General features: G+C 42.0%; 1 pseudogene; it reads left to right on the top strand.

Annotated features, from left to right (window-relative positions):
* The first annotated feature begins 22,332 nt into the window (after window positions 1–22,332).
* On the top strand, window positions 22,333–61,933 carry LOC126067948 (uncharacterized; annotated as a pseudogene).
* The last annotated feature ends 10,156 nt before the right edge of the window (window positions 61,934–72,089 follow it).

Raw genomic sequence — 72,089 nt, 5'->3', positions numbered from 1 at the left:
AAGGCGAAATTAAGATATTTACAGACAAACACAAGTTTAGAGAATTTGCAAAAACCAAACCAAAGCTACAAGAAATACTAAAGGATATTGTTTGGTCAGAGAACCAATAATATCAGATATCAGCACAACACAAGGTCACAAAACAGAACGTCCTGATATCAACTCAAATAGGGAAATCACAAAAACAAACAAATTAAGATTAATTAAAAAAAAAAAAATACACATAACAGGGAATCATGGAAGTCAATAGGTAAAAGATCACAATAATCAAAAAGAGGGACTAAATACAGGAGGCATTGAACTGCCATATGGAGAGTGATACAAGGCGATATAGAACAATACAAGTTAGGTTTTTACTTAGAAAAATAGGGGTATATAATGAGGTAACCACAAAAAGGTATAACAACTCTATAACTCAAGATAAAAACCAAGAAAAACGTAACGACTCAACTAACATAAAGTCAAACACTATGAAAGTGAGGATCTCACAATTTACTAAGAAAAACGCCTCAGCACAAAAAAGTATGTGGAAAAATGAAATTGTCAACAACACACATAAAAAGGCATCAAAATGACAGCACTAAAAACTTATTTATCTATAATTACCCTGAATGTAAATGGACTAAATGCACCAATAAAGAGAGAGAGAGTCACAGACTGGATAAAGAAACACGATCCATCTATATGCTGCCTACAAGAGACACACCTTAGACTTAGAGACACAAACAAACTAAAACTCAAAGGATGGAAAAAAGTATATCAAGCAAACAATAAGCAAAAAAGAAGAGGAGTAGCAATATTAATTTCTGACAAAATAGACTTTAGACTTAAATCCACCACAAAGGATAAAGAAGGACACTATATAATGATAAAAGGGACAATTGATCAGGAAGACATAACCATATTAAATATTTATGCACCCAATGACAGGGCTGCAAGATACGTAAATCAAATTTTAACAGAACTGAAAAGTGAGATAGATACCTCCACAATTATAGTAGGAGACTTCAACACACCACTTTCGGAGAAGGACAGGACATCCAGTAAGAAGCTCAACAGAGACACGGAAGATCTAATTACAACAATCAACCAACTTGACCTCATTGACTTATACAGAACTCTCCACCCAACTGCTGCAAAATATACTAACGCACATGGAACATTCTCTAGAATAGACCACATATTAGGTCATAAAACAAACCTTTGCAGAGTCCAAAACATCGAAATATTACAAAGCATCTTCTCAGACCACAAGGCAATAAAACTAGAGATCAATAACAGAAAAACGAGGGAAAAGAAATCAAATACTTGGAAAATGAACAATACCCTCCTGAAAAAAGACTGGGTTATAGAAGACATCAAGGAGGGAATAAGGAAATTCATAGAAAGCAACGAGAATGAAAATACTTCCTATCAAAACCTCTGGGACACAGCAAAAGCAGTGCTCAGAGGTCAATTTATATCAATAAATGCACACATACAAAAAGAAGAAAGAGCCAAAAGCAGAGAACTGTCCCTACAACTTGAACAAATAGAAAGTGAGCAACAAAAGAATCCATCAGGCACCAGAAGAAAACAAATAATAAAAATTAGAGCTGAACTAAATGAATTAGAGAACAGAAAAACAATCGAAAGAATTAACAAAGCCAAAAGCTGGTTCTTTGAAAAAATTAACAAAATTGATAAACCATTGGCTAGACTGACTAAAGAAATACAGGAAAGGAAACAAATAACCCGAATAAGAAATGAGAAGGACCACATCACAACAGAACCAAATGAAATTAAAAGAATCATTTCAGATTATTATGGAAAATTGTACTCTAACAAATTTGAAAACCTAGAAGAAATGGATGAATTCCTGGAAAAACACTACCTACCTAAACTAACACATTCAGAAGTAGAACAACTAAATAGACCCATAACAAAAAAAGAGATTGAAACGGTAATCAAAAAACTCCCAACAAAAAAAAGTCCTGGCCCGGACGGCTTCACTGCAGAGTTCTACCAAATTTTCAGAGAAGAGTTAACACCACTACTACTAAAGGTATTCCAAAGCATAGAAAATGACGGAATACTACCCAACTCATTCTATGAAGCCACCATCTCCCTGATACCAAAACCAGGTAAAGACATTACAAAAAAAGAAAATTATAGACCTATATCCCTCATGAACATTGATGCAAAAATCCTCAACAAAATTCTAGCCAATAGAATCCAACGACACATCAAAAAAATAATTCACCCTGATCAAGTGGGATTTATACCAGGTATGCAAGGCTGGTTTAATATCAGAAAAACCATTAATGTAATCCATCACATAAATAAAACAAAAGACAAAAACCACATGATCTTATCAATTGATGCAGAAAAGGCATTTGACAAAGTCCAACACCCATTCATGATAAAAACTCTTACCAAAATAGGAATTGAAGGAAAATTCCTCAACATAATAAAGGGCATCTATGCAAAGCCAACAGCCAATATCACTCTAAATGGAAAGAACCTGAAAGCATTTCCGTTGAGAACGGGAACCAGACAAGGATGCCCTTTATCACCGCTCTTATTCAACATCGTGTTGGAAGTCTTAGCCAGGGCAATCAGGCTAGACAAAGATATAAAAGGTATCCGGATTGGCAAGGAAGAAGTAAAGTTATCACTATTTGCAGATGACATGATTATATACACAGAAAACCCTAAGGAATCCTCCAGAAAACTACTGAAACTAATAGAAGAGTTTGGCAGAGTCTCAGGTTATAAAATAAACATACAAAAATCACTTGGATTCCTCTACATCAACAAAAAGAACACCGAAGAGGAAATAACCAAATCAATACCATTCACAGTAGCCCCCAAGAAGATAAGATACTTAGGAATAAATCTTACCAAGGATGTAAAAGACCTATACAAAGAAAACTACAAAGCTCTACTACAAGAAATTCAAAAGGACATACTTAAGTGGAAAAACATACCTTGCTCATGGATAGGAAGACTTAACATAGTAAAAATGTCTATTCTACCAAAAGCCATCTATACATTTAACGCACTTCCGATCCAAATTCCAATGTCATATTTTAAGGGGATAGAGAAACAAATCACCAATTTCATATGGAAGGGAAAGAAGCCCCGGATAAGCAAAGCACTACTGAAAAAGAAGAAGAAAGTGGGAGGCCTCTCCTTACCTGACTTCAGAACCTATTATACAGCCACAGTAGTCAAAACAGCCTGGTATTGGTACAACAACAGACACATAGACCAATGGAACAGAATTGAGAACCCAGACATAGATCCATCCACGTATGAGCAGCTGATATTTGACAAAGGACCAGTGTCAATTAACTGGGGAAAAGACAGCCTTTTTAACAAATGGTGCTGGCATAACTGGATATCCATTTGCAAAAAAATGAAACAGGACCCATACCTCACACCATGCACAAAAACTAACTCCAAGTGGATCAAAGACCTAAACATAAAGACTAAAACGATAAAGATCATGGAACAAAAAATTGGGACAACCCTAGGAGCCCTAATACAAGGTATAAACAGAATACAAAACATTACCAAAAATGATGAAGAGAAACCCGATAACTGGGAGCTCCTAAAAATCAAACACCTATGCTCATCTAAAGACTTCACCAAAAGAGTAAAAAGACCACCTACAGATTGGGAAAGAATTTTCAGCTATGACATCTCCGACCAGCGCCTGATCTCTAAAATCAACATGATTCTGTCAAAACTCAACCACAAAAAGACAAACAACCCAATCAAGAAGTGGGCAAAGGATATGAACACACATTTCTCTAAAGAAGATATTCAGGCAGCCAACAGATACATGAGAAAATGCTCTCGATCATTAGCCATTAGAGAAATGCAAATTAAAACTACGATGAGATTCCATCTCACACCAGCAAGGCTGGCATTAATCCAAAAAACACAAAATAATAAATGTTGGAGAGGCTGCGGAGAGATTGGAACTCTCATACACTGCTGGTGGGAATGTAAAATGGTACAACCACTTTGGAAATCTATCTGGCGTTATCTTAAACAGTTAGAAATAGAACTACCATACAACCCAGAAATCCCACTCCTCGGAATATACCCTAGAGATACAAGAGCCTTCATACAAACAGATATATGCACACCCATGTTTATTGCAGCTCTGTTTACAATAGCAAAAAGTTGGAAGCAACCAAGGTGTCCATCAACGGATGAATGGGTAAATAAATTGTGGTATATTCACACAATGGAATACTACGCATCGATAAAGAACAGTGAGGAATCTCTGAAACATTTCATAACATGGAGGAACCTGGAAGGCATTATGCTGAGCGAAATGAGTCAGAGGCAAAAGGACAAATATTGTATAAGACCACTATTATAAGATCTTGAGAAATAGTAAACCTGAGAAGAACACATACTTTTGTGGTTACGAGGGGGGGAGGGAGGGAGGATGGGAGAGGGTTTTTTATTGATTAATCAGTAGATAAGAACTGCTTTAGGTGAAGGGAAAGACAACACTCAATACATGGAAGGTCAGCTCAATTGGACTGGACCAAAAGCAAAGAAGTTTCCGGGATAAAATGAATGCTTCAAAGCTCAGCGGAGCAAGCGCGGGGGTCTGGGGAACATGGTTTGCGGGGACTTCTAAGTCAATTGGCAAAATAATTCTACTATGAAATCATTCTGCATCCCACTTTGAAATGTGGCGTCTGGGGTCTTAAATGCTAACAAGCAGCCATCTAAGATGCAGCAATTGGTCTCAACCCACCTGGAGCAAAGGAAAATGAAGAACACCAAGCCCACATGACAACTAAGAGCCCAAGAGACAGAAAGGGCCACATGAACCAGAGACCTACATCATCCTGAGACCAGAAGAACTAGTTGGTGCCCGGCCACAATCGATGACTGCCCTGACAGGGAGCTCAGCAGAGGACCCCTGAGGGAGCAGGAGAGCAGTGGGATGCAGACCCCAAATTCTCATAAGAAGACCAAACTTAATGGTCTGACTGAGACTGGAGGAATCCCGGCGGTCATGCTCTCCAGACCTTCTGTTGACACAGGACAGGAACCATCCCTGAAGACAACTCATCAGACATGAAAGGGACTGGTCAGCGGGTGGGAGAGAGACGCTGATGAAGAGTGAGCTAATTATATCAGGTGTACACTTGAGACTGTGTTGGCAACTCTTGTCTGGAGGGGGGATGGGAGGATAGAGAGAGAGGGAAGCCGGCAAAATTGTCAAGAAAGGAGAGACTGAAAGGGCTGACTCAAGACGGGGAGAGTAAGTGGGAGTAGGGAGTGAGATGTATGTAAACTTATATGTGACAGACTGATTGGATTTGTAAACGTTCACTTGAAGCTTAATAAAAATTATTATAAAAAAAAAAAAAGAGAGAGAGAGTAAAAACAAAAACCTGTAAATTAAACAACAAATTATGTTAGGCATAATTGGCATGAAATACCATGCAGGATTTAGACATCAATTTATGCATTTTTATCATGTTAACTCCTAAACACAGTAGCTTTCCATGTGTCCTTTAACCATGTTTGCGAACTTGACCTAAATTCTTCTCACTCTGTCTCTCCACCCCAACCTTAACGTGAACACTTGAAAGTCAGGAGTCTCCAAAAACTCTCCTTATCCATTTTTGTCTGCTCATTTGGCTTTTTTATTAGCTATACATGAAGAGCATGGATTCACTGTCCTTTAAATATATTCTCCACCCTCTGTAGCTGATGTCTCAGGAAAATGCTCACATCCCACACAGACGTAGATTGAGCAAAATCTTTTCCTTCAAGCCTTTTCTAGGCTTCCAACTATGGTAATTTTGGGAATTTTAAAGTTGATCAAGGAAAAGACAGAACCATGAGAAGCAGTAAGACACAAGCCTTTGAATGGGCAATACTTGGACAGGGTAGCACGAGAGGGGTAGTCCCTCCCAGAAAGAGACTTTGAGAATAGAATCCTAGTAAGGATTCTAGGATTCTATTCTCAACTAATTAGAGTATTCCTAAGTGAAAGATTTTCTTTTTTTTTAAGTGAAAGAACAAGATAACAGACCACACGATATATGGAGGTCAAAGCCACTTTACCATAAGTGTTCAAGGTTGGGGGTACACCACCAAAGGCATGATTCCTGTGTGAAATCAGAAGCTGCAGCCATTAGACCCATATGACAAGGGAGCAGAATCGTGCCTCACAAAGCTACGCCTATGATCAAGGAATAGAACAGAATTATCCGCATAGGCAGAGATCCATACAAGTGAATGTCACATGCTTTGGATAAGATAAATCCTCCAAAAATATCAGGGTTGAGAAAACACAACCTTCCCACACAAGAGGTTGTAACAACCCTGAATATATGAAAGAGAAATCACTCACAGAGACTAATCTACAACCTAAAGTTAGTACATATATGATGAATACCAATGTCATGAAATTCAAGGGAAGAAAATGAAGAAATGTAAGGTTTTAGGCCTGAGGAAATAAACAAAATAAAGCACTGACATATTTAAAGCCCTCAAAAAAATTATTTTACCAAGAATTATCTTAGGGTGAGGTAAGGACAACACATAATACAAGGGAAGTCAGCACAACTGACCTAAACCAAAAGCTAAGTTTCCTGAACACAACCAAACACTTCAAAGGACAGAGTAGCAGAAGTGGGGTCTGGAGGCCATGGTTTCGGGGTACATCTAGGTCAATTGGCATAACAAAGTTTATTAAGAAAATGTTCTGCATCCCATTTTGGTGACTGGTGTCTTAAAGCTAGTGAGCAGCCATCTAAGATGCATCAACTGGTCCCAATCCACCTGGAGCAAAGGAGAATGAAGAACACCAAAGACTCAAGGAAAATATCAGTCGAAGAGACAAAAGGGCCACAGAAACCAGAGACTCTATCAGCCTGAGACCAGAAGAACTAGATGGTGCCCAGCTACCACCAATGACTGCCCTGACAGGGAACTCAACAGAGAATCCCTGATGGAGCAGGAGAAAAGTGGGGTGCAGAACTCAAATTCACTTAAAAAGTCCGACTGAGACTAGAGCAATCCCAGAAGACATGGCCCCCAGACTCTCTGTTAACCCAGAACTAAAACCATTCCCAAAGCCAACTCCTCAAAGATTAGGCTGGACAATAAAGCATAAAATAATACTCATGAAGAGTGTGCTTCTTAGTTCAAGTAGATATGTGAGACTAAATGGGCAGCTCCTATCCAGGGGCGGGATGAGAAGGCAGAAATGGATAGTATCTGGCTGAATGGACACAGGAAACCATGGGTGGAAAGGGGAGTGTGCTGTCACATTGCAGGGATTGCACCTAGGGTCACATAACAATATGTGTATAAATTTTATATGAGAAATTAACTTGAACTGTAAATTTTCACCTAAAGCAAAAAAAAAAAAAATTTTTTTAATGTTGTTGTTAGGTGCCATGAAGTTGGTTCTGGCTCATAGCAACTTTATGTATAACAGAACAAAACTTTGCTGAGTCTGCACCAACCTCACGATCATTACTATGTATGAGCCCATTGTTGCAGCCACTGTATCAATCCATCTCATTGAAGGTCTCCCTCCTTTCTGCTGACCCTCTACCAAGCATGATGTCTTTCTCCAGTGGGTTGGTCTCTTTGATGATGTGTCCTAAGTAAGCAAGACAAAGTCTTGCTTTTAAGGAGCATTCTGGATGTACTTCCTCCAGGACAGATTTTTTCGTTCTTCTGGCAGTGCAAGGTATATTCAGTATTCTTCACTAACACCACACTTTGAATGTGTCAATTCTTCTTCAGTCTTCCTTTTTTATTGTGCAGCTTCTACATGTACACGAGGCAATTAAAAATACCATGTCTTGGGTCAGGCACACCTTAGTCATCAAACTGACATCTTTGCTTTTTAATTCTTTAAAGAAATCTTTTGCAGCAGATTCGCACAATGCACATCGTTTGATTTCTTGACTGCTGCTTCCGTAGGCATTGACTGTTGATCCAAGGAGAATGAAATCCTTGACAATTTCAATTTCTTCACCATTCATCGTGATGTTATTCATTGATCCAGTTGTAAAGATTTTCATTTTTTTTATGTCCAATGTAATCCATCTTTTACCTTCATCAGTAAATGCTTCAAGTCATCTTCACTTTCAGCAAGCAAGGTTGTGTTATCTGCAAATCACAGGTGGTTAATGAGTCTTCCTCATTAAGAATGATGCCACATTCCTCTTCATATAGCCCAGCTTCTCAGATTATTAGTTCAGCATATAGATTCAATAAGTAAGGTGAAAGAATACAACTCTACTGCACACCTTTTCCAATTTTAAACCATGCAGTATCCCCTTGTTCAGTTTGAACAGTTGCCTCTTGATTCATGTACAGGTTCCATATAAGCACAATTAAGTGTTCTGGAATTCCATTCTTCACAATATCATTCATAATTGGTTAGGATCCACATGGTCAAATGCCCTCATGTAGTCAATAAACATCTTTCTGGTATCCTCTGCTTTCAGCCAATATCTGTCTGATATCAGCAATGATAACTCTTGTTCCACTTCCTCTTCTGAATCCAGCTTGAATTTCTAGCAATTCCCTGTTGATGTATGGCTACAGCTGTTTTTGAGTTATCTTCAGCAGAATTTTGCTAGCGTGTAATATTAATGATATTGTTTGATAATTTATGCATTTTGTTGGATCAGCTTTCTTTGGAATGGGCACTAATACGGATGTCTTCCAGTAGGTTGACCAAGAAGCTATCGTCAAAATTTCTTGACATAGAAAAGTAAGCACTTCCAGTGTTGTATCTGTGTGTTGAAGCATCTCAATTGGTGCTCTGTCAATTCCTGGAGGCTTGTTTTCACAAATGCCTCAGCATGGCTTGTGCTTCTGCCTTCAGTATGAGCAGTTCTTGACTATATGCTACCTCCTAAAGTGGTTGAACTAAGACGGATTAGGAAAAGGACCTGGCAATCTGTCTCCAAAAAATCAGCCTATGAAAATCTTATGGATAATCACAAAATTTTTTTTGACATTTTATCATACTATTTATTGAATTTCATCAGTTTTAAGATTTATGCCCCTCCCCCAAATACATTTTTTAATAATATTTATTGTGCTTTAAGTGAAAATTTACAAGTCAAGTCAGTCTGCCACATATAAGCTTATATACACCTTACTCCATACTGCCACTTACTCTCCCCCTAATAAATCAGCCCACTCCTTCCTTCCAGTCTCTCCTTTCTTGACGATTTTGCCAGTTTCTAACCCTCTCTACCCTCCTATCTCCCCTCCAGACAGGAGATGCCAACACAGTCTCAAGTGTCCACCTGATACAGATAGCTCACTCTTCATCAGCATCTCTCTCCTACCCATTGTCCAGTCCCTTCCATGTCTGATGAGTTGTCTTCGGGAATGGTTCCTGTCCTGGGCCAAAAGAAGGTTTGGGGACCATGACCGCCGGGATTCCTCTAGTCTCAGTCAGACCATTAAGTCTGGTCTTTTTATGAGAATTTGAGGTCTGCATCCCACTGTTCTCCGGTTCCCTCAGGGGTTCTCTGTTGTGCTCCCTGTCAGGACAGTCATCGGTTGTGGCCAGGCACCATCTAGTTCTTCTTGTCTCAGGATGATGTAAGTCTCTGGTTCATGTGGCCCTTTCTGTTTCTTGGGCTCTTAGTTATCGTGTGACCTTGGTGTTCATTCTCCTTGGATCCAGGTGGGTTGAGACCAATTGATGCATCTTAGATGGCCGCTTGTTAGCATTTAAGACCCCAGACGCCACATTTCAAAGTGGGATGCAGAATGTTTTCATAATGGAATTATTTTGTCAATTGACTTAGAAGTCCCCTTAAGCCATGGTCCCCAAACCCCCGCCCTTGCTCCGCTGACCTTTGAAGCATTCCGTTTATCCCGGAAACTTCTTTGCTTTTGGTCCAGTCCAGTTGAGCTGACCTTCTATGTATTGAGTATTGTCCTTCCCTTCACCTAAAGTAGTTCTTATCTACTAACTAATCAGTAAATAACCCTCTCCCACCCTTCCTCCCTCCTCCCCCCCCCCCCGGAACCACAAAAGTATGTGTTCTTCTCAGTTTATACTATTTCTCAGGATCTTATAATAGTGGTCTTATACAATATTTGTCCTTTTGCCTCTGACTAATTTTGCTCAGCATAATGCCTTCCAGGTTCCTCCATGTTATGAAATGCTTCACAGATTCGTCCCTGTTCTTTATCGATGCGTAGTATTCCATTGTGTGAATATACCATAATTTATTTACCCATTCATCCGTTGACGGACACCTTGGTTGCTTCCATCTTTTTGCCATTGTAAACAGAGCTGCAATAAACATGGGTGTGCATATATCTGTTCGTGTAAAGGCTCTTATTTCTCTCGGGTATATTCCGAGGAGTGGGATTTCTGCGTTGTATGGTAGTTCTATTTCTAACTTTTTAAGAAAACGCCAGATAGATTTCCAAAGTGGTTGTACCATTTTACTTTCCCACCAGCAGTGTATAAGAGTTCCAAACTCTCCGCAGCCTCTCCAACATTTATTATTTTGTGTTTTTTGGATTAATGCCAGCCTTGTTGGAGTGAGATGGAATCTCATCGTAGTTTGAATTTGCATTTCTCTAATGGCTAATGATCGAGAGCATTTTCTCATGTATCTGTTAGCTGCCTGAATATCTTCTTTAGTGAAGTGCGAATCACAAAATATTTTTAAAAATATCATTTATGAAAAAGAACAAGGATGTTATGAAGTAAGAGCAGGTGCTAATGAAACAAGAACTGGTAGTTATAAAAATAGCTACCTAAATAAAAACTAAATGAAGAGTTTACACTTCCAGCCAATAGTAAGTACTAGATTTACCATCCAGCATGAAACAACTAAAATCCAGGCAAAATATATGGAACAACAATTTTCAAGATGTTGGACAGCAGGCAAACAAACAAGTTGAGCCCTATGAATACTCAAACTTACAGTCTTGAGAGACTTTCCACGCCACAGTGCAGAAAGGGAGAGGACAGGTGAAACCCACCAGACTCCTTGAGTTGAGGACACAGCATTGAAAGTCAAGGAGACCAAAGCAGTGAGAGCATACAGTACTAGAGAGCAGAGAGAGAAGCCAGAAGATATACAGAAGATCCCCTATGAATGTTCACCAGAGTACTTATCAGCAAATATGTGTGAGGAAACTGCACAAGGCCAGGGAAAAAGTCTTCTAAAAAGATTAGAGGGATAGTACCTGGTGGTCACATGGGACCAGGAATAGAGCCTGTTTCTCACCAGGCAGACTGGAAAATCTCATAATTTGTGGAATATTGGGTATAATACCAGAAACATCTTGCCTCCATAGTAGAGGAAAATTAGCCCTAGGTTATTTTTTGATCTTGCCTAACAAATTTTAAAAGCAAGAATAATCAAACTATTTTCAAGTAATTAAACTGCATTTCAGAAAAAGCTTAAGAATATTTGCAGAAATATAAAAAATATCACACACAACAAGGTAAAATTCACAATGTCTGAAATCCACTCCAATAACCAACCATGTAAAAAAAAAACAGGAAAATACAACTCATAATAATAAAGAAAAGTAATCAACTGAAAGGATCCAGAACTAAAACATATGTTACAATTAGCAGAGGGGGACATTATAAGTGTTGTCATAATCATATTCCATACATTCAAAAAAAGTAAAGGAATAATTAAACATGGAAGGTATATTTTTTAAAAAGGCCCAAATCAGATTTCTACAGATGAAAACATCAATATCTGATTTTTTTCTAGTGTTGAATGGAATTAATGGAAGATTACAAAAACTTAAACAAACAAACCTGTTGCCATCAATTTCAACTCATTTTAGTGAAATTGAAGATGTTGAAATAAAAACTATCCAAATTGAAACCCAGAGAGAAAACCTAACTATATCAAGAATCATATTAACTATAAAGTCTAGAAACCCCAAACAAAAGGCAAAGATTGTCATATTAGATTAAAAATATTAAGTCCCGACCATAATGCATGGGATAATGCCTACAAGAAACCCACTTTAAATACAAACACACTTGTGATAGTTAACATTGTGTGTCAGCTGGGCTGGGCCATGATTCTCAGTATTTACATGTGATCACCTCCATGATGTTATCTGCTGTGAGTAGCAATCAGTTGAAATGGAGTTTCCTTGGGCATGTGGCCTGCATCTGAATATAAGCAGACATTCTGGCTTTTACCTGCACTGGCTCCTGCAGCCGGCTCATCTGACCTCCAGTTCTTGGGACAATCTTGGGATTCGTCAATCTTCACAGCCTGTGAGCAAGATCCCTGCTCTCCGGTCTACCGATCTTGAGTTCACCAGCCCTTGGGTCTATGTGAATCAAGAGAAGCCTTTATCCTGATCTAGCCTCTACAATCGTGTGAGCTGTTTTCTTGATATAAATCTCTGTGTGTGTGTGTAGATATATATGCAGATATATATACATTTTCCTGGTTTTGCTTCTCTAGAGAACTCAGCCTAAGACAACACAATGGGGTTAAAAGTAAAAAGATTAAAAGTGACCATACTGACCATATTAACACTAATCAAAAAAAAAAAAAAAAAAAAGCTGGAGTAGCGATATCATAGAGCATATTTTAAAACAAAGAGTATAACCAGGGATAAACATGGTCATTTTATAATGATAAAGGTGTCAATTCATCAAGAAGATATAACAAACCTAACTAAACATTTATGTGTCTGATAACATATAGCTTCAAAATATTTAAAGCAAAAAATAATATAACTGCAATTATATTGCAATAACACCATCTGCATATATCTCCTGTCTCATGGCAGCTTTCTCTTTGACTTCAGTTATGGTTGTACATCTTTGTTCCTGGCCCAATTTTCTCCCCATTGTTTTTTCTCTGGGACATTCTTTATTCCTTTATCTTAAACCACACTAATGAGGTATTTCAGTACTCCTCCACCAACTGCTCCTTGGAAACCCTACTCTGTCCTATAGGGTCGCTATGAGTTAGAATCAACTCATTGCCAATAGTTCAATAATTGAATGAGCCCTGGTGGTGCTCATGATTAAGTGCCTGGCTGCTAACTGAGAGGTCAGCAGTTCAAACCCACCATCTGCTCCATGGGAGAAAGATGTGGCAGTCCACTTCTGTAAAGATACACAGCATTGGAAACCCTATAGGGTGGTTATACTCTATCCTATATGGTCACTATGAGTCAGAATTGACTAGACAGCAACAGGTACAGGTTTCCAATAATTGACAGAAGTAGATAGAAAATCAGCAAGGATATAGAAGACATAAACAACATTACCAACACACTTGGCCTAATTAACGTTTATAAAACACTTCAACCAACAAGACAGAATATATACTTCTTGCTTCCTTACCAAAAAAGTACTAAATAGCCCACAAGGCAAATATCAACACATTTTAAGACTGAAAGTCACACAAAGTATGCTATCTTGATGCAATGGAATTAAATTAGAAATCTTTGTATTATTATGGGGCAGTTCTACTCTGTACTATAGGGTCGCTATGAGTCGGAATGAACTTGACGGCAGTGGGTTTTTTTTTTTTTTTTTTTTTTTGTATCATTGGTAAAGGTTTCTTAGGTGCCTGCGCTGGAAAATATAGTGTGTCCTGTCGTGGAGGGCTGGAGTAGGAGTGCTGAAAAGGAAATGCATACCAGAGATCATGGTGGTGACAGGTGAGAGGATGACCTCTCAAAGATGCCTCCAAAGTTTCAAGGCTGGAAAACTAAAAATACAGCATCATTCTGTTAACGGAGCGGGAAAATTGTGAGACGAGCTAGTTTGAGAACAAAAATAACTTCAGTTTGGGGCAGATTGGGTTTAAGTAAACATAAACCTCTAAAAGGAAGTACAACCGACTGATAGAGGTATGCAGCTAGAGACTCAGAGGTGAGGTCCAGAATTTTAGATATGAAAGTCATTAGTGTGGTTTAAGATAAAGGAATAAAGAATGTTCCAGAGAAAAAACAACGGGGAGAAAAGTGGGCCAGGAACAAAGATGTACAACCATAACTGGAGTCAAAGAGAAAGCTGCTATGAGACAGGAGATATATGCAGATGGTGTTATTGCAAAAAGCCAAGGGAAAAAGGCAAGATTTTCAAGGAGAATGTGATACTCAGTTTATCAAATAACACAGATCAATAAAAGCAAGGTTGGAGAAAGCCGTTGTAAGACCAAAGAGTTCATTAGTGTCCTTTCAGGAAATCAGTCTTATTAGGGTGGCGAGGAGAGGTCTAGAATGCAGAGGGCTAGTGCAAAAGGGAATGTAGCCACAGGCATGGTTCATCTATTCTGGAAGTTTGGCAATACATGAAAGGAGCCTGCATGCCAAACATACTAAGCATCTCATCTTTTCTCACTCTCTTCCTGGTGCCTAGACTCCTTTGAGAAAATCTTGTTCTGTCCCTACTCAGTAAACCTTTTCTGTACTTCTGGGAACATGCCTCTTTTTTCACTTTGGGAACTATTAGGACACATCCAATATTCCTGGACACAGTAGTAGTTCAGAAGTAGGCACCCGACTATGTATACAGTCAACTGGAGGATGGATTTCAATGCTGGAATAGAGTACAGCATCTCTCTCCTTGTGAGATAGTGAGCAGAGCTGAGACAGAGAAGGAGATGGAGATGAAGAGAGAAGTAGAGTTAGTAAAGATAGAAGTAGAGGTAAAGAGAAAGAGATTCTCAGTGTCTTAGGCTGGATTCTGGAAAGAAGCAAACCCAGTAAAGCATAAAGGAATAAAAAAATGCCCTGGAGAAAAAACATTGGGGAGAAAAGTGGGCCAGGGACAAATATGCACAACCATAATTGGTTACGTATATATATATATATATATATATATATATATATATATATATATATATATATATATATATATATACATACATACATACATACATACAGAGATTTGTATCAAGGAAATGGCTCACACAGTTGTAGAGGCTGTAACCTTCCAAGTCCATGGGTCAGGATAGGGGTTTCTCCTGATTCATGTAGCTGCAGGGGCTGATGAATCCAAGATCGGCAGGTCAGAGAGAAGGGCTGTGGTTCACAGGCTGTGAAGTTCAACAAATCCCAAGACCAGCAGGCAAGACCACAAATAAGCTGCTAGCTCAAGTCCCAAGAATTGGAGGTCAGATGAACAGGAGACAGCTACAGGATCCAGACCATGTAAAAGCCTCCAAGCCCTAAGAGAACACCTGCTTATACTCGATGCAGGCCACACACCCAAGGAAACTCCCGTTAAACCTATTGGCTACTCACAGCAGACCCCAACATGGGGTCATCACATACCAAATCTCAACAGGGAGTGAGCACATCACACGACTGCTAAAACACTGAGAATCATGGCCCAGCCAAGTTGACAGATAATCTTAACCATCACAGTCCACCCCTTGTCAACTAGGCACCTGTACACATCTCCTTAAACCATACATAAACTCTGAATAAAGAAAATTATAAAGTCATACCTGCACCTAACATGATACAAGAAACACATATACAATGGAAAAAATGCTAGCCCTGTTTACATGTTATATTTCATAAGTAAAGAAAACAAAAATATTTGATGCACACATACAAAGCAGAAATACTCGTAACGATTACAGATCTCGTTTCTGCGACTGATCCTGTGGCTATAACGAGTATTTAGAACTACCTTCTTCCACCACCTATTATGTATTCCCTTTGCCCTTAGCAAGCACCTCAGCTGGTCATAGTTCTTTGCCTGGTGGGGTGACTCAAATCTTCATTCCTGAAGAGTCTGGGTCATTAATAGTCATGTCAGAATTGGTTTGTTGTAGTTTTCCATTGGCTTTAATCACAGGGCTTGGTAGTACTAAGAGACGCCCTAAAGAATCTCCTGCATTCCACACATACTCTTCTTTAGCTCCATTATGTAATATCAATCCGATTTCCTCTTGGTAGTCAGGATCAATCACACCAGCCAGTGTGGCAACTCCCTTCTTTGCCTGTTTATCCAGAGGAATAAGGAGCTCGAAGTGGCCAGGTGGCATGCTTAGCTTCCAGTTCAATGGAATCAGTGATGTATCTCCAGGTGGGAGCATTCCTTTCTTAGGAACTAAGACCTCTAGACTTGCATAGCATAAGGTCACAGGGACTGGAAGCAAAAATCTTGCTAGTGGTTCCCTGGGGCTAATAGCAAGTAGTACCACTCCCATTTTCACCCCTTGATTCCTGGACCCATGAATCCTGTGCTGGAGCTGACCCATGGAGTGAGAAAGCTGAGTGCCTGTGCGAAGGAGGCTTCCTGGCTGAGTGGGGTACCTCCAGACACCTATCAGTGGAGCTACTGAGCTTTGGAACACTTGCCCCAGCAGGGTAGATAAAGCCTCGAGGCCTGAGAAGCCAAGAGGCCAAGAAACCAGGGAACAGAAGCTGAAGAGACAAGGAACATAAGAAGCCAAGCTGCCTCAGTCTCAAAAGGTATAGCCGGGACCTCTAGGGTTTCAAAGGGTAGAGCCATGGCCTCTGTTGTTTCTAAGGGTAGAGTCACCACTCAGACAGGCTAGGAGAATTGTGCACCTAAAGCCAAAGAAGTAGAGTTGCTGTCCCAGTGGGCCTGGAAGGTGGAGCTGAAGCCCACGGATGAGGGGCCTCTGCTTAGAATCTGGAGAGTTTGGCCAATAATTAGAGCCTGGGGGGCAGTACCATTGTGTACATGGTCTCAGAGGATAGAGGATTATTTCCAAAGCCTTGAGAGCTAATGTGATGTGTTCTGCTGACTTGCTTGGTGCCTGTTATCCCTTCTTTTCCTCCAGTTTCTCCCATTTGTAATAGGAATGTCTAGCTTGTGCCCGTTCTGCCATTGTACCTTTGGAAGCAGTTAACATGTATTCTAGATTTCACAGATGAAGAGGAAGTTTTGGATTTTGGACTTGGAGTTAAGACTTTTGCTATGATACAATGGGGTGAGTATGTTTTGCATGTTGCAAGGGTGTGATTTTTGGGGGGCCAAAGAGTGGATGCCATGGATAGAATTACATCCCCCAAAAAATGTAACAGTTTGACTAGGCCATGATTTCCAGTATTGTGTGGTTGTCCTCCATTCTGTGGTTGTAATTTTATGTTAAAGAGAATTAGAGTGGGATTGTAACACTCTTACTAAGGTCACATCCCTGATTCAAGGTAACTCAAGAGACAAAAGGAAAGTGAAGCAAGTACCAAGAAAGCAGTGCCAGGAGCAGAGCACATCCTTTGGACCAGGGTCTCTGTATGGAGAAGCTCCTAGTCTGGGAGAGATTGATGAGAAGGCCAATAGAACGACAAAGTCTTACTCTGGAGCTGAGTCCTAAATTTGGACATTTAGCCTACTTTACTGTGAAGAAATAAATTTCTCTTTGTTAAAGCCATCCACTTGTGGTATTTCTGTTACAGCAGGACTAGATGACTAAGACAGCAGTTGAGTTGGTGTTGTAATACAGTCAATCTTCAGTAAGACACTAGGTTTGGTTTTCGACAATATCAGCTCTGTTACTACAAGAAGTAAGGCTTTCTTTCAAGGCACAAGTGGAAACTTTGAGGTCCGTTATGTGGTGCTAGAGCTTTGACTCTGAAGCCTTGAGCTCATCTCTTTCTTTCATCACTTTGTCTAGCAAAAGGAGGACCAACCAACCAGCTTCCTTATTTAGAAAATTCATCCACACGATTTTGTTTCTCTAGAACCACTCTCACTACTAAATATCTTAAGCTAGTTTCTCTAAGAAGCAAACCCAGTAAAGCTTATAAACAGAGAGAGAGAGAGAGAGATTTATATCAAGGAAATGGCTCATGTGGTTGTAGAGACTGGAATGTCCCAAGTCCATGGGTCAGGATAGAGGCTTCTCCTGATTCATGTAGCTGCAGGGGCTGGTGAATCCAAGATCAGCATGTCAGAGAGAAGGGCTGTTTCTCACAGGCTGGGAAAATCAATGAATCCCAAGATCGGCAGGCAAGACCGCAGGTAAGCAGCTAGCTCAAATCTCAAGAACTGGAGGTCAGACAAAGAGGAGCCAGCTGCAGGATCCGGAACAAGCAAAAGCCCTCAAGCCTTGCCAGGATGCCCACCCACAGTCAATGCAGGCCACACACCTAAGGAAACACCCTTTCAATTAATTGGCTACTCATGTAGATCCCATCGTGAGAACGATCACATATCAAATGTCAACAAGGAAGTGACCATAGCATTACACAATTGCCAAAACACTGAGAATCATGGCCAAGGTGACACACAAACTTAACCATCAAACTCAATAATATTATTTGAAGCCTTTATTTTATACCGGAAACCACCTCCTCTTCCTTGTGACATCAGTTAATATAGTCCTTTTTTCCCCTTAAGTTAGTCTAAATTTTCTATCACTTGCAACCAAAAAAGTCCCAGCAAACAAACGCCCTCCACCCTCTTCTATCCTCTCTCTCTTCACCTAGAAACCTGCTACCTATCTTTCAATTCCCAAGAATAATGTTACTTTCTTTGTGATGCCCCAGGGATGGGCTAGTGAACTGGCCCTCAAAAAAAAAAAAAGCCCCAGTTTTATGATGTTCGCTGATTTCCATGGTGTGAGCACTCCTGCCATGACCACCAACACGAAATCACTGAACACACAGTTGAGAAAACGTGCACAGAATCACCTCTCGCCAGCCAGTACAAGCCAGCTCCATCATAGCTCCAGCTCCATCACAGCTCCAACTCCTCATAGCAAAACTAGATAAAGGGTGGCAGCTATAAAGAATTGCCTGATCTTGACAGTACACACTAAGTGCAGATGTCTCTGAGGATGTCATGTCCTAAACGCCTAACCAAGCCCACTTGTCCTCACTCTGTTTTCTCACCTGGACCATCCTTACACCAACCTCATCTGTGCTCCTACAGGTCTCTGTGCTCAGTGTCATTGCAGCACACACATTGTGCGTCGGAACCATTGGTTACATTTATGTCCTATGGCTTGACTAGGAGCTCCTCCAGAGCAACCACTATGTTGGCTTCATTCCTATCTCCTCAGGACCTAAAAAGAGTAAATGTTTATGAAATGAGGAAAGTAGCTCTAGTGGCATGAGAGCCATGTGAAGGTAAAGGAGGCCTGTGTACATTTGAAGGCAGAGGAGTTGCTAATGGAGAGGAAAGCACTAGAAAATACTTGAAAACTCTCGAAAGGGAAGGAGTTAGGAAAGATACTAGTAAGTGGGAAGATAGACAATTGGAAGGGAATGAGGAGAATGTGGGTGTGGAAACAGAAATATGTCAAGGTGAGGAAGGGGTAAATGCAAAAACAGGTGCCCCCTTCTTCCAGGAAGGTTGGGAATAGGGAGAGGGAGGCAAAGAGAGGAGAGGCTCAGATCAGGAAATCAGGTCCAGAGATGCTGCGTGGAACCCAGAAGTGACACAGCAAAGTTTTGGTCTGGCTAAGGCTGAGTGACTTGAATTCCAGTTGTTCCTACATGTGCAGTTCTGAATTGTGTTCAACTTCATGATTTCCAGCAATAATCCACGAACCATACCTAAGGCTGCAATTACTTTCTAAGAATTAGAGCCTGGGTAGTTATCCGTCTCTTCCCCCAAATACATCTCATTCTCTTGATTTACTTTTCCAGGGCCGTGCTTGACAGTGCTTCTCAAGCAAGTACATAGGGCCACCATGCCCAGCCGGTGAGGGCAGCAAGGGAGAATTAAACTCAGTCAACTGCAGCCAGCCAGGAGTTACACTACGTTGCCCTGACAACTAATGGGCAGAGCTCAGGAGAGATAGATAGAGGTGGCTGAGGTCAATGGATAATAAAATCCTAGTTAAGGGCTGATTTTTCCCTCCTTCATTTCAGGGGATATAAACATGAGAAAAAGGAAAAAGATAATTGGGAAGCAGATTCCCTTAGAGATGGTGCTATACAGGAACTGCAGATTCAAAGCAGAAGGCCTTGGGTTGAACTAGGGCCTCAGAGATCCTGCTCAGAAACAGATGCTCACGAAATGCAAACCAAAGGCATTGGGGAGGAAAGACCCAAGTGGGTGAGCTTTTATTGAGCACCTACTGTGTACAGATGAAGCCCTGGTGGTGCAAACGGTTAAGCACTTGGCTACCACCTGCAAGGTTGACAGTTTGAGCCTACCCAGCAGCTCCATGGGAGGAAGACCTAGCAATCTCCTTCCATAAAGATTACAGCTCAGGAAACCCTATGGGGCAGTTCTACACTGTCGCGTGGGGTCGCTATGAGTCATATTCTATTCAGTGGCACCTAACAACAACAACTGTATATGGAACATGGACCTAGGAAGGGGATGTCAACAAGAAGCTTCAAGAGTCAGTACAGGCCCACAGTGATTAAGTCTCAAGTCTCACCCCTGACACTTACTGTCCCAGGGACCTCAGACCAGACGCCAAACCTGTTTGAATCTTGAGCATCTCCCAGTCTGTGTAATGGAGATAACAGTACTTGTCTCACAGGGTCATTGGTTGATCAAGGAGATAATGAATGTAAAGGAGGCAGCATAACACCTGCACATGCTAAGCACAGAATAAAAACTGCTAAAAATGAGCCCCGGTGTACGCACTGTTCTCAATGCTCTACACATGCCTTTTTAGAACAACTCTATGGGGCACCTACTGCTACATACCCATTCTATAGGTGAGAAAACTAAGGCACAGAGAGATTAAGTAATCTGCCCAAGATTAGTATTACCAGTAATAAGTGGCAGAGTCAGGCTTGCACCCAGGTGATTTGGCTCCAAAACCTGGGCTATCACAACCACATCAACAACACAGATGTGTCATCAAAAATGGAAAAGCAAAAAGAATATTGACAGACGATTTATACACCTTTGCATACATATATAATGGTCCTGAAAGGATGCACAATTTTAAAATTGTAACAATGTTTGCCTCTGGGGAAGGGAAAGGCAAAAAAGGGAGAATTTTCACTGAATATCTACTGTGAATTTTGAACCATGGGAAAGGATTGCTTATTTTTAAGATGCATAAATTAAATTTAATTTTAAAAATAGAAGAGCAGAGTAGGAGAAGCCACTTTCAATATAATTTTTTTCTGCAAACATTCACTAAGGTGAAATAACTGGCTGCCGTTCTCTAATTCCTGACGATAGTGGAAGAAACAGGCCCCTGAACAGGTGATTACAGAACAAGGTGGCAAATGTCTATACAGGTGAGGATAATGTGCTGCACAGGCCCTAGGGAGGAAGTGAGAGATTCTACACAGAGGGAGGAAGTCTGGAAGGTTTCGTAGAGAACGGACTTTTAAGCTGAGATCATTCCAGAACTCAAGGCATTGTTTCAAGTCATATATAAAATAATAATAGTCCATGTTGATGAGCCCTTACTGCCAGGCATTGTCTTAGACCCTCCATACAGATTATCCAACTGAATATACACAACGTCCTTATGAGGTGGGTACCATTATCATTATCACCATTTTCCAGATGCAGAAACTGAGGCTTAAAAAGTTTAGGTAGCTGCCCAAAGGCACATAGCTGGGTGAAAAGTCTGGGATTTGAAGGCAGTCCTCTTTAGAACCACTGCCTCTGTCACCCTAATCCTCCGGTGGCAGCTCCTAGAGGGACTGAAGGAAGATGGGGGCATGCTGAGGCAGCCCACGAAGGCAGGTGCAGTCCCCCAGGAGGATCTCTGCAGAGGATGAGTTGTAGCTGGCCATGATGATGTGGAGGTGCCACCAGCTGGTGGTCAATATAGTTCAAGTCCCCATGGTGTGATGTCAGGGCCAATTTCTCTGGGCTCTAATTTCTGCCCCTATGGAGCAAGGATGGAAAAGATGCTTTCCAAACTCCCTCTGTAGTTATCCAGTGAAAATCATAGTTTTTCTGATTGCCTGATAGCTTTATAGGAGTCCCTGGGTAGTGCAAATGGTTATTACACTCAGCTGCTAACCAAAAGGTTGGAGGTTCAAGTCCACCCAGGGTTACCTTGGAAGAAAGGGCTGGAGATCTACTTCCAAAAAATCAGCCATTAAAAACCCCATGGAGCACAGTTCTACTCTGACAAACATGCGTAGGGTCTCCTATAGTCAGAATCAACTTGACAGCAACTCGTTTTTTTTTGTTTGTTTGCTTGCTTTTTGTTTTTAATAGGCTTTAGGCTACAAGTCTAAGGGGGTTTAGCCTGGAGCTCCCTACTCAACTCTGCAGCTGACCCCTCAGACCTTCCTGAGCAGCAACCTACTGTGTGCAAAGAACTGAACTGACTGCAAAAGAAATGGAAGTCCTGAACCCTGCTCTGGCAGGAAGGATGGGTTGCCAGGGGCTTATTGTCAAAATGAGAAAACAGCATGAACAGAAAATGCCTAAATCACATGGCTTCAGGGGAACACAGTCCAAATGGTATACACAACGCTGAGAAGGCTGAAGCCACATCCACCGTCTGGGGAGGTGCTTTAGAGAGGAGCTTCAAGTCAGGTTTTGAAGGTGAGAGTAGGTTGGAGGACAACACAGATGGAGGAAACCCTTGGAAATGGGAAATGAGAGTGATAAGAGCAAGACAGGGGGCCCCAGAACAGGCAAGGATGGGTGTGAAAGGATCTTAATGACACCGGGCTGGGAGGAGGTAGATAAAGCAACTTAGTGCAGGACTAAGAAGCTCAGTAAAAAAGGGCATGGACAGTCATGGGTCATGGCAAGTTCTTGAAAGAGGGAGCGGCTTGACGAGAATAGCCTGTAAGGAAGAGTATTTAATAGCTATTTATGCCCCCAAATAGATGACAATCATAGTTTCTGAACTAAAACCCAACATACTTAATCTAATCACAAGGCAAAGTATTTGAAACTGGGGCACATGGTAGATGCACCTTGACCTCCTTCTCTGTTCAAGATTCCTGTAAATCAGTAATCCCAAATGAGGATTCGTAGAATACTCATTCCAGAGAATTAAGATAGGTATTAGAAAATTAAAAAAAAAAAAGCTCAAGTAAAAATGTAATAATAGATAACTACCAACCAGGCTACCAGCCAGGCACTATTCTAAATAATCCACAGTATCCTTTTGTTTAACCCTCCCAGCAACCTATGAGGTAGATACCATTAACATCCTCATTTCACAGATGAGAAGACTAAAGCGCAGGTAGAATTAATAACTTGTCTAAGACCACTCAGTGTGTGAACGAGTCACAAGCTGATTCCAGGCAGTCTGGATCCCAAGCTTGTGCCACTAACTATTAGGCTATACTACCCGTCAAAGTCCAGAAATATCAAGTTCAACAAAATTCAACAGATTTCCTTCTATTGAGACTTTTCAGAGCCTTTCACTCATTCTTGCTTCCTCCTTCCCACTTCAGCTGTGATCCAAAAACACATAAGGGGTACCTGGGTGAGGCAGACTCATGGTGAACACCAGGAGTCAAGGAGAAAGAGGAGAGGTCACCAGGGGGAAGAGAGGGCCATTGTGGCCATTCTGGACCCACAGATTTCTCCAGGTGGCTTCCTCTCCTGTGACCAGGGTCAGGCATTTCCTCTTCAATCTCTGAATTGTGGGAGATCCCAGGAGTCTCAGGTCCAAGGGCCCTGGGGAGAAAACAATGTAGTGGCAGAGTAGGTGGAGGTAGAAACTATTTATCGACCAGTACAAAACTATGTCATATTTTAACAACCAGTCCTGGTTACCATCAGTCACATTTTACAAGTATTCATCTCTTGACCATTTCCAAAGCCTGTTTCCCCTTGATTTCATTTGAATGATGGCACAATTCTGGGATCTCAGCAGGACAGACATAATCACCCTCATTCTGCAGGTTAGTGAGTAAAAGTACTTACTAGCTAAGTCCCAGTTCTAGACATGAAATCTGAATCCCATGCTTACATCACAACACTGAGATTCCTTCTAGCTTCAAGATTTGTCTTCAACTGGGGTACCATCACCTTAAAGGAAGCAGTGGCCCAAGGGGCTTGCAGTTCTACTCAAGCCTTGCCACTCCTCCTAAGCAAGTAGCTTCACTTCACTGGATACCAGTGACTTTATCTGTTAAATAGGTGCACAGGTACCCACTTCACAAGGAGGTTGTGAAGATTAAATGAGATAATATCAGAATAGGCCGGGCATAGGACCTGCTACACACCAGAAGTAATCACACACAGCTCCATTCCCTCTCTGAGCCAGCTGCCTTTCTCCAATCTCTCCCCACCTTCAAGTCCCTTAGTATGAGTCTTACGCAACTTTTTCTCGGAACTAGCTTGTTAAGAAAAATGTCAGGTGAGAAGCAGAATAGCAACCACATACTGGACCAAGATTGAAGGCCAAGCTCACACAAGTGGGATGCCCTCTGTTGACTGAAGGAGGCAAGTGCTATGTCTGCCTGCTCTTCACCCACCAGCCCTTCTGACACCAGCATCCTAATGGTCCTCTGGGAATTGGCCTACTCTCAGGGGTGCTTGATGTCACTTCCCCGGTCCAGAGATAAACATATGACCTGGAGGGAGAGGGATGATCAGAACATTCCATCATGTAGGCCACAGTGAGTGGGTCAGAGATGGACACTTGATCCAAACTGAAACAATAAGAGTCAATTCGGGGGTTTTGTCAAAGCTATAGGTAAAAAGAAGTTTTCCTTCCACTGGGCTCGAAGCTGGGAGGGTGTAAACCTGGGTGTATCTTGCTAGGGATCAGCACATGGACAGAGCTTGCAGGTGAAGCCAATAGCAAAGATGGCAGAGCTGAAAGACAGAGAGGGCAGTGTCCCGACAACACTGTCTGAATCCTTGAATGCAGCCATACCTGACTCTGAGTAAAGTGAATGCCAAAATATTCATTTTTGCTTAACCCAGCATCATGGATTGAATTGTGTTCCCAAAAAAATATCTGTCAACTTGGCTAGGTCATGATTCACAATATTGTGTGATTGTCTACCATTTTGTCATCTGATGTGATTTCCCTATGTGTTGTAAATCCTATCACTACGATGTAATGAGATGAATTAGTGGCAGTTATATTAATGAGACCTACGAGATTAGATATTATCTTAAGCCAGTTTCTTTTGAGATATAAAAGAGAAAAGCGAGCAGAGAGACATGGGGACCTCATACCACCAAGAAACCAGTACCGGGAGCACAGTGCATCCTTTGGACCTAGGGTCCCTGCACCTGAGAACCTCCTCGACCAGGGGAAGATTGATGACAAGGACCTTCATCTAGAGGCGACAGAAGGAAAAAGGCTTCCCCTGGAGCTGACAGCCTAAATTTGGACCTGTAACCTACTGGACTGTGAGAGAATAAATTTCTCTTTGTTAAAGCCATCCAGTTGTGGTATTTCTATTTTAGAAGCACTAGATGACCAAGGTATCCAATTAAATAAATTCCATAATTCTGCATATCTAAAAGGAATGCAGGGTTACCACTGAGCAGTAAATGTGTTGGGAAAAGGCCAGGACAGTGCCCATCCACAGGCAAGAAAAGGTAGGATATTAGAAATCTACAACTGGCGATTTTCTGACGTTCTCAGTGCACTACCTGAACATACACACACGTGCACACAGACATCACAGGCTTCCACACACACACCACACATACCCACATCCCATATACCCGCATTCTACATACACACTACACTCACACATACACACCATACCCAGTACCCCACAAATACCATATATACACACTTCGCACATACACACATTATACATACACACACACCACATACCTCACATATACCCATGTCCCACATCCACACACACACCATATATGTACATACATGCCTCATACTCACATGCACATACCACACACACATACATACAAATACCACACATACCAACATCCCACATACACACATAACCATACATACACAGAACCAAATCCCCACACACACACAAACACGTACGCATATATCATACACACACACATACACACACACGTACTCACACATTCTCACACATACACAGCTCTGGTCTTGCAGGCCATGTTAATCAGGACAAAGCTATCAGCTGGCCTTTCCAGTTGTGCCCTGCTACCTGTCTGAGTTGTCTCAGTCCACAGCCCACCACTGCAGAGAGGCCACACAGGGTCCCACCCTCCTCCTCCCCTGCAGTTCTCCTCCTTGAATTCTCTTCCCCTCTCTCCCTTCCTGCCAGGCCTTCCCCTCTCTCAGCTCCCCACAGAACAGCTCTCCTACCTCAAAAAGCAGTCCCTGACTCATCCCACTCCATCCCTGCCAAATTCCCCCGTCACCACTTGGCTATTTTACACGTCCACAGAAGAAATAATTTGCACTTGCATCCTGTATGGATTTATATGTCTTTTAACATTTTTCTAAGAAGAAAGCATATTGAGGGGAGTGAAGAGGCTGGAGCCAGACCAGGCTGGGTTCAAATCCAACTGTACCTTCACATACGGTGGGATGTTGGGCAAGTCACACCCACGCTCTGACCCTGGGGCCAGTTATCTGTGGATGCGGAGACCTAACTATTACCCACCATCCTTCTCTGTGAGGAGTCCTCCTCTCCTGTGGAATGAGAGGATAAGGAGGCCCTTGCTGAACAGAAGAGGGCCAATCATGGCAGTTATGCAGATCGGCTGTATTGGCAGTTTGGCAGTACCACAACAACCGCAGGGCGAGGCTGCACTTCTGCTCTCCCCCAGCCCCTCCGTCTTTCCTCTTCCTTGGTGGCTGTTGTTAGCTGCTGTAGTATTCGTGGGCCATTGTGGCTGTTGTTAGCTGCTGTAGTGCTCGTGGGCCATCGTGGCTGTTGTTAGCTGCTGTAGTGCTCGTGGGCCGTTGTGGCTGTCGTTAGCTGCTGTAGTGTTCATGGGCCACTGTGGCTGTCGTTAGCTGCTGTAGTGCTCGTGGGCCGTTGTGGCTGTCGTTAGCTGCTGTAGTGTTCGTGGGCCGTCGTGGCTGTCGTTAGCTGCTGTAGTGTTCGTGGGCCGTCGTGGCTGTCGTTAGCTGCTGTGGTGCTCGTGGGCCGTCGTGGCTGTTGTTAGCTGCTGTAGTGTTCATGGGCCGTTGTGATCTATAGTGTTTTCACTGGCTGGTTTTTGGAAGTAGATCACCAGGGCTTTCTTCCTAGTCTACCTTAGTTGGGAAGGTCTATTAAAACCTGTTCAGCTTCATAGCAACACACAAGCCTCCAATGACAGATGGGTGGTAGTTGTGCTTGAGGGGCACTGGCTAGGAGTTGAACTGGGGTCTCCCACATGAAAAGTGAGAGTTCTGCCACCGAACCACAACTGCCCCCCTAGGCAGTTCCCTTTGCTTGGTGTTTTAAGGAGCCCATAAGGAGGTGGTCCAGTTAGTAGCTGGCTCAAGTGACCAGGACAGTGTTGACTCTCCGGTCACCTGTGTTTGAAGTTTGAGCTTCCCTCTAAAAATCTGTTTTGGTTGAACCCTTGGAGTATGGAGCACACACACAGAAGCTAGAAAGAGACACTTCTGTTTGCTGCCCTTCCCCTTGCTAGCTCTCCACCAGGAAAGTAAAAATTGCCAATCTGAGCAGAGCACATGTCCACAAGCCTTTGGCTTAGAAAGAGGCTGTCATTTTGCTGGCCAAGGAGATGAAGACACAAGCAACCTATTACAAGCATTGTAGGAGTTAAGAGCTGGTGCTCTCCCATGGGACAGGAACCAGAGGGGGAGTCCTTTGTCTTCACTTCACCCACAGGAAGGATGTGGCTGAGAGATACCATGGGCTGGAGGAAGGCAGGCACTGGTTCTCAGATCAGTCTGCCCTTCTTATATCCATTTATTCACTGGTTCCCGTATTTTTTCATTCAACAAGCAAGTATCGGGTGCCTGCTCTATGCCAGGCATTATACCAGGAACTGGGGAGGTAAAAATCAAATAACACCCTGTTCTCCACTCAAAGGGAACCTGTTTAGGGAGGAAGGCAGACAATTACATCAACAACTGTGAAATGGTGGAATGAGTATTACAACAGAAAGTAGGAGCATGAGAGGGGGCCTGCCCCAGCCTGGGAGATTCAGGGCAGGCTTTGGCGGGGAGGTGATGTTTGAGCCAGAGACTGAAGCCAGGGCTGATTATCCAATAGGCAAGGTAAGCATGGGCTTACTTGTGCTTACTTACTAATCTGTAGAAACAATTTCAAAGATATGAAACCCATGTGAAATTGTTCACTATAGATTAGTAAGAAAGCACAAGTAAGCCTGTGCTTACCTTACTTACTGGGTCATCCACCCCTATCAGGGATTGTAAATTTAAAAAGAGGCTTTGATTGTATAGGAAGGTGCTGTGGGGTTGGGAGAGAGACAGATGCCAGCCATACCTAGAAGCAGAACATTTGATGTAGTGAAAAATGTGAAGCTGTTCACTACAGATGACCTGGAAAACAAGGTAAGCATAGTGATAATCTGCCCCAATTCTATTGGAGATGACCAAGGGTGTGGTGAAAAGACACAAAATATAGATACAAAGGGACTCCATCCCAGAGGGAATTCTAATCTAACCTTGCTGAGAAAAGGGAGCTGTGAAATGAGGAAGAGGAAGAGGGCTCAAGACAGAGGAAAAGCATATTGCAGAGGCAGGGAAGCATGAGAGGGCAAAATTAATTGAGGATCAGCAAATAGGTTGTGATGCCTGGAGCAAAGGGTCCCCTGGGACAGAGGAGAGAATGAGGCCAGCAGCCCCACCTCACAGGGCCTCGGATGCTGAGCTAAGGAGTTTGGGTTTTATTCTGAAAGCTGAGAGCAGCTCCTGATGGGTGAATGTGGCAGGATATGGCATGAAATTTCCAAGTAGTGGTGGCTTCGGATGTGGAACACAGATCTCACCAGAGAAACAGGATAAGGTAAATCGTAAAGGCCTAACAGTCTGGTGAGAAAGAAAACCGGGAAAATCCTCTCTCCAGTATACCAACCACCTCTCCTACTTTCCTTTATGAAAACATCTTCCTCTAGGGGCCTTGTAAGTGTTAGCATCTTTTGACCTCTCCTTACTCTATACCCGAGGCCTCCAATGTGGTGCCAAGACCAGCAACATCAGCATAATCATCAAACTTACTAGGAATGCTGAATCCTGGTCCTCACCCCAGACCTATTGAATCAGACACTCGGGGGTTGGGCCCAGAAATCTAAGTCTTCTTCTTGTGTGTGTGTGCTTTAGGTGAAAGTTTACAGCTCAAGTTAATTTCTCATATAAAAATTTATACACATATTGTTATGTAACACTAGTTGCAATCCCCATACTGTGACAGCACACTCCTCCTTTCCACCCCGGGTTTCCCGTGTCCATTCACCCAGCTCCTATCCCTTTCTGCCTTCTCATCCTGCCTCCAGACAGGAGCTGCCCATTTACTCTCATGTAACTATTTGAACTAAGAAACACACTCTTCATGAGTATTATTTTATGTTTTATAGTTCAGACTAATCTTTGTCTGAAGAGTTGGCTTTGAGAATAGTTTTAGTTGCGGGTTACAGAGAGTCCAGGGCCCATGTCTTCTGGGGTTCCTCTAGTGCATTAAGCCTGGTCTTTTTACGTGAATTGGAGTTCTGCACCACACTTTTGTCCTGCTCCGTCGGGGACTCTCTGTTGAGTTCCCTGTCAGGGTGGTCATTGGTGGTAGCTGGGCACCATCTAGTTCTTCTGGTCTCAGGCTGATAGAGTCGCTGGTTTCTGGGACCCTTTTGTCTCTCGGACTAATATTTTCCTTGTGTCTTTGGTGTTCTTCATTCTCCTTTACTCCAGGTAGACTGGGAACAATTGATGCATCTTAGATAGTTGCTCGCTAGCTTTTAAGACCCCAGTCGCCTCTCATCAAAGTGGGATGCAGAACATTTTCTTAATGAAATTTGTTATGCCAATTGAACTAGATGTCCCCTGAAACCATGGTCTCCAGACCCCATCTCTGTTACTCTGTCCCTCAAAGTGTTTGGTTGTGTTCAGGAAACTTCTTAGCTTTTGGTTTAGTCCAGTTGTGCTGACTTCCCCTGTATTGTATATCATCCTTCCCTTCCCCTAAGATAATTCTTGTTTTTTTTTTTTATCTAGTTAGTAAATTCCTCTCTCCTCCTTCCCCACCCTCATAACCATCAAAGAATGTTTTCTTCTGTGTTTAAATCTTTCCTTGAGTTCTTATAATAGTGTTCTTTTGCGACTGACCAATTTCACTCAGCATAATGCCTTCCAGATTCATCCATGTTGTGACGTGTTTTGTGGATTTATCATTGTTCTTTATCATTGCACAGTGTTCCATTGTGTGTATATACCACAATTTGTTTATCCGTTCATCTGTTGATGGGCACCTAGGCTGTTTCCATATTTTTGCTTTTGGGAACAGTGCTGCAATGAACACAGGTGTGCACATATCTATTCATGTGGGGGCTCTTATATCTCTAGGATATATTCCAAGGAGTGGGATTGCTGGATCACATGGTACTTCTATTTCTAACTTTTTAAGGAAGTGCCAAATCGATTCCTAAAGTGGTTGTACCATTTTACATTCCCACTAGCAGTGCATAAGTGTTAGTCTTTCCACAGCCTCTCCAACATTTATTATTTTGTGTTTTTTTTGGATTAGCGCCAGTCTTGTTGGGGTGAGATGGTATCTCACTGTAGTTTTGATTTGCATTTCTCTGATGGCTAATGATCAAGAACATTTCCTCATGTATCTGTTAGCCACCTGAATGTCTTCTTTGGTGAAGTGCCTGCTCATAACCTTTGACCATTTTTTAATTGGGTTGTCTTTTTGTTGTTGAGGTTTTGCAGTATCTTGTAGATTTTAGAGATTAGACCCTGATCTTATAGCCATAAATTTTTTCCCAGTCTGTAGGTTGTTTTTTTACTCTTTTGGTGAGGTTTTTTGATGAGCATAGTGTTTGATTTTTAGGAGCTCCAGTTATCTAGTTTCTCTGCTGGTGTTTGTGCATTGTTAGTTATGGTTTCTATTCTGTTTATGTCATGTATTAGGGTTCTTATCATTGTCCCTATTTTTTCTTCTGTGATCTTTATCATTTTAGATTTTATATTTAGGTCTTTGATCCATTTTGAGTTAGTTTTTGTACATGTTGTGACGTATGGGTCTTGTTTCCTTTTTTTTTTTTTTTAAGGTGGATATCTAGTTACACCAGTACCATTTGTTAAAGAGACTGTCTTTCCACATTTAATGGACTTTTGGCCTTTATCAAATATCAGCTGCTCATAGGTGGTTGAATTTACATCTAGATACTCAATTCGGTTCCCTCGGTCTATGAATCTGTTGTTTTACCAGTACCAGGCTGTTTCGACTACTGTGGTGGTATAATTGGTTCCAAAATCTGGTAGTGCGAGGCCTCCCACTTTGTCCTTCTTCTTCAGTAATGCTTTACTTATTCAGGGCCTCTTTTCTTTCCTTATGAAGTTGGTGATTTGTTTCTCCATCTCATTAAGAAATGTCATTGGAATTTGGATTGGGGTTGCATTGTATCTGTAGATCGCTTTGAGTAGAATTGACATTTTCACAACGTTGAGTCTTCCTATCCACAAGCAAGGAATGTTTGTCCACTTATGTAGGTCTCTGTTGGTTTCTTGCAGTAGTATCTTGTAGTTTTCTTTATATAGGTCTTTTACATCTCTGGTTAGGTTTATTACTAAGTATTTTATCTTCTTGGGGGCTATTGTAAATGGTATTGATTTGATGATTTCCTGTTTTAGGTTCTCTTTGTTGATGTAGAGGAATTCAGCTGATTTTTGTATGTTTACTTTTTATCCTGTACTTTTCTCAAATCTTCTATTAGTTCCAGTAGTTTCCTTGTGGATTCTTTGGGGTTTTCTGTGTGTAAGATCATATGATCTGCAAATAGGCTTACTTTTACTTCTTCCTTACCAATTTGGATACCTTTATTTCTTTTTCTTGCCTTATTGCTCTGGCTAGGCACAATGTTGAATAAGAGCATTGATAAAGAGCAACCTTGTCTAGTTCCTGTTCTCAAGGGGAATGCTTTCAGACTCGCTCCATTTAGGAGGATGTTGGCTGTAGGTTTTGTAAAAATGTCCTTTATTATGTTTAGGAATTTCCCTTCTATTCCTATTTTGCTCAGAGTTTTTCTCATGACTGGGTGTTGGACTTTGTCAAATGCCTTTTCTGCATTAATTGATAAGACCCGGGGCTCTTATCTTTTGTTTTATTTATGTGATTGATTACATTGATTGTTTTTCTAATATTGAACCATCCCTGCTTAAAAAAAAACCTGGTATGAATTCCACTTGGTCATGGTGAACTACTTTTTTTGATATGTTGTTGAATTCTATTGGCTAGAATTTTGTTAAGGATTTTTGTGTCTATGTTCATGAGGGATATTGGCTGTAGTTTTCTTTTGTCATGGTGTCTTTACCTGGTTTTGTTATCAGGGTTATGCTGGCTTCCCAGATGAGTTTGGGAGTATTCCATCCTTTGCTATGTTCTGAAATACCTTTAATAGTAGTGGTGTTAACTCTTCTCTGAAAATTTGGTAGAACTCTGCAGTGAAGCCGTCATCAGGGCCAAGGCTTTTGTGGTTGTTTTGGAGAGTTTTTTATAATTACCTCTTCAATCTCTCCTTTTGTTATAGGTTTATTTAGCCGTTCCACCACTGTTTGTGTTAGTTTAACTAGGTAGTGTGTTTCTAGGAATTTGTCCATTTCCTCTCGGTTTTCCAATTTGTTCGAGTACAGTTTTTCATAATATTCTGTTATGATTCTTTTCATTTCACTTGGGTCTGTTGTGATCTCACCCATCTCATTTCTTATTTGGGTTATTTGCTCCCTCTCCTGTTTTTCTTTTTTCAGTGTGGCCAGTGGTTTATCAATTTTGTTGATCTTTTCAAAGAACCAGTTTTGGTCTTGCTAACTCTTTCAATTGTTTTTCTATTCTCTATTTCATTTATTTCTGCTCTATTTTTTATTATTTGCTTTCTTCTGGTGCCTGAGGGTTTCTTTTGTTGCTTTTTCTATTCATTCAACCTGTAGGGATAATTCTTTGATTTTGGTCCTTTCTTCTTTTTGTATGTGTGCATTTATTCCTATAAATTGACCTCTACGCACTGCTTTTACTGTGTCCCTAAACATGTATTTTCATTCTCATTTGTTCTATGAATTTCTTTATTCCATCCTTGATTTCTTCTATAACCCAGGAGTTTTTGAGCAAGGTGTTGTTCAGTTTCCATGTATTTGATTTTTTTTTCCTTGCTGTTTCTCTTATTGATTTCTATTTTTATGGCTTTATGGTCAGAAAAGATGCTCTGTAATATCTCAATGTTTTGGATTCTGTTAAGTCTTGCTTTGTAGCCTAATATGTGGTCTATTCTGGAGAATGTTCCATGTGCATTGGAAAAGAACATATACTTGGCTGGTCGAGTGTTCTATAGAGGTCTATGAGATCAAGTTGGTTGATTGTGGCATTTAGATCTTCCCTGTCTTTATTAAGCTTCTTTTTGGATGTTCTGTCTTTCACAAAAGTGGTGTGTTGAAGTCTCCTACTATTATTGTGGAACTATTTCTCTTTTCAGTGCTGTTAGAGTTTGTTTTATGAATTTTGGAGCTGTGTCGTTCGGTGTGTAAATATATATTATGTCCTCCTGGTGTATTGACTCCTTAATCAGTATATAGTGTCCTTTCTTATCCTTTGTGGTGGATTTTGCTTTAAAGTCTATTTTGTCAGAGATTAATATTGTCACTCCTGCTCCTTTTTGATTGTTGTTTGCTTGAAATATTTTTTTCCATCCTTTAAGTTTTAGTTTGTTTGTGTCCCTGAATCTAAGGTGTGTCTCTTGTAAGCAGCACATAGACGGATCTTGTTTTTTATCCATTCTGTCACTCTCTGTCTCTTTAATGGTGAATTTAGTCCATTTACATTCAGCATAATTATGGATACGTATGAGTTTAGTGCTGTCATTTTGATATCTGTGTGTGTGTGTATGTGTGTGTGTTGTTGACAGTTTCTTTGGTCCACTTAATTTTCTGTACTGAGTTGTTTTTCTTTATGTATTTTCTTTTCATCTTTTTCATTGTTGATTTTCTTTTCACTAAGTCTTTATGTTTTTCTTTTTTTATTTTGATGTGTAGGATTGTTAGTTTTCTTTTTGGTTACCTTAAAATTTACCTCCAATTTTCTAAGTTTAAACCGATCTTTTATTTCTTGATATTGCTTTGACTTCTCCATATGACAGTTCTATGGCTATGTTATTTAGCCCCTAATTTTTGTTTTTGCATTTTCATCTTTTACATATTGACGTCTCTGTTTTAGACTTGATTTATTTTTGTAACTTCCCTGTCTGGGTTGGTTTCTGGTTGTTCTGTCGTGTGTTCTAGTCTTGGGTTGTTATCTGATATTATTCTCTAACTCTCTTTAACATTGTCTTGTAATTTGGGTTAGGTTTTTACAAATTTCCTTAACTTCTCTTTATCTGAAATGCCCTAATTTCACTGTCATATTTGAGAGACAGTTTTGCTGGGTATATAATTCTTGGCTGGCAATTTTTTTTTTCTTCAAGGCTTTATATATGCCATTCCATTGCCTTCTTGCCTTCATGGTTTCTGCTGAGTAGTCAGAGCTTATCCTTATTGACTCTCCTTTGTAGATGACTTTTAGTTTATCCCTAGCAGCTCTTAACATTCTCTCTTTATCTTAGGTTTTGGCAAATTTCATTATAGTATGTCTTGATAACTTTCTTTTGGGATCTATCCTGTATGGGGTTCAGTGAGCTTCTTGGATAGGTATCTTCTCATCTTTCCTGATATAAGGGAAGTTTTCTGCCAACAATTCTCTCTGTGTTTTCTGTTATCTCCCCATGTTCTGTTATTCCAATCACTGGTAGGTTATTCCTCTTGATAGAGTCCCACATACTTCTTACAGTTTTTTCATTTTTAAAAAATTCTTTTATCTGATATTTCCTCAAATAAGTTGGTGTCAAGTGCTTTATCTTCAGTTTCACTAATTCTGATTTCCATTGCCTCAATACTGCTCCTATGACTTTCTACTGAGTTGTCTAATTCTGAAATTTTATTGTTAATCTTTTGGATTTCTGTTTGCTGTCTCTCTATGGATTCTTGCAGCCTATTAAATTTGTCATTTTGCTCTTATATAACCTTCTTAAGTTCCTCTACTGCTTTGTCGGTGTGTTCCTTGGCTTGGTCTGTATTTTTCCTGATCTCTTGAAGAGTTCTGTATATTGATCTTTTGAATTCTACCTCTGGTAATTCCAAGACTTTGTCTTCCTCTGGGAGGTTTTCTTGTTCTTTGTTTTGGTCACTTGCTGAAGTCCCCATGGTCTGCCTTTTTATGTGATTTGATATTGACCATTGCCTCTGAGCCATCAATAAGTTATTGTATTTATTTTATGTTTGCTTACTGTGTCTTAGCTTCCCGTTTTTGTTTTGTTTTGTTTTGATATGCCCAAATAGGCTGGTTGTGTGAGCTACTTTGATTATTGGTGTCTTTGAAGCTCTCATGTCCTGTCACCAGGTGGTTAGAGCTGCTACTAGGTATGTGAGCTCAGGAGTCCATTTACTTTTCTTGTGTTGATTCAGCGCAGGTGTACAGGTTGTCAGTTACTGAGTGTGTGGTGCAGGCTCTCACCTACAGTCCTAAATGGGTAGGGCTATGGAGGGGTGATTGGAACAGGTACAGATATCTGGCTGCGGTAGGGGTCTATGTGCTGAGCATGGTAGGGGGCTGACAGTTGCTCCTGAGTGCCTGGGTAGAAGGAGCATCCCTGTTCCCTAGAGCACATAGGTGAGTGGGTTTGGCAGCCAGACTTTGAGCACCCAGTGCTGCTGGCTGCAAGGAGCGGGAGGCACCACTTATTCTGGTACCCCTGTCATGGGTGGCTAGGTGGAGTTGGTGGAGCCACCAGTCCTCAGGCACCTGATGGATAGGTGAGGACCCTGCTTAATGGGCAGGATGGTGTCCAGTGTCACAGATCTGCCACTTCCTCTTAGCTGTTGCAGTTGAAAATAGGCTTCAGGTATACACCCTGTTGTACTCTGCTAATGAGGGCCTATGCTTTTGAAACAGGCCCACACAGATCTAGGCAGTGATGAAAGGCATTCAAAGCCCATGGACCTCTTATGCCTGTGCCTAGGCAAAGGGTCTGTGCCTGCCCTGAAGTCCTGGTTCATGAGAGCTGGCAGATTATTTTTTCCTGTTTGTTTTTTGTTAATTTGTTCCCTCTCCAGCGCCAGGAGAATGGCTTGAGACACACAGCAGGTCCTACTTCTGGCCCAGGGGGTGTGGCAATCGCTGGAGCCTGACCAGGACCACAGCAGAGTGGGGAGGGGGTGGGTGAATTGGAAAGAGATACTTCCCAGAGGGGGAAGGGTTTTTTTGATCCCGCACAGTAGATTAGATGCTTGCACTTAACTTTCACAGATCCAGCACCGCTTCCCCCTCATTCCACAGGCTTGTGCAGACTCTCCACTGCTCAGTTTCTCCTGGTGCGAAAAGTGCGTCCCGAGTGCTACTGCTTCCCTCAGCCTGTGCACTGGCCAATCCAGCCTGCAGCATGCTGGCCAGGTCAGGTCTGACAAATCCTTGCTATTTCTGAATTGTCTCTCCCTCCCCCTGTGCTCAGTCTGACTCCTCAACTTTGTCAAGTTTGAGAGGGATTGATTTAATACCAGTCCTGGCTATACATTAGAATCACATGGGAAGCAGTTTAAAAAATAAAAGCAGCTCCTGGGTACCACTTCCTACAAATTGAATCAGAATCTGGGTGTGGAGTTTTGGGACTGCAGAACTGGGACTGGGGTGACACCTTGGTAATTCTGATAGGCATTGGTTTGAAGAGAACCACTGGCCTAGAGCAGTGCTCCTCTGACTTTAATGGCAAATGAATCTCATCTTATTAATGCAGACTAAAATCGTATCCCCTTAGTCTCACCTCCTGTTACCTCTGATTGATTTTCTTACCAATAAACTTTATTGGTAAGGTCTTCTCCATCTGGCACTTGTGCAATTGATGCTTTTGAACCTAAATGTAGAAGCTTACATATATCTCTGTTAAATTTCAACTTATTGGTTTCAAACCTGCATTCTAGCCTGTCAAAATCACTTTGAACTTTTACTGTATCTTCAATTGCAGAATTTTCTTTTCCAACTTTATTACGTACAAATTCAATAAGCATGTCTGCAGCAAACAGCAGTGAAGAAACCCTAGACTCAGGAGTCAGGGCTCTAGACACTAGTCCTAACATTCTAAGTTATGGCAATTCCCTGGGTCTCAGTAAAATTACCTTTATAGTCTCTGCTAGTTCAAAATTCTACAAATAGTGGTGTATTTAAGAGTTCAAGCCCTAGAAGAAAACCTCTTGAATTAAAAGCCCAGCTCTGCCCCCTATATGCTGTGTGACCTTGAGCAAACCACAAAACCTCCCTGTGCATCAGTTCCCTCACCTGTTGAACGGACATAATAATGGTATCTACCTCATGAGATTGCTAGGAGAATTAAATGAGTGAATTGATGTAAAGTGCTTAAAATCATTCCTAGCATATAAATAAGCACAGGTTAGCTATTTTATTCAAGATAAGCAAAAATAAAAAAGATAAAAATAACAGATAGAATCAAAGACTGAATCCTACAAAAGTTTTCAGGAGATAGGTTAACTAGATGTCCTGGTTTTCAAGGGACAGTCCTAACCTATTCCTATTGTCTTAGCACAATTATTAATAGTGTCCTGAGCCCTGGTGGTGCAGTGCTTAAGAGCTTGGCTGCTAACCAAAAGGTCAGCAGTTTGAATCTACCAGCCACTCCTTGGAATCCTATGGGCCAGTTCTATTCTGTCCTACAGGGTCACTATGAGTTGGGATTGACTGAATGGCAATGGGCTTGGTTTTGGTCTTGGGGCTAGACACAGAGACGTGCTTCTCAGATACCCTGCAATAAGTGTGGTTACCTGACAGCCTACAGCTGTTATGTTCTTTAGGACCACTTCAGCTTAATTTTGGTCTTATAGGTTGCTATATGAGTCAGAATCGACTAGATGACAAGGGGTTTGGTTTTTTTGGTAACGAATCCATGGTGAGTTCTAATGATCACAACATCATTCCTAAGTTTTCATAAATCAGGTATTTAATACTCCATTGCAAGGATCTTTTTTTTTTTTTGGTAGTCTTACTTCACATCTCCTAGTTCTCTCAGCAGGGCATATGTAGTTTGTTCTCCTGGCAAGTGGTGCTCACCACCTCCTTATCCATCTTAGGCCTCAATGCCACCTTCCTACCTTCATCCTCATAATCCCGCTATGTCCAGCCTGTAGGGAGAACTGCATAGTTCTATCTTCCCCTTAGTGAAAGTCAACAGACGTTTCTAAACACCCAGTATGAAGGTATAAAGATGAATGAGTAGAGTCCCTGATCTCAGGCGCTCACAATGTAGTGAGCAAGGCACATCAAGACATGGTTTTGATATAAAATGGTTCTAAAGAATACAAGAGCACAAGAAATGAAGTCTTGATAGACGCTACAGTATGGATGAAGCTTGAAGACATTATTTGTCTTCATTATTTTCTTGTCTTTTTATATGAGGTCATACAATATTTGTCCTTTTATAATTGGTGAAATAATAAGCTAATTATAAAAGGACAAATATTGTATGACCTCACTTATATAAAAAGAAAAGAAAAGGCAAATGTATACAGACCAAAGTTTATTAGTGGTTACCAGGGACAGGAGGGAGGAGGAAAAGAAGGTTAACGGTGATAGAAACATTGCATTGATTAAGGGTTGCACAGCCAATTGCTGTAATTGCTGTCAGTAAGCTGTATACCTGTTAAAAGTTGAATTGGCAAAAGCTGGGTAATAGATATATTTACAACAACAATCAAAAAAAGAAGTAACTGCCAAGGCTGCTTATGTTTGACCAAGTACCTCATGGGGTTTGGTTCCTTGGATTGGAGGTTTAGGGTCAGGGTTTCATGAGACATTCCAATTAATTGGCCTAATACCATGTTTAGTGCTTCTGTTCTACCTCATAGTTCATTGTGTAGTGCCTGGAATCTTAAAAGCTTGGAAGCGGCCTGCCAAGGCACAACAATTGGTCCCTATTCACATGGAGCAACAGAGGAAAAATAAGAGTAAGGAATAGGAGGAAAATACGGAATATGTGGCTAATTGCCTCCAAAAACAACCGCCTCCTCTGCCACAAGACCAGAATTGGATGGTACCCAGCTGCCATTACTGAACATTTTGATCAAAGATTCTGTGGACAAATCCTGATCAAAGGGGAGAAATGCAGAACAGAATTTCAAGTTCTCATGAACTCCAGACTTTCTGGAGCCATGGAGAATGGATGAACAGCTGAATCTATTGCCCTGAGACAATCTTTAAACCTTAAACCAAATAAATAAATAAACTTATCTATATTAAAAAAAATTTTTTTATATGGAATCAATTTGACAACAGTAATGTGAAAGATCATACAGGAACCTTAGGTGGCAGTGATTTTATGTTAATGAGGAGAAACAACTCAGAAAAGGAGGGTGAGGATGTTTGCACAACTCAAAGAATGTAATCAACATCAATGAATTATATATATGTAGAATTGTACAAATAGAAACTGTTGAATTGGTATAGGTTTTGCTGTGTATATTCTCAACAACAAAATAAAATAAATTAGTAAAAAAAGAATATAGAAGCATAGAAGGGGAACATGCCCCATCTCCTTCACAGAATGCTTTGCAGAGATTGCATTTAAGCAGGGTCTTGAAGGATCAGGGAAGAAGACGACCTTTCAGGAAGAGGCAAATTAAGCTCAGGGGTGGGTTAATGAAAGAGGTTGAGGAGAGCAGATGATTCAAGGTGAGAGATCCTAGGACAGGTGATGAGAAGCTAGGACAACTGAGATGAAGGGCCACCTTGGGAACCCAGCCCCTGAAAGGTAACTGTGGACCAAGCAGGCTACAGTGCAAGTAGCAGCAGATTTAACTGTTGGAAGAACCCTACTTCCTATCTTCGCATCCACTTGGGGAAACTTGGTCTCCCAAATCTGAACAGCGCTTCAGTCCCACATCTGGCCCTGCTCTACGCCAGCCTTGTTCACCTGTGCCTACAGTTTCTTTACTTCTCTGCCTGCAGCTGAGCAGATAAGGGGGTCCGATTAAGGGGAAAGAATGTGACCCTGTATTCTTCCCCATGTTCTCCAATCCAGCCCTGTGTGATAAAGGTGAAATAGTGACCATCATCTCTTTCTCAATATATCCCAAAGTCAGCAGAGTACAGGATTCAATTAAAGATACTCTTCCCCACTGACATCATCCCTAACACTGAGCCTAGGACCAAGTTTCCTGCCTAGGAGGCCAGTCCACAATGTGGGATGGCAGGTAGAGAAAAGATTTTGGAACCATTCAAGATATACTGTGAGACCTTGGGCAATTTAACCTCTCTGGGCTTCAGTCTCCCATCTGTAAAATAAAGAAAATAAATCCTCATATTTGTGATTATTTGAATTAAATTTTTTAAAAATTAAAGGGTCTGAGAATACCTGGCATATAGTACCCATTCAACTGACGTTAGTCCCCTCCTCTCTCTCCCCCTTTCCTGTTCCCATGGAAAATAAATAAATAAAGCCCATCTCTGGTGATTTCAGGCTCCTGGATACACATTCCATCTCCACAGCCCTTCCTTGGGAACACACAACCCTCCTGTTGAGGAATCTCTCTGCCTTCTTTCCCCTGAGCCCCTGTGTCCCTCACCTCCATCCTGTCCTTAAAATCTGCCCTCCCCCTTCCAATATTCATTGCCTCTTTGCTTACCTAGTCTTGATCTCAGGGCTGAGATCAAGTTCCATTCCCACATGCGAAGCTTTCCCTGGCCCCACAACAGCCTTGGTAATTAAATGCAACACATCTAGTCCAGCAAGCAGGACCAAGCCTCCCCTTCTAGACCACACATCACTCTGGGAAGTTTCTGTATGTGTCCCTCCACCCCTACCCTGCCCCACCGTGTTCCCTGGATACTCAGTGGACTTCTGTCAGTCTAAGACCCAACAGGCTAGGTAGCCTATGGGTCTAGCTGGCCCCAGCAGAAGGATGGTATGGGGGACAGGGGAGGACAAAGGCTTTCCTACATCCCTAAACTACCTGCAAGCTCCTTTTCATGATGGAGGGTGATTCTGGCCTGATGGCTCCTCCAAGACTCACTGTTTCACTTATCTGCACCCTGGTGCTAACTAATAATGTCCTCCAGTTCCACGACACCCATAGCCCAGCCAGATGGCCTGGTGTCCTCACTGCCTCCCTGCTGGAAGGTGCTAAGCTGCTGGCAGGTTTTTTCAGGCTAGAGCATAAGAGGAAGAAGGCAGGTTGGGAAGTTTTATGTTCCAACTTCTGCTGTGGTGAAATTTACCTCATAAACATGGGAGATGATGCTGAAACACCTCTGCTCTTTTTCTGTCAGGCACGGTGTTATGGATTGAATTGTGTCCCCCAAAATATATATACTGAAGACCTGTGGTCCTGTTTGGAAATGGAGTTTTCTTTGTTATGTTAATTAGGCCATAGCTGAGTAGGATGCATCCTAAACCTAATCACTTCCAAGTTGTAAAAAGAGCAGACAAGACACAGAGGCACACACACAGAGGGAAGAGGAAGACTGACAACGGATGCATCTACAAGCCTAGGAACACTGGGATTGCTGGCAACTACTAGAAGCTGAAATAGATAAGGAAAGACCTCCCCCAGAGCCACACCCTGAATTCAGACTTCTAGCTTCCCAAACTGTGAGAAAATAAAGTTTTGTTCTTTAAAGCTACCTGCTTGTGGTATTTCTGTTACAGGAGCACTAGGTAACTAAGACACTTGAACTGTTCTGTCTCCCATAGACTTGCTTACTTTGCCATCAACGAAGAGAAAAATTCTTTGTAACCTGTTCTCGTTCATTTACTTACTGTCTGTTGTGTTCAGTGCCTGTTATGTACCAAGAACCAAGTTGGACATCTTAGCCTCAGGCTTCAGGGCCCAGAATCCAACTACTCCATTGGCCTCTGAAATCATCTTGATTTCCTTCCTCCTTCCTTCCCATTTTAAATCACCTTCTAGTGCACCATGAGCCCCTCTATCAGTCCAAAACCAAACCCGATGGCAACAAGTCAGTAGCAACTCATGGACACTCCATGTACTTCAGAGTAGAACCATGCTCCACAGGGTTTTCAAAGGTGGTGACCTTCTGGGAGTAGATCACCAAGCCTCTCTTCCAAGGCACCTCTGAGTGGATTTGAATCACCAACCTTTTTGTTAGTAACAAAGTGTGTAGCTGTTTGTGCCACCCAGGGACTCCCTTCTATCTGTACAACCTGAGAGAACTGTTCTTGAGAGAGTGATCACAGCGCAATAATAACATTCATTCACTTATGTGTTCATCCAACAAATATTTATTGCATGCTTATTATGTTCCAGGTACTGTGCTGGTACCTGGTATAAAAACCCATTGCTGTGGAGTCGATTCTGACTTATAGTGACCCGATAGAACAGAGTAGAACTGCCCCCATAGAGTTTCCAAGGAGCGGCTGGTGGATTGGAACTGCGACCTTTTGGTTAGCAGCTGACCTCTTAACCACTGCACCACCAGGGCTACAGCACCTGGTATAGTGGTGAACAAAACAAATTTACTCCTGTATAGCCTACTCTCTGAGAGAGACATTAAACAAATAAACCTGTGAATAAACTTATGAATGGGGAAAAGTACGGGAAAGACAATAACAGGTTGCAAACAGAGAATAACAGGATTGGCTCATCAGGGACAGTCTCTGGAAGCTGAGACCTGAGGGACAAGCAGGCTGACTGCGAGATGATGAGCTAGCCTCTCCCTGCCCACCTGCACTCTTCCCCCACCTCTTGCAAGCCCCCTTCCTCCACTGGTGCTCAGGACCCAGAGAGAGAGGTTCTTCCAACTGCCACCTCAAATGCTCCCTCCTCCCTTCAAAACTCTAATCTCAACCCAGGGAAAAGGGTTACCCCCAAGACTGGGTTTTATAGAGTTACTTGTCTTCTAAAGAAGCCAGTTCATAGCATCTGAGGAAGTATGCTAAGGGCCCGGGAAAGAAAGGAAAGGCAACAATGGCCCTACTCCCAGCAGCCAGGGACTGGTGCATCTGCAGTAGCTAAGCTTCCAGACAGAGGCTTTGCAATGGGCACATTAAAATTATAGTGACAATAAAGTTCTATTAGCCATCTGGAGCAATTGCACGCTCTCCAGGGCCAGGCAGTCAGTCACTGATGGCTGCCAACAGATGTAGGCAGACAGAGGCTCCGAGGGGCAGGAACGGGTGTCTGTCTGGGATACAGGTCAGTTAGAGTGGGACTCCGGCAAAGGCCAGGCTGAGCTGCAGGGCACCGAGATACCCCAGCTAAAACATCTGGATGAACCTGTTTGCATTTTAGTATGATCCTCAAAAAACTTTAGGGATGTCTTCACTTAGGAAATAGCTTGTCTTTCCTCATGTAAATGTAGAAAATATGTATGAGATACACGGGATTGTTAACAGGAAAGACAGTTCCCTGACTCTTCCACCAGGGGCAACATTATTTGTGAATCATAAAAACCCAGGTTCAAACTCTAGCATGTGTGACCTTGGATAAAATCTCTGAGCCTCAGTTTCTCACCTGTAAGACAAACCTAATAATCCCCCTCTTCACAGATTTCTGGGAGGTTGAAACCAAATAGAGGGGAAGGAGGAACATTTAGCCCCATGCATGTCTCATCAAGCCTCCATCAATGGTATTAGTACTAAAAGGTAGGTGGGATTGCAGTTGGTGGAGAAGTACTGAGAGCCCTGCTGTCTGGTCCCAATTCGGGGACCTCCAACCCACAGCTTTGGGCCTAGATATACTTTGGCTCTGCATCTTTTCAAGAAGCACAATGTACTTCCATCCCCCACCTCATGAGAGTGAACTAACGGGAGCACAAACAGGTGTCACTATGATTTATGGAGTAATTAATAAACAATTAAGGTGTCTTGGAGCACAATTACACATTTTATTTCAGCCACCTTGCTTAGCAAAGGCTTCGCCTGCCCACTATCAGTGTCCAGGACAGTCCCTGGCCAACAGTAGTGGGTGATCTGGAATGATGTGTGGGTTTCATGTAAAACCAGGGTGTGGGGTAGACAGGGGCTGGGAGGTGGAACGTCAAATGAGCTGTGCCTCAAAGACAGCCAGCCCTAACCCTGTACCACCCTGGGTGCTGAGATAGGTCTCTGCATGGACTCTGCACCATCTTGGGTGCTGAGAAGCCCCTAGGTGTTCTCCATGGGCCCCTGCAGCTGGCCATGACATCAGGAAGCACACAGAGCCACACTTGTCACCACCCTAAGGGCATGCTCAAGGCTTACAGAGAGTCCTAATTCTCACCCAGAACGCTTGTCTGTACCCTGCCCAGGGTGAGGCACCATCAGTCCCCTCCTCTCCTTGGCAACAGCTTCCCCAACACTGTAGCTAACAAGGCTCCCTCCTTTTGTCCCCACTTCCCTGCGCACTCCAGGTCACTGCCAGGTGACCCTGCTGGGCATGCTCCCACCTTTCTCTCTCTCATCTAGTTCCATTACCAAGTCCTGTCTTGTTTCCTAAACATTGCTCAAACCCACCCACCCCATCCTAATCACACCGTTCGCCATCTTAAAACCCTTAAACAGCTTCCCACTGTCCTCAGGATAACAACCAAAAGCATAAGCTAGTCTACATGTCACCCACCCCCACCCCAAACCCACGACAATTCACCCATCTCCCACCTGTGACATGGCCCTTCTCCACCTCTTTGACTTGATGGTGAGCTTCCCTTCTGGTCACTCTGTGTGCCACACTGGATACAAACACTCTTCCCTGTTAGGAAGACTGAACTCCTCCTATCTTCTCTGATTTGTTGGGTAACTACCTCACAGCCTGCACCACCCAATTGGTACACTTTACAGCTTTATATCAAGCCATATGCTTGATATAAATCTCTTTATTTTATTATTTATGGAAACCCTGGTGGCATAGTGGTTAAGAGCTACATCTCATAACCAAGAGGTCCTCCCACCAACCCAAGCTGATGTTCTCACCACTCACTCCTTTTACCATCCCAAATCCAAACCCACTGGTGAGAACCCAGTTTCCAGGTACCCTCCTCCAAGATGCCTTCCCTGGTCAATCTGTCTGGCCCACACTGACACGTCTCACCACTCTGACCCCCTCCAATGCCTGTACCATGCTTGCTTGCTTCCCTTTTTTTTTTTTTTGGCTTGCTCATCTTGATTGTAAAGTAGGATGGCATAGAAAGCAATAACACATTTCCCAGAGCGAGGCAAACCTGGGTTCAAGTCCTGGCTCTGCCACTTAAACTCTCTGCATCTTAGTTTCTGCATCTATAAAATTGAGGTCATTGTTTTGAAGAATTGGTGAGATAAAGTGCTTAGTAAAGTGCCTCACACATGAAAAATGCTCAATGAATATTAGTTTTTATATCACATACACATACATACACAATGTTTTTAATGAGACTGAAGACCACAAAGGCAAGGCCCAGTTCAAGTCTGTTTCAAACCTAGGGAGAGACAAGCTGGCACTTAGAAATCACTTCTTCTCTTGCTCCCACATTGGCATTGACCCCATCTTTCACTTTGAGGTTTCCTTGTTTCCCTCCCATTGAAACTCCAATCTTAAATTTCTATCTGTGATGGCTAAAGTTGTGTGTCAACTTGGCTGGGCAATGATTCTCAATGGTTTGGCAGTTATGATGTAGTTTGGCACTCGTATATTGATGTAATCACTTCCATGATAAAATCTGATATAGTATCATCACCTCCATGGTGGGATCTGCTGTGAGTAGCCAATCAGTTGAAAGGGAGGTTTTTGGGAGGTGTGGCCTGTATCCAACATAGATGGACTTTCTGGCAAGGCTTGTGGGCTTTTGCTCACTCTGGATCCTGCAGCTGGCTCCTGTTTGTCTGACCTCTGGTTCTTAGAACTTGAGCTAGCAGCTTACTTGCTATCATGCCTGCTGATCTTGAGCTTCATCAGTCTTCATGGCCTCTTAGCCACAGCCTGCTGTCTGACTTGCCAATCTTGGGCTTACAAGCCACTGTAGCTATGTGAATTAGGAGAAGCCTCCAGCCTGACCCACGGACTTGGGACATTCCAGCCTCTACAACCATGTGAGCCATTGGCTTGATATAAATCTCTCTATATATTATTTATGGAAACCCTGGTGGCATAGTGGTTAAGAGCTACTTCTCATAACCAAAAGTTCAGCAGTTCAAATCCACCAGGTGCTCCTTGAAAACTCTATAGGCAGATTTACTCTGTCCTATAGGGTTGCTATGAATTGGATTCAACTCAATGGAAATGGGTATATATTATTCATACACTTTACAGCTTTTCTTTCTCAAGAGAACCCAGCCTAAGACATTTGGTACCCAGAGTGGTTCTAGAGAAACAAAATTTTAAGGATGACTTTTCTAAATTGGTTCTCAAGTCTGATTATTCTTAAAGATGTTGATGACTCTGCTTCCAGTAGTAAAGAAAAAAAAAAGGCACTGCTAGTCCATGGTTGTTGTTGTTGTTGTTGTTAGGTGCCGTCGAGTCGGTTCCAACTCATAACGACCCTATGCACAACAGAACGAAACACTGCCCAGTCCTGTGCCATCCTTACAATCGTTGTTATGCTTGAGCTCATTGTTGCAGCCACTCTGTCAATCCACCTCCTTGAGGGTCTTCCTCTTTCCCACTGACACTGTACTCTGCCAAGCATGATGTCCTTCTCCAGGGACTGATCCCTCCTGACAACATGTCCAAAGTATGTAAGACACAGTCTCATCATCCTTGCTTCTAAGGAGCATTCTGGCCGCACTTCTTCCAAGACAGATTTGTTCGTTCTTTTGGCAGTCCATGGTATATTCAATATTCTTCGCCAACACCACAATTCAAAGGCAGCAACTCTTCTTCGGTGTTCCTTATTCATTGTCCAGCTTTCACATGCATATGATGTGATTGAAAATACCATGGTTTGGGTCAGGCGCACCTTAGTCTTCAGGATGACGTCTTTGCTCTTCAACACTTTGAAGAGGTCCTTTGCAGCAGCTTTACCCAATGCAATGCGTCTTTTGATTTCTTGACTGCTGCTTCCATGGCTGTTGATTGTGCATCCAAGTCAAATGAAATCCTTGACAACTTCAATCTTTTCTCCGTTTATCATGATTTTGCTCATCCGTCCAGCTGTGAGGATTTTTGTTTTCTTTATTGTTGAGGTGTATAATCCATACTAAAGGCTGTGGTCTTTGATCTTCATTAGTAAGTGCTTCAAATCCTCTTCACTTTCAGCAAGCAAGGTTGTGTCATCTGCATAATGCAGATTGTTAATGAGTCTTCCTCCAATCCTGATGCCCCATTCTTCTTCATATAGTCCAGCTTCTCAGATTATTTGTTCAGCATACAGATTAAATAGGTATGGTGAAAGAATACAACCCTGATGCACACCTTTCCTGACCTTAAACCAATCGGTATCCCCTTGTTCTGGCCGAACAACTGCCTCTTGATCTATGTAAAGGTTCCTCATGAGCACAATTAAGTGTTCTGGAATTCCCGTTCTTTGCAGTGTTATCCATAGTTTGTTATGATTCACACAGTCGAATGCCTTTGCATAGTCAATAAAACACAGTAAACATCCTTTTGGTATTCTTTGCTTTCAGCCAGGATCTGTCTGACATCAGCAATGATATCCCTGGTTCCATGTCCTCTTCTGAAACCGGCCTGAATTTGTGGCAGTTCCCTGTCGATATACAGCTGCAGCCGTTTTTGAATGGTCTTCAGCAAAATTTTGCTTGCATGTGATATTAATGATATTGTTCTATAATTTCCACATTCGGTTGGATCACCTTTCTTGGGAATAGGCATAAATATGGATCTCTTCCAGTCAGTTGGCCAGGAAGCTGTCTTCCATCTTTCTTGGCATAGATGAGTGAGTACCTCCAGCGCTGCATCTGTTTGTTGAAACATCTCAAATGATGTTCCATCAGTTCCTGGAGCCTTGTTTTTTGCCAATGCCTTCAGAGCAGCTTGGACTTCTTCCTTCAGTACCATCGGTTCCTGATCATATGCCACCTCTTGAAATGGTTGAATATTAATTAATTCTTTTTTTTATAATGGCTCTGTGTAATCTTTCCATCTTCTTTTGATGCTTCCTGCATCCTTTAATATTTTCCCCATGGAATCCTTCACTATTGCAACTTGAGGCTTGAATTTTTTCTTCAGTTCTTTCAGCTTGAGAAATGCCAAGCACGTTCTTCCCTTTTGGTTTTCCATCTCCAGCTCTTTGCACGTGTCATTATAATACTTTACTTTGTCTTCTCGAAAGGCCCTTTGAAATCTTCTGTTCAGCTCTTTTACTTCATCAATTCTTCCTTTTGCTTTAGCCACTCAACGCTCAAGAGCAGGTTTCAGAGTCTCCTCTGACATCCATCTTGGTCTTTTCTTTCTTTCCTGTCTTTTCAGTGACCTCTTGCTTCCTTCATGGATGATGTCCTTGTTGTCATTCCACAACTCGTCTGGTCTTCAGTCACTAGTGTTCAATGTGTCAAATCTATTCTTGAGATGGTCTCTAAATTCAGGTGGGATATACTCAAGATCATATTTTGGCTCTCATGGACTTGCTCTGATTTTCTCCAGTTTCAGCTTGAACTTGCATATGAACAATTGATGGTCTGTTCCACTGTTGGCCCCTGGCCTTGTTCTGACTGATGATATTGAGCTTTTCCATCATCTCTTTCCACAGATGTAGTCAATTTGATTTCTGTGTGTTCCATTTGGCGAGGTCCATGTGTATAGTCGCCGTTTATGTTGGTGAAAGAAGGTATTTGCAATGAAGAAGTCGTTGGTCTTGCAAAATTCTATCATTCATTCTCTGGCATTGTTTCTATCACCAAGGCCATATTTTCCAACTACTGGTCCTTCTTTTTTGTTTCCAACTTTTGCATTCCAATCGCCAGTAATTATCAATGCATCTTGATTGCATGTTTGAGCAATTTCAGACTGCCGCAGCTGATAAAAATCTTCTATTTCTTCATCTTTGGCCCTAGTGTTTGGTGCATAAATTTGAATAATAGTCATATTAACTGGTCTTCCTTGTAGGCGTATGGATATTATCCTATCACTGACAGCATTGTACTTCAGGATAGATCTTGAAATGTTCTTTTTGACAATGAATGCAAAACCATTCCTCTTCGAGTTGTCATTCCCAGCATAGTAGACTATATGATTGTCCGACTCAAAATGGCATGGTATGTGGTGACAATTCAAATATGCAAAATATCACCACCAATACATCAGGTATTGGTGAAAGGTAAGGCCCTGGGTGATTGTATGTTTGATGTCTTTCTACAGTTTTATCATCATAAGAAGTATAAGGAACCTGGTTGGTTGGTCCTACTTTTCTAAACAAAGTGGTGAAAGAAAGAGAAGAGCTCAGGGCTTCAGAGTCAAAGCTCAAATGCTGCATAAACAACCTCAAAGTTTCCACTTGTGCCTTGAAAGAAAGCCTTATTTCTTGTAGTAACACAGCTGATATTGCCAAAAACAAAACCCAGAGTTTCTAGAGGTGTCTGAAGTTAAAGTGAGGGCATTGATTGGGAAGAAATGGGAACCTGAAACTTGGGGTGGGGACATATGAGCTGATAATCAGGAACTGGGGACACTGAGCCCCGAAACTCTGTGGAATCACTCCTGCTAACAGAACCAGTCCTCTCACTCCCATCTGAAGAGATTATTCCATCTTTGTCTGCTAAGCCATGCTCCCCAGTAAAACCATTAGCCCCTCCACCCACATTTGGTAAGATTAACCCAGCTATGTCTAAAGAACTTTTGTCTGAGTCATTGCCTGGGGCATCACCTAAAGCAGATGCCTTACAAGGCAATGCTGAATATTCTCAAAACACATCACCACCATCCATTTTGGTTCCTAGACCTATAACTAGACTTAAGTCCCAGTGAGCCCCAAAAGGTAAAGTACAAAGTGTGACCCAGGAGGAGGTACACTACTCTCCAAAATTGCTGCTTGAGTTTTATATTATGTACAAATAAAAACCTGGGGAATATGTGTGGGAATGGCTATTACGGGTGTGGGATAATGGTGCAAGGAAGATAAAGATGGATCAGTCTGAGTTTATTGATATGGGTCCACTAAGCACAGATTCTTCATTCAAAGTTTCAGTTTAAGAGGTCAGGAAAGGATCTAATAGTTTATTTGGTTGGGTCACTGAAGCATGAATTACACAGTGGCCTACTCTAAATCAAGCTGAAGTACCAGACCTGCCTTTGTATAATGTAGAAGAAGGTATCCAAAGGCTTAGAGAAATTGGCACGTTAGTGTGGATTTTTCAGGTTAGACCCACAGAACCACACATGGAGTGCCCAGAAGACATATCTTTTGCCACAACAGTGAAGAACAAATTTGTGAAGGGAGCACCAGTATCCTTGAAGACTGCTACGATTGCTATTTTAGGTAAGTCAGATTTAACAGTGGGAACTACCCCAGCTGAATTAAGACATCTAACTATAATGGGGCTGACTGGAACTTGTGGTGGTAGGAGCCAAGTGGCATCACTCAATCGACAATGACAAGGTAGGCGTGGTTACCATAATGGACAGCAGTGTCAGAGCAGTAATCAGAATAGTCTGACTTATATGGACTTACGGCGTTGGGTACTTAGTCATGGTGTCCCTGGGAGTGAAATAGATAGGAAATTTATGAAATATTTACTTCATCCATACAAGCAAAAGAATTCTAGGTCAAGTGAACAGCAGTCTAACTCAAATTGCCAGAATACAGAGTCAAGGACCCCTTAATCAATTCCGAGGCTTGAGCAAGTTTAAAGACCCAAAGCCCCTTGAATGAAGGGGAGGCTGGGTCCCCTTGAAGAAGGGTCCCACTATACTGCCAAAAATGTATATTGTTAATCTTTCTCCTGGTCTTCCGCAAAGGGTTCTACAGCCTTTTACAAGAGTGACTGTTCATTGGGGAAGAGGAAATAATCAGACTTTTTGGGGATCAGTGAATACTGGATCTGAACTGATACTAATTCCAGGAGACTCAAATGTCACTGTGGTCCACATATGTGGGGGCATATGGAGGTCAGGTTATTAATGAAATGTTAGTTTGTGTCCATCTCACAGTAGGTCCAATGGGTTCCCAAACCCATCATGTAGTGATTTCCCCAGTTCTGAAATGCATAATTGGAATAGATATACTCAGCAACTGGCGGAACCCCCACATATGGAGTAAGAGTTATTATGGTAGGAAATGCCAAGTGGAAGCCGTTAGAACTGACTTGCCTAGGAAAATAGTAAACCAAAAGCAATTCCACATCTCCAGAGGGATTGCAGCAATTACTGTCACCATCAAGGACTTGATGGATGCAGGGGCTGTGATTCCCACCACATCCCCATTCAAATTGCCTGTTTGGCCTGTGTAAAAAACAGATGGATCTTGGAGAATGACAGTGGATAATTGAAAATTTATCCAAGTAGTGACTCCAATTGCAGCTTCTGTTCCAGATGTAGTTTCATTGCTCGAGCAAATTAACACATCACCTGGTACCTGCTATGCAGCTATTGATCTGGCCAATACCTTTTTCTCCATATGTTTCAAAGGACCACCAGGAGCATTTTGCCTTCAGCTAGCAAGGCCAGCAATACACCTTCAGTGTCCTATCTCATAGCTATATCAACTTTCCAGCCCTATGTCATAATTTAGTCCAGAGAGACATTGATCACCTTTCCCTTCCACAAGACATCATACTGATCCATTACATTGATGACATTATCCTGATTTGACCAGTAAGGAGGAAGCGTCAATGACTTTGGACTTATTGGTAAAAACATTTGCATGCTGCAGGGTGGGAAATTAATCCCACAAAAATTCAGGCTCCTTCCACCTCAGTGAAATTTCTAGGGGTCCAGTGGTGTTGGGCATGTAGAGATATTCTTTCTAAAGTGAAGAATAAGTTATTGCATCTGGCCCCTCCCACTACTAAAAAGGAGCCACAATACCTAGTGACCCTCTTTGGATTTTGGAGGGAACATAGCCTTCATTTGGGTGTACTACTCCGGCCCATTTATCAAGTGACTCAAAAAGTTGCTAGTTTTGAGTGAAGTTCAGAAAAAAAGAAGGCTCTGCAACAGGCTCAGGCTGCTGTGCAAGCCACTCTGCTACTTGGGCTATATGAGAGCTGATCCAATGGTGTTTGAAGTGGCAGATACAGATGCATTTTGGAGTCTTTGGTAGGCCCCTATTGGTGAATTACAGAGCTGACCCTTAGGATTTTGGAGCAAAGCCCTGCTACCCTCTGCAGATAACTACTCTCCTTTTGAGAAACAGCTTTTGGCTTGTTACTGGGACTTAGTAGAGAATGAACGCTTAACCATGGGACACCAAATCACCATGTGGCCTGAGCCGCCCATCATGAACTGAATATTGTCTGACCCACAGAACAATAAAGTTGGACATGCACAGCACCACTCTATCATTAAATAGAAGTGGTATATACGAGATTGGGCCTGAGCAGGACCAGATGGCACAAGTAAATTGCACAATGAAGTGGCCCAAATGGCCGTGGTCTCTAATCCTATCACGTCACATTCCATCTCTCAGTCTGCACCTATGGCCGTGTCGGGAGTTCCTTACGATCAGTTGACTGAGGAAGAGAAAATTAGTGCCTGGTTTACAGTTGGTTCTGTGCAATACGCAGGCACTGCCCCAAAGTGGACAGTGGCTGCAGTACAGCCCCTTTCTGGGACCTTTCTGAAGGACAGCAGTGAGGGTAAATCTTCCCAATGGGCAGAACTTCGAGCAGTACACCTGGATGTTCACTTTGCTTGGAAGAAGAAATGGCCAGATGTGTAATTGTATCCTGATTCATGGGTTGTGGCCAGTGGTTTGGCTGGATAGTCAGGGACTTGGAAGGGATATGATTGGAAAATAGGAGACAAGGAGGAATGGGGAAAAGGTATGTGGATATACATCTCTGAATGGTCCAAAGAAGTGAAGATATTCGTGTCTCATGTGAATGCTCACCAAAGGTGACCTCAGCAGAGGAGGACTTTAACAATCAAGTGGATAGGATGATGCCTTCTGTGGAAACCAGTTGCCCTCTTTTCCCAGTCACTCTGGTCATTGCCCAATAGGCTTGTGAACAAAGTGGCCATGGTGGCAGAGATAGAGGTCATGCATGGGTTCAGCAACATGGACTTCCACTCACCAAGGCCTACTTGGCTACAGTCACTGCTGAGTGCCCAATATGTCACCAGCAGAGACCAACACTAAGCCCCCAATATGACAAAATTCCTCAAGGTGATCAGCCTCTGGTGGCAGGCTGATTACATTGGACAGCTTTCATCATGGAAAGGGTAGTGTTTTGTCTTTACTGGAATAGATAGTTACTCTGGATATGAATTTGCCTTCACTGTACATAATGCTTCTACCAAAACTACCATCTGTGAACTTACAGAATGCCTTATCCATTGCCCTGGTATCCCACACAGCATTGCTTCAGATCAAGGGACTCACTTCACAGCAAATGCAGTGCAGCACATGCTCATGGAATTCACTGGTCTTACCATGTTTCCCATCATCCTGAAGCAGATGGCTTGATAGAATAGCCTTCTAAAGACACGATTACAGCACCAGCAAGTGGCGGTACCTTGGAGGGTTGGAGTAATGTTCTCCAGGAGGCTGCTTATGTTCTAAACCAACATCCAATATATGGTGTTGTTTCTCCCATAGCCAGGATTCATGGGTCCAGGAATCCATGGGTGGAAATGGGAGTGGCACCACTCACTATTACCCCTAGTGACGCACCCGTAAAATTTTTGCTTCCTGTCCCTGTGACCCTATACTCTGTGGGTCTAGAGGTCTTCATTCCAAAGGGTGGAATGCTCCTACCTGGAGACTCATCACTGATTCCATTGAACTGGAAGTTAAGCATGCCATCTGGCCACTTATGCCTCTTGATCAACAGGCAATGCTGGCTGGTGTGACTGATCCTGATTACCAAGAGGAAATCGGACTGATATTACATAATGGAGGTAAAGAAAAGTATGCCTGGAATATAGGAGATACCTTAAGATATCCCAGTACTACCATGTCCTGTGATTAAAGGCAATGGAAAACCACAGCAACCCAATTCCAACATGCCTACTAATGGCCCAGACCCTTCAGGAATGAAGATTTGGGTCACCCCAACAGGCAAAGAACACTGACCAGCCGAGGTGCCTGCTGAGGGCAAAGGCAATATGGAATGGCTGTTGGGAGAAGGTAGTTCTAAATACCAGTTATGACCACGTGACCAGTTGCAGAAATGAGGACTGTAATTGTTATGAGTATTTCTTCCTTTTCTGTGTGCCTTCCTCAATTTTAAAATATAAGATGTAAACAGGGCTAGTGCATTTTCAGTTGCACATGTGTTAGTTGTATCATAATTGTCTTTACTCAGAGATTATGTATGGTTTCAAGAGATATGTACAGGTACCACATTGACTAGGGGTGGATTGTGATGGTTGGGGTTGTATGTCAACTTGGCTGGGCAGTAATTCTCATGGCTTAGCGGTTATGATGTAGTTTGGTAGTTGTATAATGATGTAATTACCTCCATGATGAGATCTGATATAATGCAATCTCCTCCATGATGGGATCCAATATGGGTGAACTCTTTGGCAAGGCTCATGGGCTTTTGCTGGCTTTGGGTCCTGCAGCTGGCTTCTGTTCATCTGACCTCTGGTTCTTGGAACTTGAGCTAGCAGCTTGCTTGCAGATCTTGGGATTTGTCAGCCTCCATGATCTGGATCTTGGGTTCACCGGCCCCTGCAGCTACAGGAGTCAGGAGAAGTCTCCAGACAGACCCATGGACCTGGGACTTTCCAGCCTCTACAACCGAGTGAGCCATTTCCTTGATATAAATCTTTCTCTGTAGACAGACAGACAGACAGACAGACAGACAGACAGACAGACAGACAGACAGACAGACAGACAGACAGACAGACAGACAGATAGATAGATAGATAGATAGATAGATAGATAGATAGATAGATAGATAGATAGATAGATAGATAGATAGATAGATAGATAGATAGATAGATAAAAATGCTTCACTGGTTTTGCTTCTCTGGAGAACCCAGCTGAAGGTACCATCTATAGCTGACATCCCAAGCTCCCTGACAAATGTAGCTCCCTAGTTTGGCTCCAGGTTGAGAGTAGATGTGGGAATAGAGTTGTCTGATGAAATACAGGATACCCATGCAATATTTGGGACATACTTATACTAAAAAAAATTGTTCTTGTTTACCTAAAATTCAAATTTAACTGGGCATCCTGTATTTTTATTTGCTAAATCTGGCAACCCTGGGTGGGAACTTCTCAGAGACGTCCAGCTGTATACCACTATGTCTCATTTCTCCCACTGGGAAATGTCACTCAGCAAAGTTGGTTTCCTTGGAGCCCTCTCATACAGGCCTGGGATTATATTTATTAAGGCCAATTCAATTCTTCAGTAAACATTTATAAAAGTGAATAAGCATTAAAACCTTCGGAAGCCCACACAATGTTTTAACAATTTTCCTTAACATTCTTGTCATTATGACTCCCTTCCCTATCACACCAGCACCACACACACACACTTATGAAGGGACAAATAAATATGATTGGTGGAGGGATGGCTACAGTAATCTTTATGGTCTCTTCCCATTTTCGCCCTTGTGTATGGGATGTGGGTTAAATGCTCACTGGAGCCTTGTATGTTTAAAATTCCTCAAGAGATGATGATCTCCTTGTCTAGGGGTAAGATTCTTAGATCACAATCCTTTTCTTTCAATGTTGGTAAATATTGTTCCACAGTCTTCTGGCCTCCAGTATTGCAAATTAATCTAAAGGTCTTTCTTTTGTAAATGACCCATTTTTTCTATCAGCCACTTGTCCAGGGGATGTCTGTTTGCAACCATCTGGAACCTTCAGTGAGCCCTTTCATACTAAAGACCGTGTCTTCTTCAGTCAAGAGATGTTTCCTCTATGATTTCTTTAATTATTATTTCTCCATCTACTGCACTGGAACACCTGTTTTTCATATTAGATTTCATAGTTATATGTCTTAGCTTTCTGCTCATGATCTCCACGTCTTTGTGTTTTTACTTTCCAAACTATTTCTCCCATATGATCATCCAGAACACTAATGTGACTCCCAGCAGTGACCAGACTCTTTTAAAGTTTGCCTGTTAATGTTCTTAAATTAAGAAGTCAGTTATTTGTTGCTTTAAAAAGTCAATGCTGTTCTCTAGTTTTCCTCAAGAGTTCTATTCCACTAAAGCTCTCTTCTGCCTCATCATTTTGTTCTACCTCAGTAAAAGCCACCTGTTCTAGTTGTTTACTAAATTCCTTCAACTGGGTGATGAGCTTTCTTATTCTACTCATGATTATATGTTCCTTCGGCATTCAAACAGTTCAGGATGTCAAGGGTCTCTCACACTAGTAGGCATTAGAAAGATGGTAGAGTTTTGCCTCTGGGTGGGCTTAGCAATAAGTGAGCTGTGAAATGGTTACCAGCCCCCTCCCTGCAGTGAAGGAAGAAAGCAGCTCTGCCCCAAGTGTCCCTGATGCAGGACAGAGTGGTGGGCATCTCCTACCCTGAACCACTGGTCAGCAGGCTCAGGCAGAACTTCCAGGGACCACACACATCCAACGGCAGGTGCAGCCACTCTATGAGGATGCCCTCAGCCCTCTCAGCAGCTGGGCCACTAAGGGAGCTGTGAAATCCTGTCTTCACCTCAGTTCCTGGGAATGGAATGCTTTCTCTACCCCTGGATACTCTGCCTGCATCTAAACCAAACTCCCAACAAACAGCCTTACCAGCAAGCCCAACCACAACTGCATTACTCCAAGGAGGGAATCAAAGGGCCTAGAAGCCGTAGGCCTGGGGGCCATTCACAGAAAACCAGCATATTGCTTTACATTCTAGCTGGGAGCATAGGCAGCTTACAACCAGTGGTCATTTTAGGCTGTGTGGCAGGGAAAGTGGTTCAGAAGCCTCTCTGAGCATTCAAAGCTCACCAGGCCAGTACTAGACATCCTATTTAACCCATAGCTCATCCCACTGCCAAAGGAAGAGGAATGGAATGGCATTCCAGGCTCAAAACTGAAAACTTGCCACATTAGAAGTGAGAAAATGCTGGCCCTGATTTGTACTATATGGGTCCTATGTACTGGAAATAATATGATTGGGTTAAGAGTAACCATCTCTCACCCACCCGACCATTTGGAGCCCTAGGAAGCTGTAGGGTGGCATAATGGGACAAGCCCAAATTGGTCAGGAAGAGCCCTGGGTTCTAGTTCTCTCGTTTCCACTTATGTTCTGGTTGACTTTAGACAGACCTCCTCTCTGAGCTTGGTTTTTGTGCTGTAAATCATGCGAGGTGATCATTTACATTTCGTTTTTAACTATTACACTGTGGTTCTCACCCTTGGTGTTTTTATTACCAGAGTTACAAGATTGAGGATGCCCAGTTAGCATTCAAGGAGCCCTGGTGGTGTAGAGGTTAAGCGTTCAGCTGCTAACTGAAAGGTCAGTGGTTCAAACCCACCAGCTGCTCCGAGGGAAAAAGATGTAACAGTCTGCATCCATAAAGATTACAGCCATAGAAACCCTATGGGGCAGTTCTACCTTGTCCTATAAGGTCACTATGAGTCTGAATCAACTCAACAGCACACAACAATGACAACAACAGTTAGCATTCACTATTTCTGATACAGAGAAAGGGAGGATTTTACTCCAGGTATACCCTTGTACTTTCTATCAAAAGAATGCATCCTGGACTTTAAGAGTTGGTTCCTGCCCAGATTCACTTCTAAGCAGCAGACCAGCCTTCCTCCCCTAGCAGCACTTTGATGTGTAAAATAAAGGTTTGTTCTGTTGTTTTTTTCCCACAAACCTTCATTCTAGAGGACTGAAGCCTCACTGGAGTTGTGTTGTGCATCCTTAATGCCCTAAGCATTCCCACCAGAGGAGGTGTCACCTTCACAATCCAAATGCAGCCAAAACTCGCAAGCTAATCAGATAGGACGGTGCCACTGAGTATCCAGCAGGAGGTACAGTCCAAGTTCCAAAGCTTCCTTGCCCTAGACTCTCTGGACCATAAAGTTACCAACACAGTCCAACAAAATGTCTGCCAGTCACTTCAGCAACAGTCCCAGGGTAAAGAGAGTGGACATGAAGTCTTCACAGAAAGGAACTGGCTGAATGAATTCAAGAGTCAGAAATTCTTAGTTCGAATGTAGCTCTGATATTTACAAGCTAGTTATTTAACCTCTATATGTTTGTTTCCTTTTCTGTAAAACAGGGATAATAACACCTGCCTTGCCTTTTATGAAGATCAACTGAGGTGACAGGTATAAAATAAAACACCTTCTAAACCAGTGGCTCTTGAAGGAGAGGGTAAAATCATAATTGGCAGAGAATTGTTTCAAAATGTACATGCCAAATCCTCTTCCCCATTCTCTAGAACTCTTATTCCCCAGGTCCAGGGCAGGGCCTGGCCATGTGTATTCTGAAAAGGTCCCCAGAAGATTCTGATCCATACTGCCCTGCTGTGCGCCTTGCAAATAAGACAGTCAATTGATAGGATGTAGGCTCGACTCCTAACCAATATTTGGTGATTCTGGAGAGAAACACACAGGATATTGTTGATATGGATCCAAGGAATCATGAAGAATCATAAATCTTGGGGACAGAATCTTGGCCCCATGAACCCTGATAGACAGCTGGATCATCTGTCCAGTCGGGAATAAAGGTAAATTAGGGTGCCTAAAGGATTTGAGTCAAGGATGATACCTAAGGTGAGATAGCATCATGGATGCCCCAAACTAGACTGAGTTACCAATGAAAACAGGTAACTCCCAGAGCTTTCTGGGATTTCTCCTTTTCTTACTATCTTGCCATGGTTGATCAAATCAGGCCTTGACATTCAGGCTCACTGAAATTTAGTAGTCAGAACAGGAAGCCAGGTGCATCTCCTTTCCTTCCTCTACCCTAGTACTGGGGATGGGGCACCCTTAGTGCAGAAATAGCGGGTGCAGTGGATTAACCACTCCTCTGCTGGTCACGGATGTCAGGTTTGCTGCTGGGGCCCAGGTTACTCCCCATGGAAGGCATAAAAAGCTGAGCCCTCTCACCAGACTTTGTGCTCTCTGAACTCCCTTCCTGATGTCAGACTTGCCTAGGACTTAGCTGTCAGCCAATCCCAGCTCAGTAACAGGGCTCAAACCCAGACCCCTGGGTTCTTAACTGTTGTTCACATTGGCTGACAAATCTCCAACCCTGCTCATGCTTACCCACATGCACACAGAACATTCACCCAAGAGCCATCATGACAGCTGTCTTACATATCCAGCTTGGTCTTTGGATACCTTCTTAGACATAAGTCTCTTCAAAACTTGAGTACCATTGTTGGTGAATGTATCACTAATACCACCCCAGGCTATGCCTACATGTAAAATATCTTCTGTGGGAATTTTTTCAAATACCCTCAAATCTTTGACACTTCTCCCATTGAAAGGTGGAGACTATGTTCCCTTCCATTGAACCTGGACAAACTTATGACTGCTTCAACCAGTAGAGCATGGGAAAAGTAACACCATATGATTTCCAAGGCTAGGTCAGAAAAGGCCATGAAGCTTCCACTTGGATCTCTTGGAGCACTTACTCTGGTGAAAGCCAGCTGCCCTGTGAGAAGCCCTACTACCCTGAGATCACCATGATGCTGAGGTCACATGTGGACATTCCAGCCTACAACCCCAGCTGAGCTCCCAGGCAGCATTGAGGACCAGTGCAGCCATGTGAGTGAGCCATCTTAGATATCCAGTCTAGTCAAGCCTTCAGATGGCTGCAACCCCAGCTGACTTCTGACAGCAAACACATCAGAGACCCTGTAGAAAAACCACCCAGCTGAACCTTCCTGAATTCCTGCCCCACGAATGTGAACAAAATAAAATGGTTGTTTTAAGTTGCTAAGTTTCGGGGTAAGCTGTTACACAGCAGTAGTAAGTGAAACATCTTCTAATTCCTTTTTTTTTTTTCTTAATACAGTGGTGAATCTGAAGGGTGGGCATTTCCTCAGATCACTTGATCCATCAAAATCAGGCACTCTCATACTCTGGGGATGGGAACAAAATTTGGTGAACCTTCCCGGGAATAATTTTGGCAACACCCAGCAAAAGCTTTAAAACATGCATGCCCTTTGACCTCTCAACTACAGTTGTAGGAATTAGTTGCTATAGTGAACTGATTACAGATATATGCAAAGAATCATATGAATCATCTGTAAGGATGCTCATTAGTGTTATCTATAATAGCAAAATATTGGAAATAACCTAAATGTCCCATTGAGGGACTAGTTAAATAAACTATAATATATTGACACAAGAAAACACACCTGTTTAAGACAATGTTTTTAAGTATATTTGATGATAAAATATTCATGATCCACATAACTAAAAGTAAAAATCAAGGTTACGAGTGGTATTTTCCTTATATTAAAAATACATATACCTGAAAGGAAAAAGCTCAAATTATAAAAGTGATATTTTCTAAATAGTAGTATGGTGGCTAGTTTTTTTTTTCCCCCATATTTTTCACATTTTGTATAATTAGCATACTTTAGTTTTATAATCATAAAAAATACATATTTTAAATAAAAAGAGAAAATATGATACCCAAACTCCCAGGAATATGAAGAGCATGTGACCCAAGCACCGGCAACTTCTTGGGGGGGGGAGGAGTTTAACAAGACCACTAGTCACAGCTACAGGGCTAAGGTAGAGTCCCCAAAGCCTCATAAGACTGTGAATGTCTAAACTTGCTGGTGGACAAGAAGTAAAGTAAGAGTCCTGGCAGGACCAAGATGGTGGAATAGCCAGATGCTTCGTGTTGTCCCTCTTACAACAAAGACCCAAGAAAACAAGTAAATTGAATATCTATGATGGTCTAGGAACCCTAATCATCAAAAAACAAAGCTGAATTATCTGACTGAGCAGAAGGTGGAAGGAGAGACAATTCAGAAACAGCAGAAATGGGGAGTTATGGATCACAGGATCACCAGCATCCTGCTAGCTGAATCCATACAATGCACACAGGTTGAGGCAAGCAGCAATAACCCAAGCTGAGGCCCACCCCATCTGGTGCAGCCAAATAGTAATGAATATTCACACACCTCCGGAACCAAACAGGAGCGGCACCAGACCTGCAAAGTTAAGTGCAAGCTCCTAACCCACCACACACACTGGCACCATAACTCTTCCCCCCAGAGCTTCACCACCAAGGAGCACTCTCTTCCCCTCACCTATTCCCCATCCCACTCCAACAGCAGTCCTGCAGCATTCAACAACACCACACCCCTAAGCCAGGAACTCATGACAGGTCTGGAGACACCTGCTCCGTCACGTAGCCACTGGTATAGGGGTTTCATGGACTTGCAGCACCTTTCACCTCCACCCTTCATCCCCATCCAGTGCCTTGAGGGCCATCCAACAGCACACACCTTCACCAGAACAAAACAAGCAGGGCATCCTCCTGAAGCCCATTTTCACATGCATCAGCCAAGTGGCAGCTGCAGATTTGTGATATATGACACTGCCCCACCCCCTAAGAAAGGACCTCACTCACCCACATCAGGGGCCTGAGGGCTGGCAGTACTACCCACTCCATCTAGCTGCCCACGACAGGGGCCTAAGAATTAGTGGTGCCTCCCAATCATTCCAGCCAACAGCACCAGGCACCCAAGGACCAGATGCACTATACCCCCTGCCCCTACATGCTCTAGTGGACAGGACAAGCCCTCCATCCAGGCACCAGAGGCAGCTGACAGCCCCTTGCCTTGCCCCACACATTGCCTTCCACTGCAACCAGAGATCTGTGTCTGCTCTGAACATCCCCATGCAGCCCTGCCCACCTAGGACTATAGATGAGAATCTCTGCACCACACACTCAGTGACCAATGTCCTGGACAACTGAACATGAACAACCATACCCCCACAAGAACAGTGAACAGACTCCTGGGCTCACACATCCAATAGCTGCTCTGACCACCTGGACACAGGAGGTGACAGCTTCACACAATGCCAATAACCAGAGTAACACACATGTCCAGCCTACCTGGACATATCAAAACAAAAGAAAAATACAGGATGTAGTAAACAAAAATACAATAAATAAATGTAATAACTTATTGATGCCTCAGAGACAACAGTCAATATCAACTCACATAAAGAAGCAGGATAAGATGTCTCCAGTAAATGACCAAAATAAAGAACCAGAAAACTTTCCAGAGGAAGATAAGGCAATGGAATTACCAGATAAAGAATTCAAAAGAGATCAGGAAAAACTCAGACAAAGCCAAGGAACATGCAGACAATGCAATAGAAGAATTCAGGAAAACAATACAAGAACAAAATGACAGAATAAATAGGCTGCTAGAAACCATACAGAAACAGCAACTAAAAATCCAGAAGGTTAACAATAAAATTTCAGATTTAGACTACTCAAGAGAAGTTCATATCAGAGAATTGAGACAACAGAAGTCAGAATTAGTGTTTTTGAAGATAAATCCCTTGACACCAATTTATTTGAAGAAAAATCTGAGAAAAGAATGAATAAAATAAAGAAAGCCTAAGAATTATGTGGGATACTATCAAGCGGAAAAAATCTATGAGTGATCAGAGTACCGGAACAGAGGGGATAACAGAGAACTGTTGAAAAATTGCTGGCAGAAAACTTCCCTAATATCACAAAAGATGAAAAGATATCTATCCAAGAAGCTCAACAAACCCCATGTAGGGTAGACCCCTCAAACATTCACCACATTACATAACCAAATCTTCCAAAACCAAAGACAAAGAAAGAATCCTGAGAGTGGATAGGGTTAAAAAAAAAAGTCACCTACAAAGGAAAACCAATAAGACTAAGCTCAGATTACTCAGCAGAAACCATACAAGCAAGAAAGCAACGGGATGACATATATAAAGCCTTGAAGGAAAAAAAAACTACAAGCCAAAAATCATATATCCAGCAAAATTGTCTCTCAAATATGATGGTAAAATTAGGTCATTTTCAGATAAACAGAAATTAAGAGGATTAGTAAAAATCAGACCAAAATTACAAGAAATATTAAAAGGAGTTCTCTGGTTAGAGAACCAACAACATCAGACAACAATCTAAGACTATGACACAGGACAGATCAACCAAATATCAACCCAGATAGAGAATTCACAAAAACAAATCAAAGTTAAAAGACTGAAAATAGGGAACCAGAGATGTCAATATGTAAACAATGACAATGTCAAAACCAAAAAGAGGGAATAAACTGTGTAGTCACAGAACTTTCATATAGAGAGGAAGTCAACGAAACATCAAGAAATATAATACTGGTTTAAACTTAGAAAAACAAAGGCAAATTTCAAGGTAACCACAAAGGAAGCTAACAAGCCCACCCAACAAAATAAAAAAGGAGAAAAACGTAAAGACTCAGCAATACAAAAATAACAATAATGAAAGAGATGAAAAGAAAATACATAAAGTAAAAGAATTCAGGACAGAAAATTAAGCTGAACAAAGAAATTGTCAACACCACACACACACACAAAAGAATACATCAAAATGACAGCAGTAAGCTCATAAAAAAAAAAAAAATTTTTTATACCTGTCAATAATTACACCGAATGTAAATGGTGTCATGGATCTAATTGTGTCCCCCAAAAATATAGGTATCAATTTGACTATGCCATGATTCTCAGTACTGTGTGATTGCCACTATTTTGTCATCTAATGTGATTTTCCTATGTCTTGTAAATTCTACCTCTATGATGTTAATGAGGTGGGATAGGTGGCAGTTATGTTAATGAGGCAGGACTGAATCTACATGATTGGATTGTGTCTTCAGGCAATCTAGTTTGAGATATAAAAGAGAGAAGTGAGCAGAGAGACAAGGCAACTCAGACCACCAAAAAAAGCAGAGCAGGGAGCAGAGCACATCTTTTGGACCCAGGGTTCTTGCATGGAGAAGCTCCTAGTCCAGGGGAAGATTGATGACAAGGGCCTTCCTCCAGGGCTGACAGAGAAGCCTTCCCCTGGAGCTGACAACTTGAATTTGGACATCTAGTCTAGTAGACTGTGAGAGAATAAACTGTTTGTTACAGCTATCTACTTGTGACATTTCTGTTATTGCAGCACTAGATGACTAAGACAACCTAAGACAACCACTAAAGAGAGAGTGACAGAATGGATTAAAAAAAAAAATCCATCTATATGCTGTCTACAAGTGACACAGTGACACACATTAGACACAAGGAATAAACAAACTAAAACTCAAAGGATGGGAAAAAAATATCAAGCAAACAATAACCAAAAAAGAGAAGGAGTGGCAATATTAGTCACTGATAAAATAGACTTTAAAACAAAATCCACCATAAAGGATAAGGAAGGGCACTATATAATGATTAAAGGGTTAATAAACCAGGAGGATATAAGCATAATAAATAAATATATATGCACTCAATGACAGGGCTCTAAAACACATAAGACAAACTTTAACAACATTGAAAAGAGGAATAGACAGCTCCACAATAATGGTAGGAGACTTCAACACACCACTTTCAGTGAAGGACAGAACATCTAGAAAGAAACTCAATAAAGATAAGGAAGATCTAAATGTCACAATCAACCAACTCTGCTTCATAGATATATGCAGAACATTCTACACAACAGCAGCAAAGTATACATTCTTTTCCAATGTACATGGAACATTCTCCAGAATAGGCCACAAAATAAGCCTTAACAAAATCTTAAACCCTGAAATAATACAAAGCATCTTCTATGATCACAATGTCATAAAAGTAGAAATCGATAACCGAACCAGTTAGGAAAAAAAAAAAGAAATCAAATACATGGAAACTGAACAACACCTTGCTTAAAAACTACTGGGCAATAGAAGAAGTCAAGGATGGAATAAAAAAATTCATAGAATAAAATGAAAATAAAAACACATCTTACCAAAATCTTTGGGACACAGCAAAACCAATGCTTAGAGGTCAATTTTTAGTAATAAATACACACATCAAAATAGAAGAAAGAGCCAAAATCAAAACATTAATCCTGCGACTGAACAAATAGAAAGAAAGCAGCAAAAGAAGCCCTCAGGCACCAGAGGAAAGGAAATAATAAAGATTAAAGCAGAAATAAATGAAATAGAGAACAGAAAAACAACTGAAGGAATCAACAAGACCAAAAGTTTGTTCTTTGAATAGATCAACAAAATTGACAAACTATTGGCCAAATTGACAAAAGAAAAACAGGAGAGAAAACAAATAACCCATATAAGAAATGAGAAAGGTAATATCACAACAGACCCAACTGAAATAAAAGGATCATAACATAATACTATGAAAATTGTACTCCAACAAATTTGAAAACCTAGAAAAAATTAACTAATTTCTAGAAACTCACTACCTACCTAAACTAACACAAACTAAGGTAGAAAAACTAAACAGAACCATAAAAAAGAGACTGAAGAGGTAATTAAAAAAAAAATCTTACCAACCAAAAAAAAAGCCCTGGACTGGACAACTTCACTGGAGAATTCTACTAAACTTTCAGAGAAGAGCTAACACCAATACTACTCAAGCTATTTCAGAGCATAGGAAAGGAAGGAATACTCCCGAACTCATTCTATGCAGCCAGTATAACCCTGATATCAAAGCCAGGCAAAGACATCACAAAAAAAGAAAATTATAGACCAATATCCCTCACGAACACAGATGCAAAAATTCTCAACGAAATTCTAGCCAATGGAATTCAACAGTATATCAAAAATATATATATATATCATGACCAAGTGGGATTCATACCAGGTATGCAGGGATGGGAAACCCTGGTGGCATACTGGTTAAGTGCTATGGCTGCTCACCAAAAGGTTGGCAGTTTGAATCCGCCAGGTGCTCCTTGGAAAATCTATGAGGCAGTTCTGCTCTGTCCTATAGGGTCACTACGAGTCAGAATCGACTCAATGGTAGTGGGTTTGGTTTTTTTTTTTATGCAGGGATGGTTTGACTTTAGAAAATTGATCAACATTATCCACCACATAAATAAAAAAAACAAAAAAGAAACACATGGTCTTATCAATCGACATAGAAAAGGCATTTGACAAAGTCCAACACCCATTCCTGATAAAAACTCTCAGTAAAATAGGAATAGAAGGGAAATTCCTTGACATAGTAATGGCATTTATACAAAGCTAACAGTCAACAGCACTCTAAACAGAAAGAGACTGAAAGCATTCCACCTGAGAATGAGAACCAGACAAGCATGCCCTTTATCACCATTTTTATTCAAATTGCGCTGTAAGTTCTAGCTAGAGCAATAAGGCAAGAAAAAATAAATAAATTACATCCAAATTGGTACAGAAGAGGTAAAACTATCCGTATTCGCAGATGACATGATCTTATACACCAAAACCCCCAAAAAATCCACAAAAAAGCTACTGGAACTAATAGAGGATTTCAGCAAAGTAGCAGGATACAAGATTAACATACAAATTCAGTTGGATTCCTCTACACCAACAAAAAGAAATTCGAAATGGAAATAACCAAATCAATACCGTTTACAACAGCCCCAAAGAAGATAAATTACTTAGGAATAAATCTAACCAGGGACATAAAAATCCTATACAAAGAAAACTACAAAACACTACAGTAAGAAACCAAAGAGGCCTACACAAGTGGAAAAACATACCATGTTCATCAATAATAAGACTCAACATCATGAAAATGTCAATTCTACTGAAAGCTATCTACAGGTACAATGCAATCCTGATCCAAACTCCAATAGCATTCTTTAACGAGATGAAGAAATAAATCACCAACTTTATGTAGAAAGAAAGAGGTCTTGGATAAGGAAAACATTGAAGAAGGAGAAGAACAAAGTGGGAGGTCTCACACTACCTGATTTTAGAACCTATCATACAGCCATGGAAACGCTGGTGGTATAATGGTTAAGAGCTACGACTGCTAACCAAAAGGTTGGCAGTTCAAATCCACCAAACACTACTTGGAAACCCTATGGGGAAGTTCTGCTCTGTCCTATAGGGTCACTATGAGTTGGAATCAACTCAACAGCAACAGTTTTTTTGTTTTGTTTTAACATAGTCATGGTAGTCAAAACAGTCTGGCACTGGTACAACAACAGACACGTAGACCAGTGGAACAGAACTGAGAACCTAGACATAAATCCATCTTTCTATGAGTAGCAGATATTTCACAAAGGGCCAAAATCTTTTAAATGAGGAAAAGACGGTCTCTTTAACAAATGGTACTGGTGTAACAAGATATCCATCCGTAAAAAAATGAAACAGAACCTCATGTCATATACAAAAACTAACTCAAAGTGGATCAAAGTTCTAAATATAAAATCTAAAACAATAAAGATTATGGAAGAAAAAAATAGGGACAATCCTAGGGGCCCTAATACATGGCATAAATAGGATACAAACCATAACTAAATAATGCACAAACACCAGAAGAGAAAATAGATAACTGAGAACTCCTTAAAAATCAAACAAGACTTCATCAAAAGAGTAAAAAGACAACCTATAGACTCGAGGGGAATATTTGGCTATGACATATCCAACAAAGGTTTAATCTCTAAAATCTACAAGATACTGCAACACCTCAACAACGAAAAGGCAGATTTCAATTAAAAAATGGTCTAAGGATATGAACAGACACTTCACCAAAAAAGACATTCAGGTGGCTAACAAACACATGAGGAAATTCTCCTGATCATTAACCATTAGAGAAATGCAAATTAAAACCTTCTCACCCCAACAATACTGGCACTAATCGAAAAAACACAAACCCATTGCCATCGAGTCAGCTCCTACTCAACGACCCTACAGGACAGAGTAAAGCTGCCCAACAGGGCTTCCTAGGAGCAGCTGGTGGATTCAAACTGCTGACCTTTTGGTTAGCAGCCAAGCTCTTTAACCACTTCACCACCAGGGCTTCAATATTGGAAAGGTTGTGGGGAAACTGGAACTCTTAATGAACTTCTGGCGGGAATGTAAAATGGTACAACCATTTTGGAAAACAATATGGTGCTTCCTTAAAAAGCTAGAAATAGAAATACCATACGATCCAGCAATTCTACTCCTAGGAATATGCCCTATAGAAGAGCCACCACATGAATACACATATTCATACCCATGTTCATCAGAGTACTATTCACAATAGCAAAAAGATAGAAACAACTTAAATGCCCATCAACAGAGGAATGGATAAACAAATTATGGTACAATGGGATACTGTGCAACAATGAAGAACAATAATGAATTCATGAAACATCTCACAGCATAGAGGAATTTGGATGACATTATTCTGAGTAAAATAAGTCAATCACAAAACAACAAATATTGTATGAGACCAATGTTATAAGAAAGGCCAGTTGAAACCCAGCTCTCTCACTTATCAGATGTGAGCTCTTAGACCCATTACTTAACCTCCCTGAATCTGTTTTCTTATCGGTAAAATGGAAATAAAAATATATTACTCATAGGGAGATAAAAATTGATACAAAGAGAAAAACTGTGAAGCCAGAGCTCACACCCAGTTAGCACTCAGAAAACAGTAATTATCATACTAAGGAAGATCCTTGGGGCTGTTCTAAGAGAAACTCAGGACATCCAAACCAACTGGATCTATTTAGAACCTAGGAAACTTTGCACACAGAATCAGCCTAAAAATAAGAGGCTCTTTGGCCTTTTTAATGGTCACCTGATCTCATACCTAACGTACGCCCAAGTTGAAGAACACAGAAAGAAGCAGGTCAGAAGATTCCTGGGAGCTATGTGGCCATCACTCTAACAGTCATCACAACAGCAGAGCCTCTCATCCCCATCCTAAAGCCAAAACCCAAACCCATTGCCAGCAAATCTATTCCAACTCATAGGCCACCCTACGTGTGTCAGAGTAGAACTGCACTCCATAAGGTTTTCACTGACTATAACCTTATGGAAGTACGTTGTCAGACCTTTCTTCCACAGCACTTCTGGGTAGATATGAACCACCAGTCTTTTGGGTGGTAGCTGAGCTCAAGCCATTTGTGACACCCAAAGACCTCATCCCCATCCTACAGGTGGGGAAACTGAGGTTCAGCAAGGCTATCAACAATAGATCTGGGACTCAAACCCAGGTCCTAGGTGTCCCACACATTCCTTGTCACCTGCTAAAATGTCTCACCACACTGGCATTAGGAGTCTTTCTGAATCTCAGTCTATGTCCCTCTTTGGCAGAACAAGCCCATTACAGGAGATGAGAGGAGACTGGAAGCCTCATCTTAGGGGAAGTAGGGCTCCTGTGGTTCCCTTGGAAGGATGAAGAACTTGGCACAAGCTGTCAGGGGTTATGCAGAGGGCACAAACAACAATACTCCTAGGCATTACTTAGTGGGGAAAGAAAAAGAGAAACAGACACCCAGCTTGTAAAAATGAAATTGGGTGTCCACTCCAATCGGGACTGAGCACCAACCTCAGGAAGGGGGAATAAGGAAGAATTACCCTTCCAGGGGTGGGCAGCAAGTATAAACACAAGCAACGCTATTATGGTTCCGCTCCTATGTAAATCACAGTTACGGAGTGAGGAAACCAATTTCAGCATGACAGGAATAGACATAAAAAGGATATGTGGGACCCTAAGCCTCTTCCCCAGCATAGCATAACCACATTATAACTAGACAGAGTCCTCAAATGGGTACCACAGCTAATTAACAGTTCCCCCTTTAAAAAGAGAGTATTGCTTATTTTACAGACATGCTGGAATTAACTAGCAGGATTTCAAATCAGGCTCTTCTTACTCATTTATTTTTCCCTGTAACTTGAACCATGTTTTCCCTGAGTTCCAAACTAATGAAATGCTTATTTAGAAGCTGTAGCCATCTGTGATTGGTGCTGCCACATTGGCCTCTGCTCCCTTCCCCATGGGTTGATGAGGTTCTTGGGGCATGGGGAATTTCCCAGGACACCCAGGTTGAGGAAGCCCTGTTGTGTAGGAAGGAATGCACTGGCGCTCCTCTGCTTCAAGAGGCTGGCTGCTGTCTGCTCTGCTGGGAAATCTTGACAGCTGGCACCCTGGCAGCCTCACCTGCCACTGGATTGTGTTAACCTGCACAGGAAGCTGGGAAGTCTCACTCTGGCACACTCCCTCTGCTCAGCCTTCAGCATGGGCTCTGTGTGCTGGTGACCCAAGAAGCCCAGGATACCACTCCCATCAGCCCCCCACCCTTACTTTCTCCTTCCCTACAGGCGAGAACACCAACCTATGATGCTTCATCCCTGCTGCTTTATTTCTTGCTCAAGGATGGTTTCCCTCCATTTACCCAGTGATTAAAATGAAATTAAATGCATTACATTCTCCTCAATTAATTAAAGTCAGCATCAGGGTCCACCTACCTCTGCCGCTTCTTGCTCATTCTCCTGATAACCACTCCCCCTCACCCAGCATGGGCAGCCGCAAACTCTGAGACCTGTGATCACTGTGATGGCAGGTATGAACAATAGGAAGAATACTTGCAGCCTCACCCTCAGACAAGAGCTGCTGATGGGCAGGCCCCTCATCAAGGCTGTCAGCCCAATCTTCTGGGTCCCCTGCCCCAGCCTACCTCAGCAACAAGATTTCCTTGTTCCTGCTCACTTTTCTCTACTCTCAATTCTAGACTCTGCTTGATAACAGTAAATCATCAACTTTCTAAAAGTACTTCGATCTCCTGTTTCTGGTCCCCTTCCCTGCCCGGCCTCTCTAAATACCATCTCCTCAATTTCATTCAACAAACATTTGATGTGAGCCTACTTTATACCTGGCATTGTCTAGGCTATTCATCCTCCCCTTGGCACCATGAGGGCCCACAACTCCGCCTGTGCTGCTCCTTGTGTATTCCCACACATGGCAAGGACTAGGTGCTTGACAAGTATTTGTGGATCAAATGGATGCCTACATAGGAGAAGACAGCCTTGCAAACAACCAGTAAAGCACAATGTGATCAGTGCTATAAAAGAAGTGAGTATAAAGTCCTTTGGGAACTCAGAAAAGAGAGCAATCAATTTTGCCTGAGCAGGATGCATTCAAGTCAGAGGTCACCAAACATGCAAAATTATGACAACATGCAAGTGTGGAGTGAGCTGAAGAGGACAGCAATGCTGCCTGTGCCCTGCGACAAGGCCACAGAAGGGCTGACCAAGATGCTTCTATGTGGAGGTCAACATAGAAACCAGTCAGCCAAGTTGGGCCTGCCATCCTGATGAGGGCTGGGTCCCTCAGGAATTTCAGTCCCTGAGCTCTGCTTTGTGCAGACTCCTGGAATAGGCTCTGGGGCCACAAGGAAGAATCAGACCAATAACTGCACTTAAGGGGCTCACTGCTGAGTGAGGAAGAAAGGCTGAATGGGCAGTTAAAGTAAAGTGTGATGAGGGTGCCTGATGGTCCTGCCAACCCTGGGCACCTGGGCTGTACTGGCTCCAACTGCTACAAGCTCTGAGATGGTAGAAGTGCCAGGGGGAGGGTGTAGAACAATACTGGTTGTTATTAGAAGGGCTTAGAAGTCCAAAAAGGGATTGAAATCAAGGCCAAGGGGAGTTCGGGCTTCACTGTCACCAGGAAAGAGCCTCTGATGTTCTGGAAAGACTGGGCCCTCCCATCCCCATCCAGAACCCTCCACAGAGGGTGACCCAACTTCTGCAGGAAGCCTGGGACTTCTGCGGGCACATCTAACTCCCACCCAAAATGGTTTTCTCCTCAATTTCTACTTCCCAGTCTTCCCTCTCCTGAAAAAAGAGGCAAAGTAAAACAAGGAAAGGAGAAGAAAGCAAGTCTGGAGAAAAGGCGAAGAGGCATATGTTTGTGTCTTAGGACTACCATAACAAAATACCACAAACTGGATAGCTTATTATGACAGAAATTTATTGTCTCACAGTTCTGGAGGCTAGTAGTCTGAATTCGGGGTGTCAGCAGAGCCATGTTCTCTCTGAAGCCTCAACGGGAAGATCATTTCTTGTCTCTCTCAGCTTCTGGTAGCCCCAGGTGTTCCATGGCTTGCAGAGATGGCCATTGTCCCTCTGTCCTTTTGTGCCTCC

The sequence above is a fragment of the Elephas maximus genome, chromosome 26, assembly GCF_024166365.1.
Source record: "Elephas maximus indicus isolate mEleMax1 chromosome 26, mEleMax1 primary haplotype, whole genome shotgun sequence".
NCBI lineage: Eukaryota > Metazoa > Chordata > Mammalia > Proboscidea > Elephantidae > Elephas > Elephas maximus.
This window is presented reverse-complemented; position numbering and strand designations above follow the sequence as displayed.